Genomic DNA, 72,089 nt, shown 5'->3' with positions numbered 1-72,089 from the left:
TGAGACTCACTTCAAACTTAAAGACACACACAGACTGAAAATGAAAGGATGAAAAAAGATATTCTATGAAAATGGAAACCAAAAGAAAGCTGGAATAGCTATATTTATATCATACAATATAGACTTTAAAACAAAGGCTGTAATAAGAGACCAAAAGGGCTTTACGTAATGATAAAATTGTAAACCCAACAAAAATATATAAAATTTGTAAATATTTATGCTTCCAACATAGGAGAACCTAAATGTATGAAACAAATATTAACAGACTTAATGGGAGAAATAGAAATACAAAAATTGCAGGGGAATTTAATGCACCACTTACATCAAGAGATAGATCATCCAAACAGAAAATAAATAAGAAAACATCAACCTTAAACGACACTTTAAACAAGATGGACTTAACAAATATTTATAGACTATTCCATCCAAAAGCAGCATGGTACACATTCTTCTCAATTGCACATGGAACATTTTCCAAAATAAATCATATATTAGTCCACAAACAAGTATTAACATATTTAAGAGGATTGAAATCACATTCAGCATGTTTTCCAACCACAAAGGTATAAAAATAGAAATTACTTACACAAAGAGAACTGGAAAATTAAAAACATATGTGGACATTAAACAACACACTACTTAAAAACCAAGGGGTCAAAAAAAATAAAAAAAGAAACAAAAAAATACCTTGAGAAAAATTAAAATGAAAATGTAACATACCAAAATGTGTGGGACACAGTAAAAGCAGTTCTAAGAGGGAAGTTCATAACAATAAATGCCTACTTCAAGAAACAAGAAAGTCTCAAATAAACCACTTAACTTTACACATCAAGAAACTAGAAAAAGAAGAACAAAAGAAGGTTTAAGTTAGTAAAATGAAGGAAATAAAGATTAGAACAGAAATAAATGAAATTGAAACTAAAAAGACAATAGAAAAGATCAATGAAAATAAGAGCTGGTCTTTGAAAAGATAACAAAAATCTACAAACATTTACCTAGACACACTAAGAACAAAAAAGAGAGGACTCAAATAAAATCAGAAATGAAAGAGGGGATATTATAACTGATACCACAGAAATACAAAGGATCATAGGAGACTAAACCTAGAAGAAATGGATAAATTCCTACAAACATAAAACTTACCATAATTAAATCATGATGAAAAATAATATCTGAACAGAACAAATACTAACAAGGAGATTGAATCAGGAATCAAAACCTCCCAACAAACAAAAGTTCAAGACCAAAGACCTTCACTGTTGAATTCTAACAAATACTCAAAAAAGAATTACTACCAATCATTCTCAAACTCTTCCGAAATCTAGAAGAGGAGGGAACTCTTTCAAGTTCATTTTACAAGGCCAGCATTACCCTGATACCAAAACCAGACAAGGATGCCATAAGGAGAGAAAAATATATGCCAGTACCCTGAGAAGCATAGATACAAAAATCCTCAACAAAATAATAGAAAACTGAATTCAACAATACAGTAAAAGAATCATACACCATGATCAAGTGAGATTTATTCAAGGGATGCAAGGACAGTTCAAAATCTGCAAATCAGGCAAAGTGATACACCATATTAACAAAATGAAAATCATATGGTCATCTCAGTAGACGCAGTAAAAGCATTTGATAAAATTCAGCATCCATTTATAATAAAAACTCTCAACTAAGTGAATATAGAGAATGAACCTGAACAAAATGAAGGCCATTTATAACAAGCTCATAGCTAACATCATACTCAACAGTGAAAAGCTGAAAATATTCTTCTAAGATCACGAACAAGACAAAGCTGCCCACTCTTGCCACATTACTCAACATGGTATTGGAATTCCTAACCAGAGCAATAAAGCAAGAAAAAGAAATAAAAGACATCTAAGTCAGAAAAGTAAAATTGTCACTATTTGCAGATGACATCATGTTATATATAGAAAACCCTAAAGACTCAATCAAAAAAACTGTTAGATATAATAAATTCAGTAAAGTTGCAGGATACAAAATTAATTTACATAAATCCATTGAATTTCTATACAATAATAATGAACTATCAGAAAAATAAATGAAGAAAATTCCCTTTACAACTGCATCACAAACAATAAATAGGAATAAATTTAACTGAGGAGGTGATAGACCTTTACCCTGAGAACTTTAAGACAGTGAGAAAAGAAATTGAAGATGACACAAATAAATGGAGAGATTTATTATGGTCATGGATTTGAAGAATCAATATTGTTAAAATGAACATACTACCCCAAACAATCTACAGATTCAATGCAATCCTTATGAAAATACCAATGGCATTTTTCTCAGAACCAGAAAAAATAATACTAAAATTTATATGGAACAAAAAGAAAACCCTGAATAGCTAAAGGAATTCTGAGAAAGAAAAGAGCTAGACGTATCATACTCCCTGACTTCAGACTATACTACAAAACTACAGTAATTGAAATAGTATGGTACTGACACAAAAACATTTATATCCATCAATGGACCAGAATAGAGAGTCCAGAAATATACCCATGTTCATATGGTCAATCAATCTATGACAAAGGAGGCAAAATATACAATGGGGAAAAGACAGTCTCTTCAATAAATGGTGTTGGGAAAACAAGAGAGCTACATGCAAAAGAATGAAACTGGACCACTTTTTTTATACTGTATACAAAAATAAAGTCAAAATGGATTAAAGACTTAAATGTAAGACCTGAAACCATAAAACTCCTAGAAAAAAACATAGGCAGTATGCTCTTTGACATCAGTCTTAACAATATATATATATTTTGGCTATGTCTCCTTAAGCAAGGAAAACAAAAGCAAAAATAAACTAATAGGACTACATTAAATTAAAAAGCTTCTGTACCGTGAAAGGACCCACCAAATAAAATAAATTGGAGAAGATATTTGCAATTGATGTATTTAATAAGGGATTAATATCCAAAATATACAGAGAATTCATACATCTCAATACCAAAAAACAAACAATTCAATTAAAAAAATGGGAAGAGGACTTGAATAGACATTTTCCCAAAGAAAGCATAAAAATAGCCAACAGGTTCATGAAAAGATGCTCTAAATCATTAATTATCAAGGACATGCAAATCAAAACCACAATGAGATACCATCTCACACCTTTTAGAACGGTTATTATCAAAACAACTAAAAATAACAAATGTTGACAAGGATGTGGAGGAAAGGATCACTTCGGCACTGTTGGTGGGAATGTAAATTGGCTCAGGCCCTGAAGGAAACAGTATGGAGGTTCTTCAAATAATTAAAAATAGAATTACCATATGATCCAGCAATTCCACTTCTAGATATTTACCTAAATAATTGAAAGCACTAACTCGAAAAGATGTATGCACCTCCATGTTCACTGCAGCATTATTTGCAACAGCCAAGACATGAAAGTGACTTAAGTGTCCATTGATGTATAAATGGGTAAAGAAGATGTGAGATATATATATATATAATTCAACCATATAAAAGAATGAAATTTTGCTATTTGGACAACATAAATGGACCTTAAGGACATTATGCTAAACAAAATAAGTCAGATAGATAAAGACAAATATCGTATATTCTCTTTTATATGTGGAATCTATACATACATACATATAGACATACATACCAAGCTCACAGATATAGAGAACAGATTGGTAGTTGCCAGAGGCAGGGAAGTAGGGGAATGGAGAAATGGGTGAAGTGTTTGCATTTTTATTTGTGGAAAAAAAGTTGAACTAAAAAATCATAACAAAGTAATACAGGCTTTAGATTTTTAGTTATACTTAAAATAACATGAGTCCTATTTAAGTATCAAAGAAAGACCCAAATTTGTAAAAATCTAGAATAACTGTAACTACCACTGATTTTAGAGTGGCATTATTTACCATTAATTACTGTAATTAATATAAATTTTTGGAGAGGTGAAATAAAACACTTCATCTTTTGATAATATATCATAGAACAAGAGAGGAATGAGCTTATGTGGTGTGGTTTTCGAGGGAGTGCTTAAAAAAATCAAATATATATATATGTTTATAATAAATTTATTTCATCTATGAGTAAAGAATCATTCATCTTTTTAAGAGACTGCAGGGAAGCTAGAGTATTCCATTGGAATTTGTGACAAAATACTGCAGTCATTTTTATAGCAAAGAAAATAGGCCCTAAGTATTTAGTTCCCATTATATATGCTATGCATTATTTCCCATGTTAGATACACACCACCTCCTCAAATGCCCATTCCATTATCTTTTTCTGTAGTGTCCTCATCATAACTAGCCATTAAAGTGGGCAGGAAACTTGCTAGAGTATTAAATAATTATAGGCAATATCTGAAATCTTTCCTAATGATATTTACACCTAAATTGGAAACTTGAGCAAAGCAAAAAGGTCTTAAGTATCTACTAAAGGCATTTCTCGATGGGGGAGGGGGAGGCGTGTAGCAAGAGAGGTAGGAGGAATATTTTGAACAACTGGGCCTTCTATATCCTCTTACATTTAACTTTTAGATTATCATTCACACCAGTTATGTATTAAATACAACAAATAAATATATAGAAACTTCATGTAGGATCACTCTTTTAACTGTGACAACACCCTCCAATCATTTTTTCTTGCTATCTGGAACAACAACAAATCTATATCTCAGGAATACTAACAAACCGTTAAATAAAAAGGAGAACTGAGAATAGTGCAAAGCTCCTCAATGGTCAAATCAGAATGAGAGAAGACTCATTAGGTAAGAACACTATTTTATATTCCTTTTGAATGCACAATTTGTTGCTGAAGTAATAAACAGGTGTGAGTGGGCTAAGCATACTTTAGAAAAATGAGAAAGAAAATTTTCACTAAAGACTTTGAAATATGCGATATAATCAAATATGGGAGCATATGAAGTGTGAGTAAATCTAGTTTTCATGGAACATTATCTAGAACACAGTTTAGCATCTCTACCATAGAGGTTCAAGCCACACAGAAAATAAAGGTACAAGAAGATAAAAGAAGTCTTGCTGTTTTTCAAAAAGCAGAAATGTTTACTCCTTGAACAATAAACCATCCTGAGAACAAGATGCTTATAATCTGAAATATGAAATTCTATGTCTTTTCCTAGAACTGTGGAATTAATAGAGACAGAGGTCTGTGAGATGGGTTAACATTCAAAACTTCTTATTCTAATATGAGGTGGACAAGTACACGCTGGATGACATTTACTAGGCATGTACTATGTGCAGGTCAACATAGGGAATCCAAACAAGAGAAAAGAAGGTCCTTATATTCAAAATTTAGAATGTAATGAGAGGTAGGTACACAAATAGTCATCTTTGTTCATTTCCTTTTCTTTGTTTTTTTGAATTTTTCTAATTTTAATTTTTTTAATTTTTATTTTTAAATTAATTTTTATTGGAGTATAGTTGATTTATAATGTTGTGTTAGTTTCAGGTGTACAACAAAGTCAATCAGTTATACGTATACATATATCCATTCTTTTTTCGATTCTTTTCCCATATAGGCCATTACAGAGTATTGAGTAGAGTTCCCTGTGCTATACAGTAGGTCCTTATTAGTTATCTATTTTATATATAGTAGTGTGTATATGTCAATCCCAATATTCCAATTTATCCCTCTCCCCCTTACCCCCTGGTAACCATAAGTTTGTTTCCTATATCTGTAACTCGATTTCTGTTTTGCAGATAAGTTCATTTGTACCCTTTTTTTTTAGATTCCACACGTTAGTGATATTATATGATATTTGTCTGTCTCTGCCTGACTTTCTTCACTCAGTGTCATACACCACATCAACAAATTGAAGAATTAAAAACTATATGATCATCTCAATAGATACAGAAAAATTTTTGACAAAATTCAACACCCATTTATTATTCCCTTTTCTTGAAATTCCATATTTGACTCATCAGAAATGCTTATCTTTTAATATACGAAAATATATTTCTAGCTTAGCACTGTACAATAGATATTTCTGAGATGACAAAAGTGATCTATCACTTCACTGTCCAGTGTGGTGAGTACCAAACATGTATAGCTCCTGAGCCTTTGAAACGTGGTTAGTGAGACAAAGAAACTGAAATTTTAATGTTAACTTTAATTGATTTAAGTTTAAATTTAAATAGCCATAAGATGCTATTGGTTACCATATTGGACAGTGAATCGCTACCCTTTCCCTGTTTCAATGTCCCTGCATTTTTTTGTTCTGTCTTCTAGAAATCTCTTCCTCCAGTTTTCTGTGGGGTTAACTCCTTCTTATCCTTAAGATCTCAGCTCATATATCACCTTCAAAGTAATGCAAGTTGTAGTGACCACCTTTACTTAAAATAGCCGGCCTCCACACCCTTCATTTTCTATTACAATATTTTATTTACTTCAAAGTCCTATCATTGGCATATATTCCACTTATTCACTTATTCCTTGTTTCCATATTTATTTTCTGTCTCTTTCATTGGAACATACACTCCATGAAAAGAAATGTACATGTTGCTCTTGTATACCACTGTGTTTCAAAAGATTAATATAGGCAGTAAGTATTTAGCTAATTAATTAACATACAAATAAATAAATGGATAAATGTTTGACATTTCTAGTAAAAAAAAAAAAGCACTTGCAGAACACTAAAAATGCAGAAAAATTGGTAAGGAATTAGAAGGACAAAATAAAATTAAGGGTATTGGAAAATGTATGGAGAATTTGTTTTTCACCTACCTTGACCTGATGACTGGGTAAGTTATTTTTTCATTGTTTTTTTTTTTTTTTTGGAGGATGATTAGAATCTACAAACAGTAAAATCCCCCCTCTTCAGTGTAGAGTTCTATAAGTTTGGGTAACTATATTCACTTGTATAACTATCTTCACTTGTATAAATATCACAAAAATCAAGATTACATATTAGTTCCATTACCCTAAAATATTCCATTATGCACTTTGTAGTCAATTCTTCTCCCCAGGTCCTGGCAGCCACCTCTAAATTTTCTAACCTTATAGTTTTGTCTATTTAGGAATATTATATTAACAGAATTATACAGAATTTAGCCTTTTGAATGTCATCTTTCACTTAGAATACATTTGTGATTCATCCATGTTGTTGAGTGTATTCATAGTTCATTCCTTTTTAATTGCTGAGTACTATTCTACTGCATAGAGGCACTATGCTTTGTTTATCCATTAACCCATTGATGGGCATTTGTGTTGCTTCTGGCTTCTGTCAATTATGAATAAAGCAGCTATAAACATTTAGCATAGGGTTTTTTGTGTGAAGTTAAATTTTTATTTCACTTGGGAAAATACTTAGCAATGGGATTATGAGGTAAAATGGTAAGTGCATGTTCAAGTTTATAAGAAACTGCCAAACTGTTTTCTCAAGTGGCTATATTATTTTGCTTTCCTACCAGCAACATATGAGAGTTCAAGTTGCTCCATATCTTCATCAACACTTGGTATGTCATTAAAATATATATTTTTTAACCAGTTAAATAGGTGTATAGAGATATTTCATTGTGTTTTCTTACCTGCTATTCTATGATAACTAATAAGGCTGAGCTTTTCATGTGCTCATTTGCCACTCATATATTTTCTTTGGTCAAGTGGCTATTCATATGCTTCACCCCTGTTTGTAAGATTGCTGTTTGTATATTATTGAGATTTAAATATTCTTTATATATTTTCTTTATACGTTTTTTAATCAGATATATGCTCAGCAAATATTTTCTCCCAGTGTGTAGCTTGTCTCTACCTTATCTTAACAGTGTGTTTTAAAGAGCAGAAGTTTTTAACTTGGATAATGTCTAATTTATTTTTATTCTTTTGTGAATAATACTTTTGGTTAAATTTTTAAGAATATTTTTCCTAATCCAAGGTCACAAAAACTTTTCTTTCATGTTTTCTTCTAGAATTTTTTTGTTTCATATTTAGGTCTATGAACCATTTTGAGCAATTGTGTGCATACAATGCAACTTTTCTATTGTTTTATTTTTTTCTTTTTGATATGTATATATAATTGTAACAGAACCATTTAGTTGAAAAAACTATTGATTCTCCATTGAATTTCTTTGAACTTTAAAAAGAAAAATTAACTGGCTGTATATATGTGACTCATTTTTAGATTCACACATTTTTTTTAACAAAGAGAAAGGCATTAAAAGCATAGGAAAATGTATGAGCAATGGTACAGAGGTAAAAAATAGGGAATTCTCTCCCACTTGGAGTAACACAAATCAAATGGCATGGATCTAGTATAAGCACAAATAAAAATATAGCCTTTAATAGTTAGATTTATAAAAAGTCATGGATAACATTGAATATGATGATATCTTCTGATTTTCCTCTTCAGGCAACTTGTAACAGTATACTGGCACATACAACTGGGTGTTTTCTAAAGATAATATTAGTGGCCATATGAAACATGATTAGGCATGTACTGAAACTTAAAAAAGGTGAGAGGAGTTAGTAGGTCACTGTAGTCAAGGTAAGAAATGATGAGGGCCTGTATCAAGACATTAACAGTGACAATGCAAATGGGAAAAGATGGATAGATATAAGATATATTTTAGAGCTAAATTTCTCAAGACATGTTGAATGTGTATTTGAAGGATTGAAGCTGAAAAAATAAGATAAACACCTAAAATTCCAAAATTTTGAGTATGAGCCAGGAGTTAGCATGGTATAATGGAAAGTATTTGGTGTTGGGGTCAAATGAATTCAAATTCTGAATCTGACACCTAATGTCATATGAATTTAAGCAGTCGCATAATCTCTCTAAGTTTTATATCCCTTACTTGTAAAAAGAGAATATTATTTACCTTGTAAAACTTTTATTAGAAACAAAATGAAATATCATAAGTGCGATATCAATTAGATATTTAATACAGTATTGTAACTTTCTTTGAAGAAGTTTGTTCCTACAAACACAAACAATAAAAATCATGAATTTGGTAGAATTATCATTTATATCTGGATTTGGACATGTTGAAATCTAAATATCAATGTGGCAGTCTCCATAGGCAATTAAAAATGCACAGTAGAATCTCATAACAGAGTTCAGGATTGGAGATGTGATTTCATGTCCAAAGAAATGTAACAGTTTAAATTTCTAGAGTGGTTTAAGTTACCCAGGATGGTAGTAGGAGCCAAGAAATGACCTTGTGGCAGTATTTTAAGGATAACCTTCATATAAGGAAAGAATGAATAAAGGAGAATCAGTAAAGAATGAGAATAAGATAGAGGTGGAATAAGAAACAGAACAGTGCACAGTCACTGAAGCCAACGTAGAAAAAATTTTTAAGAAGTGGGTGATCATCAAGATACTATGTTCCAGATTTAAATGATGTTGAATACTTTTATTTTTATTTTATTATACCACAGATTCTTATTAGTTATCCATTTTATACATATTAGTGTATATATGTCAATCCCAATCTCCCAATTCAACACAACACCATCCTTCCCCCACCACTTTCCTCCCTCGTTGTCCATACGCTTGTTCTCTACATCTGTGTCTCTATTTCTGCCTGGCAAGCCAGTCCATCTGTACCATTTTTCTAGGTTCCACATATATGCATTAATATACGATATTTGTTTTTCTCTTTCTGACTTACTTCACTCTGTATGACAGTCTCTAGATCCATCCATGTCTCTACAAATGACCCAATTTCATTCCTTTTTATGGCTGAGTAATATTCCATTGTATAAATGTACCACATCTTCTTTATCCATTCAGCTGTTGATGGGCATTTATGTTGCTTCCATGACCTGGCTATTGTAAATAGTGCTGCAGCGAACATTGGGGTGCGTGTGTCTTTTGGAATTATGGTTTTCTCTGGGTATGTGCCTAGTAGTGGGATTGCTGGGTCGTATGGTAGTTCTGTTTTAGATTTTTAAGGAACCTCCATAGAGTATTCCATAGTGGCTGTATCAATTTACATTCCCACAAACAGTGCAAGAGGGTTCCCTTTTCTCCACACCCTCTCCAGCATTTGTTGTTTGTAGATATTCTGATGATGCCCATTCTAACTGGTGTGAGGTGATACCTCATTGTAGTCTTGATTTGCATTTCTCTAATAATTAGTGATATTGAGCAGCTTTTCATGTGCTTCTTGGCCATCTGTATTTCTTCTTTGGAGAAATGTCTATTTAGGTCTTCTGCCATTTTTTTTGATTGGGTTGTTTTTTTTTAATATTGAGCTGCATGAGCTGTTTATATATTTTGGAGATTAATCCTTTGTCCATTGACTCATTTGCAAACACTTTCTCCCATTCTGAGGGTTGTCTTTTCATCTTGTTTATGGTTTCCTTTGCTGTGTCAAAGATTTTAAGTTTCATTAGGTGCCATTTGTTTATTTTTGTTTTTATTTCCATTACTCTAGGAGGTGGATGAAAAAAGATCTTGCTGTGATTTATGTCAAAGACTGTTCTTCCTATGTTTTCCTCTAAGAGTTTTATAGTGTCCGGTCTTACATTTAGGTCTCGAATCCATTTTGAGTTTATTTTTGTGTATAGTGTTAGGGAGTGTTCTACTTTCATTCTTTTACATGTAGCTGTCCAGTTTTCCCAGCACCACTTATTGAAGAGTCTTTTCTCCATTGTATATCCTTGCCTCCTTTGTCATAGATTAGTTGACAATAGGTGCATGGGTTTATCTCTGGGCTTTCTATCCTGTTCCATTGATCTATATTTTTGTTTTTGTGCCAGTACCATATTGTCTTGATTACTGTAGCTTTGTAGTATAGTCTGAAGTCAGGGAGTCTGATTCTTCCAGCTGTGTTTTTTTTCCCTCAAGACTGCTTTGGCTATTTGGCATCTTTTGTGTCTCCATAAGAATTTTAAGATTTTTTGTTCTAGTTCTGTAAAAAATGTCATTGGTAATTTGAAAGGAATTGCATTTAATCTGTAGATTGCTTTGGGTAGTATACTCATTTTCACAATGTTGGTTCTTCCAATCCAAGACCATGTTATATCTCTCCATCTGTTTGTATCATCTTTAATTTCTTTTATCAGCATCTTATAGTTTTCTGCATACAGGTCTTTTGTCTCCCTAGGTAGGTTTATTCCTAGGTATTTTATTATTTTGTTGCAATGGAAAATGGAAGTGTTTCCTTGATTTCTCTTTCAGATTTTTCACCATTACTGTATAGGAATGCAAGAGATTTCTGTGCATTAATTTTATTTCCTACAACTTTACCAAATTCATTGATTAGCTCTAGTAGTTTTCTGGTGGCATCTTTAGGATTCTCTACGTATAGTATCATATCATATGCAAACAGTGACACTTTTAATTCTTCTTTTCCAATTTGTATTCCTTTTATTTCTTTTTCTTCTCTGAGTGCCATGGCTAGGACTTCCAAAACTATGTTGAATAATAGTGGTGAGAGTGGACATCTTTGTCTTGTTCCTGATCTTAGAGGAAATGTTTTCAGTTTTTCACCATTGAGAATAATGTTTGCTGTGGGTTTGTCGTATATACCTTTATTATTTTGAGGTAGGTTCCCTCTCTGCCCACTTTCTGGAGAGTTTTTAATCATTAATGTGTGTTGAATTATGTCAAAAGCTTTTTCTTCATCTATTGACATGACCATATGATTTTTCTTGCTCAATTTGTTAATATGGTGTATCACACTGATTGATTTGCATATATTGAAGAATCCTTGCATCACTGTGATAAATCCCACTTGATCATGGTGTATGATCCTTTTAATGTGTTGTTGGATTCTGTTTGCTAGTATTTTGTTGAGGATTTTTGCATCTATATACATCAGTGATATTGACCTGTAATTTTTTTTTTTGTAACATCTTTTTTTGGTTTTTGGTATCAGGGTGATGGTGGCTTCATAGAATGAGTTTGGGAGTGTTCCTTCCTCTGCAAATTTTTGGAGGGGTTTGAGAAGGATGGGTGTTAGCTCTTCCCTAAATGTTTGATAGAATTCACCTGTGAAACCATCTGGTCCTGGACTTTTGTTGGTTGGAAGATTTTTAATCACAGTTTCAATTTCATTATTTGTGATTGGTCTGTTCATATTTTCTATTTCTTCCTGGCTCAGTCTTGGAATGTTATACCTTTCTAAGAATTTTTCCATTTCCTCCAGGTTGACCATTTTATTGGCATAGAGTTGCTTGTAGTAGTCTCTTAGGTTGCTTTGTATTTCTGCAGTGTCTGTGTAACTTCTTTTTCATTTCTAATTTTATTGATTTGAGTCCTCTCTCTCTTTTTCTTGATGAGTCTGGCTAATGGTTTATCAATTTTGTTTATCTTCTCAAAGAACCAGCTTTTAGTTTTATTGATCTTTGCTATTGTTTTTTTTTGTTTGTTTCTATTTCATTTATTTCTGCTCTGATTTATGAGATCTTTCCTTCTACTAACTTTGGGTTTTGTTTGTTCTTCTTTCTCTAGTTCCTTTAGGTGTAACGTTAGATTGTATATTTGAGATTTTTCTTGTTTCCTGAGGCAGGCTTGTATTGCTATAAACTTCCCTGTTAGAATTGCTTTTGCTGCATCCCATAGGGTTTGGATCGTCGTATTTTCATTGTAATTTGTCTCTGGGTATTTTTTGATATTCTCTTTGATTTCTTCAGTGATCTCTTGGTTATTTAGTAACGTATTGTTTAGCCTGCATGTGTTTGTGCTTTTTACGTTTTTTTCCCTGTAATTGATGTCTAATCTCATAGTGTTGTGGTCAGAAAAGATACTTGACGCGATTTCAATCTTGTTAAATTTACCAACGCTTGATTTGTGCCCCAAGATGTGATCTATCTTGGAGAATATTCCAAGTGCTCTTGAGAAAAACGTGTAATCTGCTGTTTTTTGATGGAATGTCCTATAAATATCAATTAAATCTCTCTGGTCTATTGTGTCATTTAAAGCTTGTGTTTCCTTATTAATTTTCTGTTTGGATGATCTGTCCACTGGTGTAAGTGAGGTGTTCAAGTCCCCTACTATTATTGTGTTACTTTTGATTTCCTCTTTTATAGCTGTTAGCAGTTGCCTTAAATATTGAGGTGCTCCTATTTTGGGTGCATACATATTTATAATTGTTATATATTCTTCTTGGATTGATCCCTTGATCATTTTGCAGTGTCATTCCTTGTCTCTTGTAACATTCTTTATTTTAAAGTCTATTTTATCTGATATGAGTATTGCTACTCCATCTTTCTTTTGATTTCCATTTGCATGGAATTTCTATTTCCATCCCCTCACTTTCAGTCTCTATGTGTCCCTAGGTCTGAAATGGGGCTCTTGTAGACAGCATATATATGGGTTTTGCTTTTGTATCCGTTCAGCGAGCCTGTGTCTTTTGGTTGGAACATTTAATCCATTCACGTTTAAGGTAATTATCAATATGTATGTTCCTATTACTATTTTCTTAATTCTTATGGGTTTGTATTTGTAGGTCCGTTTCTTCTCTTGTGTTTCCCACTTAGAGAAGTTCCTTTAGCATTTGTTGTAGAGCTGGTTTGGTGGTACTGAATTCTCTTAGCTTTTGCTTGTCGGTAAAGCTTTTGATTTCTCCTTTGAATCTGAATAAGTTCCTTGCTGGGTAGAGTAATCTTGGTTATAGGTTCTTTCCTTTCATCACTTTAAATATATCATGCCACTCCCTTCTGGCTTGCAGAGTTTCTGCTGAGAAATCAGCTGTTAACCTTATGGCAGTTCCCTTGTATATTATTTGTTGTTTTTCCCTTGTTGCTTTCAATAGTTTTTCTTTGTCTTTAATTTTTGTCAGTTTGATTACTATGTGTCTTGCCGTGTTTCTCCTTGGGTTTCCTGTATGGGGCTCTTTGCCCTTCCTGGACTTGGGTGACTATTTCCTTTCCCATCTTAGGGAAGTTTTTGACTATAATCTCTTCAAATATTTTCTCAGGTCTTTTCTCTCTCTCTTCTCCTTCTGAGACCCCTATAATGTGAATATTTTTGTGTTTAATTTTGTCCGAGAGGTCTCTTAGGCTGTCTTCTTTTCTTTTCTTTTTTTTTAAATTTAATTTAGTTTATTTTTTTATACAGCAGTTTCTTATTAGTCATCCATTTTATACACATCAGTGTATACATGTCAATCCCAATCTCCCAATTCATCACACCACCACCGCCCCCCCCCCACGCCGAGTCTTCATTTCTTTTCATTCTTTTTTCTTTTTTCTGTTCTGTGGCAGTGAATTCCACCATTCTGTCTTCCAGGTCACTTATCCATTCTTCTGCCTCAGTTATTCTGCTATTGATTCCTTCTAGTGTATTATACATTTCAGTTATTGTACTGTTTATCTTTGTTTGTTTGTTCTTTAATTCTTCCAGGTGTTTGTCCTTTAATTCTTCTAGGTCTTTGTTAAACATTTCTTGCATCTTCTCGATCTTTGCCTCCATTCTTTCTCCAAGGTCCTGGATCATCTTCACTATCATTATTCTGAATTATTTTTCTGGAAGGTTGCCTATCTCCGCTTCATTTAGTTGTTTTTCCGGGTTTTTATCTTGTTCCTTCATCTGGTAGATAACCCACTGCCTTTTCATCTTGTCTATCTTTTTGTGAATGTGGTTTTTACTCATGTTGAATACTTTTTGAATTTGTATTTAGGATTTTTCTAGATGACTTAATGAGGCAGCAATTTCAATAAGTGTGATAAGGGCAAAATTCAGAGCCCCATGGATGTATATTTTATCTTAAACATGTAACTTATTTTTTTTTTGGTATGTGTCCTGCTAAAAGGATGATAGATTAAAAATGTACATTTAGGTGTTAAGAAGAATGATGGAAGCAGTGGGGTTTTTTTTGTTGTTATTGCTTTTTTTTTTCTTTTGGAGGTGAAGCAGTTGTATATTTGTTGACAGAATGGGATGAAGAGAGTTTAGATATAAAAGGAGAATGGGGATAATTGAAGAATCAAGACAATATGAAATTAACCACACAAACAGCAGGATTATTTTTGGAAGGGAAGAGCCCTTCTTAAGAACATCAAAGAAGAAAGGAAGATGAAAATGGTTGAAGGATTCTAAAAGAGAATATAGGAAATTCTGGGAGTTTTTGGAAAAGTATTTGATACTCCTATCTTCATGCTTGAAATAAATGAAAAGATAAAAACTCCTTCCTGTGAAAAATCACTGATGAGTACTGCTGGCATACTTAATGATGCAAACACCCAATCTTGTGGCAAAGGAAGCTTACTCACCCTTGAGACCAAGGAAGTTTAATTAATTTATACCACCATTTTTTTTCTCATTACCCCCTTAACAGAGTCATCACTATTTGCCTTCAACTATACTATGTAAATACCAGCTGTAGAGGATAAGATCTATTGAGATAACTGACACATCTCCATTGGTATCACTGATTGACTCATAGAGCAAAAATCATGAGACACTTCCCAAATACACAAAGCAGTCTTGAGGGAAAAAAACGGAGCTGGAGGAATCAGACTCCCTGACTTCAGACCATACTACAAAGCTACAATAATCAAGACAATACGGTACTGGCACAAAACCAGAAATGTAGATCAATGCAACAGGATAGAAAGCCCAGAGATAAACCCAGGCACCTATGGTCAACTAATCTATGACAAAGGAGGTAAGGACATATAATGGAGAAAAGATAGCCTCTTCAATAAGTGGTGCTGGGAAAACTGGACAGCTACAGGTAAAAGAATGAAATTAGAACACTCCCTAACACCATACACAAAAATAAACTCAAAATGGATTAGAAATCTAAATGTAAGACCAAACACTATAAAACTCTTAGAGGAAAACATAGGAAAAACACTATTTGACATAAATCACAGCAAGATCTTTTTTGATCCATCTCCTAGAGTAATGGAAATAGAAACAAAAATAAACAAATGGGATCTAATGAAACTTAAAAGCTTTTGCACAGCAAAGGAAACCATAAACAACACCAAAAGACAACCCTCAGAATGGGAGAAAATATTTGCAAATGAAGCAACTGACAAAGGATTAACCTCCAAGATATACAAGCAGCTCATGCAGCTCAATAACAAAAAAACAAACAACCCAATCCAAAAATGGGCAGAAGACCTAAATAGACATTTCTCCAAAGAAGATATACAGATTGCCAACAGACACATGAAATAATACTCAACATCATTAATCATTAGAGAAATGCAAACCACAACTACAATGAGATATCATCTCACACTGGTCAGAATGGCCATCATCAAAAAATCTAGAAACAATAAATGCTGGAGAGGGTGTGGAGAAAAGGGAACCCTCTTGCACTGTTGGTGGGAATGTAAGTTGATACAGCCACTATGGAGAACAGTATGGAGGTTCCTTAAAAAACTAAAAATGGAATTACCATATGACAGAGCAATCGCCCTACTGGGCTTATACCCAGGGACAACCATAATTCAAAATGACACATGCACCCCAATGTTCATTGCTGCACTATTTACAATAGCCAGGTCATGGAAGCAACATAAATGCCCATCGACAGAAGAATAGGTAAAGAAGATGTGGTACATATATACAATGGAATATTACTCAGCCATAAAAAGGAACGAAATTGGGTCATTTGTAGAGACGTGGATGAATCTAGAGACTGTCATACTGAGTGAAGTAAGTCAGAAAGAGATGAACAAATATCGTATATTAATGCATATATGTGGCACCTAGAAATATGGTACAGATGAACCAGTTTGCAGTGCAGAAATAGAGACCCAGATGTAGAGAACAAACGTATGGACACCAAGGGGGGAAAGCAGTGGGGGGTGTGGGTGGTGGTGTGATGAATTGGGAGATTGGTATTGACATGTATACACTGTTGTGTATAAAATAGATGACTAATAAGAACCTGCTGCATAAAAAAATTAAAAAAAGAAATTTCAAAAAAGAAAAAAAAAGTCATGAGGCACTTTGAGGAGTGAGACAAAAATGTAGACCAGCTGCTAACAACAAACAGGTTTAGATATACATGATGAATCAAAGCAGAAAGCTTAATTTGGGCACAGAATGTTTGTTAAGATCTTTCAATAAACCAAATCAATGCTTTAAATGGCAGATAATACTCTGTATTATGCTCAGCATATTTACTAAAACGAGACTTGTTTTCTCATTCATTTTGAGAGTCCGTAATACAAATAATTATGGTTTACATAAATAAACTACTCAAGGTCACAGAAAATAGAAGCTTTCACCCCACTGATAAAATGATAGCTGATTTTCAACCTGCATATCCAGAAGACTTTCTGTTCTAAAACAGTTGTGAATGGGAGTTTAGCATTATTTCTCAGTTCTTATACCTAGGTAACATTTTTATAAATACCACCACTCACTGCCTCTCCTCCAAAACTTTGGAAATTTAGACAGTTTTTCCCTCACAAGGGCTCACTGAAAGATGAATATAAGTTTGTACTTTTATTATTGTTGTTGTTTCCTCCTGAGGAAAGGAAAAATTCAGTATTAATTTAACTGAAAAGAACTGATTGAGAAATAATAAAACTGTTTCCTTGTTATTGAATATTTATTGAGGACAGGTGGAAGAATTTTAAGTGACCATTCTTACTGTGCCTTTTCAGACTTCCATGAGGAGCAAGTTTGCAAAAGAGTGTTTTAAAAATGAAACAACAGGTGGTGCAAGATATACAGACATATTGTAAACTCCATTGGATTTTTTTCTTATTCCTTAAATTCATAAAACATTGAAAACACTACCCAATAAACTTTTCTATCGTGAACTCTGGGCCATAGCACTAACTCATTTATTCTTATAAGAAAGATCTATTAAGCTGATACTATGCACCAGGCACTGTCTTAATGATGGGTAGGAAAAGGAGAATACAACAATACACATGATCCTGGCCATATGGATATTATATTCCAGTGGTAAAAGATGGAAAATAAATGCAGACACAAAATATATAGTTAAATAATATCCCATTTACCATTTCAAGAAATAGAATAAAATACTTAGCAATAAACCTACCTAAGGAGACAAAAGACCTGTATGCAGAAAACAATAAGACACTGATGAAAGAAATTAAAGAGAATACAAACAGTTGGAGAGATATACCATGTTCTTGGATTGGAAGAATCAACATTGTGAAAATGACTATACTACCCAAAGCAATCCACAGATTCAATGCAGTCCCTATCAAACTATCAAATGCATTTTTCACAGAACTAGAATAAAAAATTCCATAATTTGTATGGAAACACAAAAGACCCCAAAAAGCCAAAGCAATCTTGAGAAATAAAAATGCAGCTGGAGGAATCAGGCTCCCTGACTTCCGACTATATTACAAAGCTACAGTAATCAAGACAGTATGGTACTGGCACAAAAACAGAAATATAGATCAATGGAACAGAATAGAAAGCCCAGAGATAAACTCACGCACATATGGTCACCTTATTTTTGATACAGGAGGCAAGAATATACAATGGAGAAAAGACTCTTCAATAAGTGGTGCTGGGAAAACTAGACAGCTACATGTAAAAGAATGAAATTAGAACAGTCTCTAACATCACACACAAAAATAAACTCAAAATGGATTAAAGACATAAATGTAAGGCCAGACACTATAAAACTCTTAGAGGAAAACATAGGAAGAACACTCTATGACATAAATCACAGAAAGATCCATTTTGAGCCACCTCCTAGAGAAATGGAAATAAAACCAAAAATAAACAAATGGGACCTAACGAAACTTAAAAGCTTTTGCACAACAAAGGAAACCATAAAGAAGATGAAAAGACAACCCTCCGGATGGGAGAAAATATTTACAAATGAAGCAATTGACAAAGGATTAATCTCCAAAATTTACAAGCAGCTCATGTAGCTCCATATCAAAAAACAAACAACCCAATCCAGAAATTGGCAGAAGACCAAAATAGACATTTCTCTAAAGAAGATATATAGATAGCTAACAAACACGTGAAAGAATGCTCAAATCACTAATCAATCATTAGAGAAATGCAAATCAAAGCTACAATGAGGTATCACCTCACATCAGTCAGAATGGCCATCATCAAAATATCTACAAACAATAAATGCTGGAGAGGGTGTGGAGAAAAGGGAACCCTCTTGCAGTGTTGATGGGAATGTAAATTGATACAACCACTATGGAGAACAGTATAGAGGCTCCTTAAAAAACTAAAAATAGAGCTACCATACGACCCAGCAATCCCACTACTGGTCATATATCCTGAGAAAACCATAATTCAAAAAGGGTCATGCCGGAGTCCAGCTCCAGTGGGACAGGATAACCTGAGGTAGGGAACGGAGTCGGCGAGGACAGAGCAGCACCACTCAAAAGGGTTGCAAGCATCTGACAGTTTATTGTAAAAACTTAAGTCCTTATATATCATTAAATGATTATTTAACCTTATCATAACAACTAGTTATTAGGCTCTCAGTTATTTTCAAATAGTCATATCAATACTACAATGGCCCAGACATAATAATCTTTCTTTGTGGTCATCTTATTTTTTCCATGCTCTGAGGCAAGGTACGTTCCCATCATTGTGGTTTTCTCGGTTAGATGAATATCTCTTTGTATTAGCAGTCTCTGTTTCAAGTGTACCATTGGTTCATGACCACAGTCTCTCAGGTGTTTACTTTCCTTGATGTTATCAATTATGAAAGAGCGTATAGTTCAAAACATTCTCATAATACAATGATTACACAATTCTTATAAATGCGTAACATAAATTCACTTCAAGGGCAAGTTACATTAAAAGGTAAATCATTCTTAAAGTATTTACAATATATACCTTGTGACTGTATTGCTTTCGCGCGCCAATTACCGGATCTGCTATAGATTGCATATAAAACATCAACTTCAAATCTATTCCTGGCTACTTTCAATGGTCGTAAACATCCCTTAATATAAAACCAGACATTTCCATAAACATCCAAAACACCATATTTTGGCCATAATACTTTTAGTTTCTCCTACAATGTTGGATCTCGTAATCTAAACATATTATTCCCCAATCCTTTAACCCAAACAGGAGGAGGTGGGGTGGGTATAGGCAATGTGGGAAATACAGTTGTTATAATTTTCTCAGGGGGTCGTCTCAACAATTGTTCTCGGGGCTGAAATCCCCCAAGCACTCCCGGGATGAGTAACACACTTCCAAGTAACAACAGGGGTAATGTTATGAGGTTCCCACCAAACCGTGGCGAGAAGCTTTGCTTTCTTATCCGCAAAGCGTCCCAAGCTTTGCTCAGGGCACTAGCTGTGCTAGTTTCACTTCGCGGCGTCTGGATGGGCTCCAACAGGGTCATGTACCACAATGTTCATTGCAGCTCTATTTACAATAGCCAGGACATGGAAGCAACCTAAGTGTCCATTGACAGATGAATGGATAAAGAAGTTGTGGCACATATACACAGTGGAATATTACTCAGCCATAAAAGGAAATGAAATTGAGTTATGTGTAGTGAGGTGGGTGGACCTAGAGTCTGTCATACAGAGTGAAGTAAGTCAGAAAGATACCGTATGCCAACACATATATATGGAATCTAAAAAAAAAAAAAAATTATGAAGAACCTAGGGCCAGGACAGGAATAAAGACTCAGATGTAGAGAATAGACTTGAGGACATGGGGAGGGGGAAGTGTAAGCTGGGACAAAGTGAGAGAGTGGCATGGACATATATACACTACCAAAGGTAAAATAGATAGCTAGTGGGAAGCAGCCACATAGCACAGGGAGATCAGGTCAGTGCTTTGTGACCACCTAGAGGGGTGGGATAGGGAGGGTGGGAGGGAGACACAAGAGGGAGGAGATATGGGGATATATGTGTATGTATAGCTGATTCACTTTGTTATAAACAGAAACTAGCACACTATTGTAAAGCAATTATACTCCAATAAAGAGTATTTTTAAATACTTTAAAATGTTTAAAAAAATAAATAAATGAAAATGAAACAAGGTAATTATTAAGTCTCATATTCTAAGAGAACAAATCGTGAGTGAAATGGCTGCCTTGCTTACTATTATTGATGATTAACTTCACGCTATTGCTATGGAGGTAAGTCTTATTTCTCAAGGAGCTTCAAAGTGTGAGAAAATTGATAAACCTTATTAAGAGATAGTAACGAAAAAGAAACAAATTCAATATATCATCTAGTTCTTTAGGTTTGTAAGTTGAAGATGACGATATACTAGAGGCCTTGCAAGGAGTATAGGGTCAGAGGCAATCTCTCAGGTATATTCAACCCTTTTAGCTTGTGGTTTAATTACATGCATATAGTTATATCACTTATTGTGAAATAACCCTCGCAAACAAGGAAAGAAAGACTAACAATTATTATGGATCCAAATAGCTAACCAAATCATAAATATATATTCTTAAATCCTCAAAATACTCTGCTTGATATGTTACTATTATGGTCATTTTCTCATACAGCATATGAAATCATAGACGTTTGAAGATATTGAATACCTTGTAGAAAATCACACATCTAAGATGTAGCAGAGCTAGAGTTAAAATTGCAGTATCTCTGAGTTTAAAGTCCATGTCTTTGACTCTATAATATGCTGTCATCTTCTCTCACAGGCAAGAATTTTGTCATAAATACATGCTGTTTTCTTTGTGGTGGGAGAAGCACTTACCAGTTTGTTATATTGTGTAAAAGGAGTCAAAAGGGAGTGGTATTATAGAAGATGAGTTAAATAGTACTTTTATTCAGAAAAATGTGTATTGACTTATTTTGGTGGAAAAAAAACTCAAGCAGAATGTTAAAATAGTAAGAGGTTTTAAAGTTTATTCTCTATTTTATTCTGGCATCTTTATTCCTCTCAGTTTCCCTTTTCCTGTCAGTACTAAGCAACCACCCTCAGGGTCTACTTCCACCAAGTAGAAAATTTCATGTTCCCTTGGGGTTTTCCTTGCTATAAATTCTTTCTATACTAACTTTCATCTTCCACAGGACCAGTTTGCCAATGTTTTTCAAGGTTACAACTGCCTTATATAGGTAAATACATATGAAAAACATATGTAAGACAAAGATATTGTATATGAAATATATAAAAAACCTCTTATACTCCTCACAATGAAAAATGGGTAAACACCTACAAAAGACTCATGCATATATGTTTATAGCTACATTACTCATAATAACAAAACACTGGATAGTATCTAAATGCCCATTAAATGGTGCCTGGATTAAAAAAAAAAAACTGGTGTAGCCATAACTACTACATAATAAAAATGAACAAATACTGATACATATAATAACATGAATGAATCTAAAAACTTTATGTTCAAAGAAGTCAGTTACAAAGCAATATCTTTTCTAGAACTGACACAAATGATTTATATTGATAGAAATCATATTAGTGGCTAACTGGTTTGGGTGTAGTAGAAAGAGATATATCAAGTGTCAAAATTCACACTAGTATATATTTAAAATATTTGTAACTCATTTTATGTAAATTATTGCTTCAATAAAGTTGAATTTTTAAAATATACATTGAAATTTGAACTTCATGAAAATTAAACAAAAAAAAATTATTGCTACAAAGGATACCATCAAGAAAATAAAAATACAACTCATGAAATGGCAGAAATATTTGCAAACCATATGTCTGATAAGGGACTTACATTCATAATATATAAAGAATGGAACTCAATAATAAAAAGGCAAATAACCCAATTAAAAGATGAGCAAAAGCTCTGAGTAGACAATTCTCCAAAGAAGACATAGAAATGGAAAATAAAAAAATAAATATATTCTACATTAGCCATCACGGAAATGCAAATCAAAACCACAATGAAATAACACTTCACACTCACTGGGATGGTGAAAATAAAAAAAGACAGTCTATAACAAATGATGACAAGGAAGTGAAGATGTTGGAACCCTCATACACTGCTGGTCAGGGTGTAATATGGTGCAATTGATTTAAGAAAAAGTTTGACATTTTCTCAAAAGTTAAATATAGAGAAATTCTAAATTCTACCCAGAAATTCTAAGTATACAATGAAGAGAATTAAAACATATGTTAAAATAGAATCTTATACACAAATATTCATAGCCATGTTTTTCATACTAGCTAAAGAGTCACAACAACTCAAATGTCCATTGACTGATGAATGAATAAACAAAATGTGGTATGTGCATACAATGGGTTATTATTCAGCCATAAAAAGAAATGGAGTACTGATACATGGTACAATGTGGATGAACCTCCAAACTATTTTGCTAAGTGAAAGAAGCCAGTCACAAAGGACCAAATATTCTATGATCCCAGAATAAGCAAATCTTATATAGAGAGAAATAGTAGATTAGTAGTTTCCTTAGGCTAAGGGAATTGGGGGAATGGGCATTGACTGCTAATGGATATGCTTTTTGAGGGAAAGGGGTAATTAAAATATTCTAAAGTGATTGTTTTTATGGTTGCAAAACTTTGTGATGTACTAAAACCCATTGAACTATCCACTTAAAATGGGTGAGTTGTATGGTATGCGAACTGTATCATAATAAAGTTGTTAAAAAAGTACATTGAAGAAAATGCCTAAAATTTGAATAGACACTTTAGAAGAGATACGTTCAAGGACATTAGGGACATAAGCATGTACTCAATATTATTAATATTAGAGAAACTGTAATTTAAACCACTATAGGAATGTAACATAATATTTCACAGACCATTTGAATAATAAAAAAAAGACTGACAACACCAAATATCAACATGAATATATGTAGTAAACGGTACCCTCATATACAGCTGGGAGTGGGTAGTAATGCTATAACCAATTTGGAAAAAAAGAGCTTTTGACATTTTCTTACAAATTTAATATTAGCATACCGTATGATCCAGGAATTTAACTCTTTGGTATTTAATAAAAATAAATAAAAATATGTCCACAAAAACACTTGTCACTTGAACAAAAATTATAATAGCAGTTGTAAAAACACACCCACAACTGAAACGATCTATATGTCTATGAACAGGACATTTATGAAACATAAATGAAACATTTATGGTATATTCAAACAATGTAATACTACTCAGCAAAAAAGTAAAAGGAGAATTACCAATACACATTCCATTTATATGACGTTTTAGAAAAAGCAAAACTAATTTATAGAGATGGAAATCACATCAGTGCTTGTTTATAGTGGGAGTACAGAGATTGACTGCACAGAGCCACGAAGGAAGGTTTTGGGGTGATAAAAATGTTCTGAATCTTGATTACTATCATAGTTACACAGGTGTACACATTTGTCAAAACTCATCAACCCACATGATTAAAATATAATTTCATACACTAAAAAGTATTTAACTTAATAAAGATGATTTAAAAAATATCTGGAAGTCCCTGACACATAACTGTTTTTCAACTAGTGCTACTTTCTAACACTAACCAAAGAATAACTTGATTGGTTTGAATTTTATTCAATATATATAGTTTGACATGGGAAATAATTTACTGGTTAATAGATATTTGGGATCACTTCAAATCTTTTCATTATGGTCACTTCCTACTTTATGCAGACAAAGGATGGTTGAATGCATTCATTTTTCATCAATCTGCACTGAGGAGGAAATAATGACTTTATATTATGACGTGGAGGTGAAATACATCTCGAATTTAAGAGCAGCCTCTGAATAACTGCTTCAAAAAATCTCCTTTGTAAGGGACAAACATAATTTTTTAGAAGTAGATTTAGATCTTTAAAAGACTCCAAACAATGGGAATTTATCTTGGGGATTATATGATGACTGTAGTAAGAGTGTATTTACTTTTACCGTTTTAAACATGTGAGAGAAGCCTAAGCCTTAACCACAATCTTATTATATATGTTCAAAAATAAATTTGGAAGCACAGCATTTGACAACAGAGAAAAATATATGAAATCAAGGCTAATGTGAAATTTTCTTGTATGCATGGTCACCATAGAGATGAAATTTTAAGTCATTGAATATTCTAGTGAAACTTATTACACTGTGAAAGCTGAGTAAAGCAGGCAGAAAGATCATAATTTAAAAATATTTATTAGATGCATGGTGTGTGCAGAAGAAAGCACTGCAAAATATTTAATACTCACAAATGTACCAAAATTATACATCAATTCATGGACTCATGCAATGAATATTTACCGAAGATTTCTATGCTACCAGACTCCATGGTCAAGACTACAATTATAAAGGTGAATTAAACAGGCATGGTGTCTGAACCCAAGAGCTTTCAAGCCAGCATTTATCTTAAATTCAAATCCATTTCAATGATAAATTGATAATGCCCTTTTTATTCTGTTGTATTTGTTTTCATTGTGATTTCATTCAAATCCCATTTCCTTTTTCACCACCTAACTAGTCAATATACCACCCATTAAAAATAAAGGAATATAGTGAATAAAGCAATAAAATTATTCGAAGAACTAAAATTTGATTGGATTGCTTCTCTCTCTCCTCTCCCTACATATGATTCTTCTTTAATTCCTTTCTGTTCAGTGTCAGTTTTCATAAATCCTTGGAATACAAATTACTCTATGAAATCTAGGAAAGCCTTCCATATTACCTTTAGCTAGAATTGATTCACTAGAGTTCAGATCCAAAGAAAGCCTTGGCTACCAAAATTTTGGTAGAAGAGATTTTGAATTTTTAAAATGAATTCAATCAATCTTACTCTCAACAAGTGGGTGGCTTGGAGAATAACATAATACATGCTCTAGTATTTTTTTATTTATTAAATAATAGCATATTATGAGTAAAATAAAAATTAGTGCATCTGCTTTTAAAAACCAATGAAAACAATCTAGGTGCTACTGCCAGGGATATGAAATGTGATCTGCACAGTTCCCAGTTAACTAGAAGTATGCAATGTCAAAATAGCTTTTCAAGTCAAACAACAAGTTTCTTTCAACCTATGAGTTGAGATTTATTAATAGGTCATTATGTCAATTCAGTTGGGCTTAATAAGCATTTAAAAATATAAAATATACATAGACTAGGAGAGCAACATCAAAATAGCACACAATATTGGATATTTAAATATTGCTTCATGAAACTGTTGTTTATGTTACATATAGGTATATGAGCGTGCTGTGTTGCATGTTGAGTTTGGACAAGAAAAAGGACTTTGTATCTTAAGTGTAAAAAGAAAAATTATGAAGAGAAGGCAACTACACTTTTTATCATACCATTGTGAAGATTTACTATATATATATATACATCATGTATATAAATGCATATAATATATAAGTGAAATATAGGTAGAATATATGTTTATAATTATATATAATTTCAACTTTGTGTCATTTCTTGGTTCTAATGAAAGAGATCCTTAGTATGGATTGATAAAATCTGGTAATAAACACAATCCCTATCTCAGCAAATCACTACAATCTCCACTCTATAGTATCAGTACAAGAACTGTTTACAGGTAGTAAAATTGGTTGTCAAGGTCTTTTCTTTTCTCTATGCCTGAGGCCAAACTCTAGAGTGATGCTAAAAAGCAGCAAACAAGTCTAAATAGCCCATGACATGTATCATCAAGGCCTGAATAACTGGAGAGGTGGCTGCTTTTGAAAACCAATTATATGTATTCATTTATGACAGTATTTTATTTAGTTTCAAAGTAGAAGTTGCTTGTGGATTTAAAGCTGGTGGTCGCTTGACTTTCTTTTTATTGCTGTAATTTATTATGAAATAAATGATTAGTGCTAAAGAGGTATGGAGAAAATAAAAATGATAACATGAAATGCTACTGTTTCCCAGAGCAATAAAGACAAAATAAATGCATTAACATCTTGAGCAGAGATGAGGCAGGAAGTAGATGGGTCCCCTGCCAGGATAAGCAATTGGAGTTCATTCTCTGTGGACAGAAACTCCAAAATATCAATAGCAGAACAATCGAGAGAGGATGCTTGGCCCTGCCCAGGTAAAATATGAGACCACGTATTTCTCATTCTCAAAGTCAAGGAGATCTTCCCGACTAGAAAGCTCCTTGGAGGTCAAAAGGGGAGTGATGCCAAGCTACCCGTAGGTCTCTTTGCTGGAATCCATCTTGGCTGAGATGCGTGCACACACATGGGCAGATACTGAGATAAACCAAATACGGACTCGGAACTAGGAAAATCAAAATGATTGGCCAAAGGGAACCCAGAAGAAATGCCCCATATAAGTGATTTAAACTACCACAACAGTGCGACTCTCACTTTGAGTCCGCCCGTGTGTCTATCCACATGTACTGTACTCTTTTCCTCCTAATAAACACTTTACTTGTTTCACTACTTTCCATCTTTGTAGGAATTCTTTTCTGCAAAGCTGAAAGCTAAGGCCTTGTCACTGACCACTGGTCTAGTGTCTAGGATTTGGTGCTCTCACTGCCCCGACCTGACCTCAATCTCTGGCTGGGAACCAAAACCCTGCTTCAAGCTGCTTCAGGCCGAGGCCACCCAAGATCAGAGACATTGTACTTTTCATGGTTGTCCATTTAATCTAATTATGACAGAGGAAGACAAATAACCTAGGTAATTTAAGTAAATAATAGAGACCATTTCTGTTTTCAAATGATGATAAGGTTATAAGCTGACAACGTATCTAAAAAATGTACTCTATGAATATTCTGTTTAAATATTCTGTATACAGGGTTGGTACTTATTAAATTTAAAAGTTACTATTCAGCACATATTTAGTTATTTTTTGAACCTTTCTTCTCCATGTTTAGTGTTCCCTTCTGATGTACACAGTCCCTTTATGCTGCTCCTCAACAGCTCAAATCCCTCAACTATGGAACTTTCTGAGCCTATGCTGCCAGCCCTCCATGCAGTAATAGCTCCATTCTCCAGACATTTGATTCATTATTCTTGTATGTAACAACCCAGGCTCTCATTCAACTTGGAAAAATAAAGATAATATATAAATTAACACACAAGTTGATACAGAACAGTCTTATTTCAATGTTTCAATTCTTACTGATAACAATGGTCTTTAACAGGGATATCTACTGCTTTAAGTAAATGAAACAACCACCATATAAATGTCATAGTCAATGTAGTTGTAAGGTTTATTTGGTCAGAAAGACATTCTAGCATCCCTCAAAATTTATGGCATAGTCTGTCCCTCCAACAGATAAGGCTGATTCCTATTATATTTTTCTACTCTCATTAGGCAAACCATGGTCTTGTTAAATTATTAATATGACTCTATGACCTGGAACCAGGTTACATTCTCAAGGACACCCTTAGTTATGAAATGTAATTAAGTGTTTGATACTTAGAGCTCTTTTACATTATAAAAAATGTTGAAGTAATGGAGAGTCAAATTGGTGTCAGAATCAACAAATATCCACATTATAATTCAGCTTTAGAAATAAATGAGAACTTTATAGAGGTTTTGAATAGCTCAGACAATACTAAAAATAAAAGTTATTTTTAACAATGTTTATAAATGTATATCATAAAAAATACAATTTTGGTCATGTTTTCATTTGTAAATTAAAATTTGGAAGGCAACCATGCCTTATGGTCAGATTTTCTCTTGGTGACCCCTCAAAAACAGATTTCTGGTCAAAATCAGCCCTAAAGATATGTAAGCACTGGAATATATCCTATTGTTTGATTTCTACACCATTCCCATCCCACAATCCCCTACACTCTATTTTCTACAAGCAAAATCAAGGTAAAATAAATTTCAAGAGCTAATAAATAGGTAGATATAAAACACATAGAAATAAATGTTCATCAGTTTAGTGACAGAAGAGAGTGATTTATGGGCTGATTAACATGTATAAGCCTCTGATCATTCTTAACACTAACTCTTCCCTCTGAGTTAGTTCCTTCTCTAGGTATTGGGTAGGATATATTTTCTTAAATTGTCATGCCTGAAGCAATTTTATTGATTCCTCAAATTCTTGGAAAATAGGTGTGTAGATCCCAGATCCCCCAAACTTAAGCTTTCAATTTACTATCTATTACAGTTAGCCTAATAAAAAATAGAGTAAGACCTATAAAGTAGCAGTAACCTTCCACTTGTAAAACCCCAATAAAAAGTTATCTGAAGTATAAATCACATTGAATTTTTATACTTTTGTAACCAGAGTGTCTTTCTTCATTAGCACACAATGCAAATGCAGCCACATTTTTTTCTTTCTCTAATTAATCACTTAAGAACGCACCCACACATACTAACAGAAAGTCCAAGGACTCCTTTCTGAGGCTTTATTCTCTTAAAATTGCCCAAAGTTATCTAATTCTTATGGATTCCAGGATGGTCAAATCCTACCTCCCAAAGAGAAAGATATTAGATTCTCAACATTGTAACATTGTAGGAGCAGACATGATTTCCAGGTTCTGTTGCTTTTATTAAAGCAACAACAGGGCTGATGTTAAAAAATATGTAATTTATGATCTAATGTGTCATCACACACAGATATGGAGACATCTTGGGTAGCTGAGATGTATGCATAGGTCAAATAATTTGATTGTGTTGGTTACAGACTTTATAACTTAGACTCATATAACATTCAAAGATTCCCAAATTAGGATAACATGACAGGGTGGTTGGGTCTGATGAAGCTACTGGCTTTAAATATACACTGTGCAGGAATCAGCTTTTCCTGAAAAACAGCGTTCTAGTATGGAGCCTGGGCAACCAGATCAAATTTTCCTTTTCATGTTTTGTTTACATTTAGGATCTTTAATGTCTTTTCTATCAGCCAATCTGGATTTGGAGCACCTCAATCCACCAGAAATATTCTATAATATTGAACTTCAGAAAAGAAGGTATCTGAATATCTATTTATTTCCTCCTGGTCAATTGATTTACTCTATGCAAATTTACTTATGACTAGTATGTAAGAAGTTGGAAGATTCTTTAAAAGTGTGTGTGTAGGGAGAGGGAGTGTGTATTCATTATACCTGGAAAGAATATGCATTGAACAAAACTGTTCTTATTTATTTATTCATTCATCATTCATTCATATAAGATGTTGAGAGAGAAAAATGTTTTTTTCTCAATTTAAAAGTATTACTTAATAGTTATGCTACAACGATATTATCCATCAAAGCTAATATATTTTAACTAGCATGTCCTAAAGTAAATTCCAATGAACTTGGAAAGTTAATAAATATTATCTGAGAAATGGTTTTGTTTCATATGTATTTGGGAAATGCTTGGTTAAATAGGCATAAACAAGTTTCTTTAATGGAATACTTAATAAGATCTTTTATATTCTAATGTGCATTGTAAAAGTGCAAGAGTAGCATAAATAAGCTGAACCAGGAAACATTTTATTCAGAGAATTTCACTGGATAGCTAATTCCTGAATATACTTTGGTGGACTTTATGTAAACCGTCTGCACCAACTGAAAATTTACTATCAATTATCTCATTAGAATAGATACACTTTTAGAGGCAAAACCCTAGAAAACATGATAAAAACGTATAAGAATGTTAGTTTGGTGGACCAATACTCTGCCTCTCCCCACCTTCTCCCCAGCCCCACAGCAAACCTAATATGTGTTGTTTAAAAGATAGGTTTTGATGTACTTATGGGCTCCAAAAAAATAAAGATCTCCAATGTATAAAAGAAACATAGGGGGAACAAAAAGTACAAGCTGAAACCTCAATATGAAGAGTGAGTATACACCAAAAGAAGTTTATCATCCATACTCTTTTGAGGAGACAAGACCTCTGGCCTCATGAAGGTGGATAAGCTGAGCTTGAGATTTTAAGTTTAGGGCTGGCAAATTGGAAGGGTGCCAGGATAGTCCATGGTCTGGACCCAACAGAAACTAAACCCTATTCTCTCTAAAGAAAAGCACCAGCTTTTCCTTTGATTAAGTATTATTAATCAAAAATTTAAAAACAAGCAAGTCATTATGAGTGAGAGTCAAACAACAAACGAGATTTAGAGATATCAAAGACTACAGACATTGGGGCAAATATAAAATATAAATAAATATTCATGAAACTTTAAAATAAATTCTGTAATGAATAAGTGAGCAATAAGACATTATGTAAATGGAAAAGGCATGTTTGAAAAAAGAAACAAGGATAAACTTACAAAAATATAAAATTAAATTTTAAAAAATCACAGGCTGGATTAAGCTAGTTATTAGTCATATTAAAAAAAAAAAAAAAAACTAAAGACCTGCAATAACATGGATGGACCTTGAGGACATTATGCTAAATGAAATAAGTCAGCTAGATAAAGACAAATACTGTAGGATTTCACTTATATTTGGACTCTAAAAACAAAACAAAAGAAAAAAAAACTCATAGAAGAAGAGATCAGATTTGTGGTTACCAGAAGTAGAGATTAGGAGATGGGGGGCTTGAAGAAAAGTGGTCAAAAGGCACAAACTTCTAGTTATAAGATAAATAAGTACTAGAGATATAACATACAAAATGATGACTATAGTTAACACTGCTATATGATATCTATGAAAGTTGTTAAGAGAATAAATCCTGAGTGCACTCATCACAAGGATTTTTTTTTGTTTCTTTGTTATTGTATCTATATAAGGTGATGGATGCTAATTAAATTTATTGCAGTAATCATTTCACAATATATGTAAGTCAAACCATTATACTGTACCACTTAAACATATACAGTGATGCAAGTCAATTATATCTCAATAAAACTAAAAAAGTATAAAGAAAATTAAGGACCTGAATGATTCCTGAAGAAATTAACCCAAATGTTACATTGAGAGACAAGTAGATGGGAAATATAAAAATTTAAGAAATGTGAATAATAGGATGGGAAGGAATACTGCTGGTATAATTAAAGTCCCAGAAGGAAAGAGATAGATTGATGAGATGCAATATTCATCTAGAAATTGCCTAAGACTTTTGTTGAACTGATTAAAACATAAATTCACAGAGAGGGAAACACAATGTATACTAAGATGGTAAAGGATATTAATTACATAACTAGACATATTGTAATGAAACTGCAAAATATTAAGAAAAAAGGATTATAAAAGTTGTCAAAGACTGAGGATTGAAGCTTAGAAAGCAATAATAATTACAGTGACAACAAACATCTCCACCAAAATAATGCCAATCAGAAGACACTGTTAAAAAGTGTAGAGAGAAAATAAATATAAGATTAAAATTGTGCCCTCAACAAAAATATCATTCAGGAATAAGGACTAAATAAATAAATTTTCAAACAAACTTAAAACTGATTTTAGGACTTCCCTGACTGTCCAGTGGTTAAGACTCCATGCTTCCAGTGCAGGGGGACACAGGTTCGATCCCTGGTCAGGGAACAAAGATCCCACATGCCGCGTGGCATGCCCAAGAAAATATGAAAATAAAAAACCTGATTTTATCTCCAATTGACCTACTGTAAAATATTTTCAAATGGTTGTATTGTAAGAAGAAGGAAGACTCACCTAAAAAAAAAAATCTGTGAAAAAGAAAGGATAGTGATCAAAAAAAAAAAAGGGACTTTAAGAGAATTTTAAGAAAATTTTTCAGTATAAAAGAATAAAAATAAGGTTTTATTTTTATTAGAAAAAAATAGAAAATTTTTCCTAAGGAAGTTTTTAAAAAATAAAAATTAATCTTATACACTAAACAAAGTAATATGTAAGTCATAAGTTTAAATTTGAGTTAAAGAAGTTTGGAGACCTATTTTATGACAGAGATATTAAGGTATTATCATCAGATTTGTTATATATATATATATATATATATATATATATATAGTGAAATGTCATGGATAAAGAAACAGAGATAAGGTATATAACTCCCAATTCAATAGAAGCATTCACAAAAAAGAACTGAAAAATACCAAAAAGCAAGTAAAATTCAATACAAAAAGCAGAAATGAAGAAAAGAAACAGATATAGAAAACTAATAAAAAGAGAAAGCAAAAAATAATATGTTAGAGCAATTCCAAATGCTTTATTTCCCATAAAAGTAAATGGTCAGAAATAATCATATTTAAATATACCTATGAGGCTGAAATAATTAGATTTATATATACCTATAAGCTATATAAAATAGGAATATACATCCAAAATTATGGATGAAATATAAAGATTGAAAAGGAATTGGTTAATTTTTTTATATAAATAAATTTATATATTTATAAAACATATCTAATATTATATAACCAAAAGAAAGTGAAGGTAATTACTTTAATATCAGACATATTAGAATTTCTGAGAAAACACTGTTAGTGAGAGGGAATGTCACTTTATGTAGCAGGCAGAATAATGGACCCCAAAGATGTTCACATCCTAATCCCTAGAGCACATGAACATGTTAAACGACATTGTAAAGGGGACTTTACACATGTAATTAAGGTAAGGAGATTATTCTGGATTATCCAGGTTGACTCAGTATAGTCACATGAGTTCTTAAAAGTGGAGAAACTTTTTGGGTTGGAACTAGAAGAGGAATGTGACAGAAAAGAAGGCATAAAAGGAGTTCAGAGAAATTTGAAGCATAGGAAGATCTCAAACCACCATTGCTGATTTTGAAGATGAAGAGGGAGTGTCAGGGAATGTGGGTGGCCTCTAGATGCTGAGAATAACCCCTGATAGATAGCAAGGGAACAGGGATGTCAGTCCTACCACTGCAATAATAGCACAGAAAAGGAGAAGAACAAATAAAGCTATATGAGTAATGGTGCTATGTCTCACTAGAATTAAATTAGTATAAATCATAAGTAGATTCTGATAAATTAGAGACATTGTTAAGCCTTAGGGCAAACCTTAAGAAAATAATGTAAAAGTATCCTGAAATCATTAAAGGATTTTAAATGTTACAATATTAAATACTATTTAATACAAAAGAAAGCAGTAATGGAGTAAAAGAGAAAAAAAAACAAAAAAACTCGAGACATACTGAAAAACCAAAAAATGATAGATGTAAATCCAGCTATATCAATAATAACATTAAATGTGAATGAATATAAAATACAATATAAGGGCAAAGATTGTCAGACCTGATTTAAAAAGCAAACAAACAAGGTTTAACTGTATGTTTTCTAAAGGAGACTCACTTTAGATTCAAAGATACAAATAACTTGAGAGTAAAATGATAGAAAATATATATCATATAAGAAGACACCAAAAAGAGCTGAACTGAATATATTTATATCAGGCAAAATAGACTTTAAATAAAAAAAAAATACTGCAACAGATAAAGAGGGACAATTATTAATAATGAAATGTTCAATTCATTAGGAAGATCCCTTTATCTTCCTCAGTTTTAAATATCATTGTCTTGGTTATCAGAGGGTGTTAGATTTTTGCTTTTATTATTGTACATGATTTGGAAAACTGATTAGAAAATAAGATCTATTTTAAGTTCTCATATTTCTGCCTTTTTCTTTCTTGCCCCAACATTCCTCCATTTATCATTTCTTGCCTGTCTGAAGAACGTTCTTTAGTCATCTTTAATAGTATGTCTGCCAGCAACACATTTTTTAGTTTCCCTTTATCTGAGAATATTTTATTTCCCCATTATTTCCCATAGGATAATTTCATTGAATATAGAATTCACCATTGACAATTATTTCAGCATCGGAAAAATATTGTGTTTTTCACCCTCTCTGCACTAGAACCTTTGCAGCAGAGGGGAGTGCTGAAGCAAGAGGGACCCGTGCACATACAGCAGTTCAATGTGCTGCCTTGTAGGCGTCTGCAGCTCTGCTCAGATGCAGCCCATGTTCGAATGTTTTCCCTGACCATGGATGCCCCAGATCCAGTGCCATGCTGTGGTGAGGAATGAATGGGGCCAGAGTGTTTGCTCAGCTTGGGCTGTGGTGCAAAGCGAGGTGGTCACAGTAAACCCAGCAGCCCCTAGAGTGGACCTCTCTCTACTCTGCCTTGGGGACAAGACTGCTTTGTTTCTCACAACTGATTACTGTCCCAAGCCTCCATAGCTCCTGATCTATTTTGGAACTGCTTAGCAAAGGAGGCAGGACCTGTGTGTATTTTCTGTATGTGTGGCAGGGTGTGAGCTGTGGTGGAGTGGCTGAGGTCAGAAAATGGGCTGCTTCTAGGGTGTTGCTGGAATATGTACCGACAACTGTTGCCACTGCCCAACCTGGGCTCTGCCCCAGGACTAGTTGCTTCTATGTCTCATGGCCAAGTCTTTTCCTAGTCCTGGTATCCCCAAATCCTGTGCTGAGCTGTGGTGTGTAGTAAGTGGGGCTGGAGTGTTCACTCAGCTAGGGCTGGGGCCTGAGGTGTAGCAGGTACAGGAAATCCAGCAGCTGCAAGGGCAGACCTCTCTTTGCCCGGCCTCTTGGTCAAGCCAGTGTGTGCACAGAGTTCATTAGCAGAGTCCACGCTTCTCCAGCCTTTCTATCTGATTCAGTGGTCCCCCAACCAGCCAGGACCCCAGGACTGGGCCACCCCATCTGTGTCTCAATCTGCTCACTCCACAGGATGGGTGCCCACTCATGCAGTTTTCATTTTCCTCTGAGTCCCCTCCCAGGAGCCCAGATCTCACTCTGATAGCTTTTCTCCCCTTCCTACCATATTATGTGTGTATCTTTCTTACTGCCTTGGTGGTACAGGAATCCTTCTGTCATTTCCAGTTAGTTTTCAATAAGAATTTTTCCACATGTAGATGTATTTTTGATGTGTTCACCAGGGAAGGTGAGTTCCATGTCTTCTTACTCTGCCATCTTGATCTCCCTTATTAGCCTAATGTTTTCATTAGCATCTATAAGTTCCATGAGGGGAAGCTGAAACCACAAATTTGATAAGCCTTCCTGAATCATTTTTTATTAATAATATTATGGGATTTTTTAAGGCTAGCCATTATATTTCTTTGTATGCAATTTTTAATTTGGTCTTTCCATAGATACCAATAAAACAGCTATTTATGGTGAGAGCTGTCAAAAACTTACCAATTTAGAAGCTATTCCAATTTAAAGAATCCATTGTCTGGCCATTGACTAGTAGGAGCATAATAGCAATTCTGACCATAAACTTCTTTATGGATTAACCATGGATGCAAGAGGCATCTCCAAGAGAGTACAGCCCTCATAATCTTAAGAGAGGTAACTTCCAGAGTTAGAATATGAAGGGCTCTGTTTTTATGTTTTGTTTTCTTTTATGGTTTTTGTTTGTTATTGAAATTTAGTTCATGTACATAATTATGTTAGATTCAGGTGTACTAAATAGTGATTTGACATTTGCATACATTATGGACTAATCACCACATTAAGTCTGGTAACCATCTGTCCCCATGCAAAGTTACTACAATATTATTGACTGTATTCCTTATGCTATATATCACATACTCATGGCTTATTTATTTTCTAATTGGAGGTTTGTGCCTTTTAATCCCCTTCACCTTTTTAATCCCCCATCTCCTCTCTCCTTTTTAACCATTCATTTTTACTACTTGTCTATGAATCCGTTTTTGGTGGTTTTTTTTGGTTTGGTTTGTTTTGTTTGTTAGATTCCACATATAAGTGAGATCATATGATTTTTTATTTCTCTGACATTTCACTTAGCATAATACCCTGCATTCATGTTTTCAAAAATGACAAATTTCCATATTTTTGCAGCTGAATAATATTCCATTATATTATCCATTCATCTATTCTAGTGATGGACACTTAGGTTGCTTCCATATCTTGGCTATTGTAAACAATGCTGCAATGAGCATTGGGGTGCGTGTATCATTTTGAATTAGTGTTTATGTTTTCTTCAAGTATATCCTCAAAACTGAAATTGCTAGATCATATGGCAGTTCTACTTTTAATTTTTGTGAAGAAAACCTGTTCTGTTTCCATAGTAGCTGCATCAATATACAACCTCACTGATAGTGCAGGAGCATTCCCCTTTCCTCCATCCTCACTAGCACTAGTTATTTGTTGTCTTTTTGATTACACCCATTCTAACATGTGTGGGAGATATTTCATTGTGGTTTTAAATTGTATCCCCCCCCCAATGATTAGTGATGTTGAGCATACATTTCACCTGTCTTTTGGCCATCTGTATATCTTCTTTGGAAAAATGTTTATTCAGTTCATCTTCCCATTTTTTATTTGGGTTGTTTGTCTTTTTAATTTTGAGTTGTATGAGTCCTTTGTACATTTTAGATATTAATCATTAATCAGCTATATTGTTTGCTAATATATTCTTCCATTCAACATCCTGTCTTTTCATTTTGTTAATAGTTTATTTTCCTGTGCAAAGGTTTGATGTAGTTAAATTTGTTTATTTTTGCCTTTGTTTTCCTTGCCTGAAGACACATATCCAAAAAACAATATTGCTAAAAACAATGTCAAAGAATGTACTCCCTGTTTTCTTCCAGAAGTTTTATAATTTCAAGTCTTACATTTTGTCTTTAATCAATATTGATTTTACTTTTAGATTTTTTTAAGATTTTTTTGCATGTAGCTATCCAGTATTCCCAACACCATTTATTGAAAAGGCTATCGTTTTTCCATTGTAGAGTCTTCCTCCTTTGTCATAGATTAATTGACCATGTAAGTGTAGGTCAATTTCTTGGCTCTCTATTCTGTTCCATTGATATATGTGTCTGTTTATCAATTTTGTTTATTTTTTCAAAAAAGACAAGTGTAGCTTCACTGATTTTTCCATTGTCTTTTTGTCTCCATTTCATTCATTTCTGCTCTGATTTTTATAATTTCTTTGTATTAACTTTGAATTTTGTTTGTTCTTCCTTTTCTAGTTCTTTTAGGTGTAAGGTTAGATTCCTCTTTGGAGATTTTTCTTGTTTCCTGAAGTAGGCTTGTATTGCTATAAAATTCCCTCTTAGAACAGTTTTTGCTGTATCCCATAGATTTTGGATTGCTGTGTTTCTGTTTTCATTTGTCTCCAGGTGTCTTTAATTTCCTTTTTTTAAAAATATTTTTCAATGATATATAGGTTGTTTAGTAGCGTGTTGTTAGACTCTATGAGTTTATGGGGTTTTTGCAGTTTTCTTTCTTGTAGTTTATTTCTAGTCTCATACACTTGTGGTTGGAAAAGATGCTTAGTAAGGTTTCGGTCTTCTTAAATTTATTGAAACTTTTTCGTGACCTGACATGCGATCTATCCTGTAGAACATTCCATGTGCACTTGAAAAGAATGAGTATTCTTTTCTTTTTTTTTTTTTTGCATAAAATGTTCTATATATATATAAATAAATTCCTTCTGCTCTAATGTGTCATTTAAGCCACTGTTTCTTCATTGATTTCTGCCTGGATGATCTCTCCCATTGATGTAAGTGAGATGGTAAAGTCCCTTATCATTATTGTATTGCTGTCAATTTTTCCTTTTACGTTTGTTAATAATTGTTATATGTATTTCCATGTTCCAATTTTGTTTGTTTGTATATTTACAATTGTTATATATTTTGGATGGGTCAATGCCTTTATCATTATGTAATGTTCTTCTTTATCACTTGTTTCAGTCTTTTTTTGAAAGTCTATTTCCACTGATATAAATAATGTTACACCAAATTACTTTTTGTTTTGATTTTTATAGTATACCATTTTCACCCTTGCTCTTTCAGTTTGTTGTGTACCTTTAGATCTGAAGTGACTCTCTTTTAGTGTATGTATATATATATATATATATATATATATGGTCTTTCATTTTTATCCATTTAGCCACTATGACTTTTTTTTACATCTTTACTGGAGTATAATTGCTTTACAATGTTCTGTTACTTTTGGCTGTATAACAAAGTGAATCAGCTAGATGTATACATATATCCCCATATCCCCTCCCTCTTGAGCCCCCCTCCCACCCTCCCTATCCCACCCATCTAGGTGGTCACAAAGCACCGAGCTGATCGCCCTGTGCTCTGCAGCTGCTTCCCACTAGCTATCCATTTTACATTTGGTAGTGTATATATATCAGTGCTACTCTCTCACTTAATCCCAGCTACCCTTCACAATCCCCGTGTCCTCAAGGCCATTCTCTATGTCTGCACCTTTATTCCTGTCCTGCACGTAGGTTCATCAGAACCTTTTTTTCTTTTTTGATTCCATATATATGTGTTAGCATGTGGTATTTGTTTTTCTCTTTCTGACTTACTTCACTCTGTATGACAGACTCTAGGTCCATCCACCTCACTACAAATAACTCAATTTTCTTCCTTTTTATAGTTGAGTAATATGCCATTGTATATATGTGACACATCTTCTTTATCCATTCATCTGTCAATGGACACTTAGGTTGCTTCCATGTCCTGGCTATTGTAAATAGTGCTGCAATTAACATTTTGATACATGTCTATTTTTGAATTATGGTTTCTCAGGGTATATGCCCAGTAGTGGAATTGCTGGGTTATACGGTAGTTCTATTGTTAGCTTTTTAAGGAACCTCCATACTGTTCTCCATAGTGGCTGTATCAATTTACATTCCCATTAACAGTTCAAGAGGGTTCCCCTTTTCTCCACACCCTCTCCATAATTTATTGTTTGTAGATATTTTGATGATCACCATTCTGATACCTCACTGTGGTTCTGATTTGCATTTCTCTAATGATAAGTGATGTTGACCATCCTTTCATGTGTTTGTTGGCAATCTGTAGGTCTTCTTTGGAGAAATGTCTATTTAGGTCTTCTGCCTATTTTTGGATTGGGTTGTTTCATTTTTTTTTGATATTGACCTGCATGAGCTGCTTGTATACTTTGGAGATTAATCCTTTGTCAGTTGCTCTGTTTGCAAATATTTTCTCCCATTCTGAGGGTTGTCTTTTCATCTTGTTTATGGTTTCCTTTGCTGTGCAAAAGCTTTTAAGTTTCATTAGGTCCAATTTGTTCATATCTGTTTTTATTTCCATTTCTCTAGGAGGTGGGTCAAAAAGGATCTTGCTGTGATTTATGTCAGAGAGTGTTCTGCCTATGTTTTCCTCTAAGAGTTTTATAGTGTCTGGCCTTACATTTAGGTCTTTAATCCATTTTGAGTTTATTTTTATGTATGGTGTTAGAAAGCATTCTAATTTCATTCTTTTCAATGTAGCTATACAGTATTCCCAACACCACTTATTGAAGAGTCTTTTATCCATTGTATATTCTTGCCTACTTTGTCAAAGATAAGGTGACCATATGTGTGTGGGAATATCTCTGGGCATTCTCTCCTTTCCATTGATCTATATTTCTGTTTTTGTGCAAGTACCATACTGTCTTGATTACTCTAGCTTTGTATTATAGTCTGAAGTCAGGGAGCCTGATCCGTCCAGCTCTGTTTTTCTTTCTCAAGATTGCTTTGGCTATTAGGGGTCTTTTGTGTTTCCATACGAATTGTAAAATTTTTTGTTCTAGTTCTGTGAAAAATGCCATTGGTAGTTTGATATGGATTACATTGAATCTGTAGATTGCTGTGGGTCATAGAGTCATATTTCACAACGTTGATTTCTCCAATCCAAGAACATGGTATATCTCTCCATCTGTTTGTATCATCTTTAATTTCTTTCAGCAGGGTCTTATAGTTTTCTGCATACAGGTCTTTGGTCCTCTTAGGTAGGTTTATGCCTAGGTATTTTATTCTTTTTGTTACAATGGTAATTGGGAGTGTTTCACTAATTTCTCTTTCAGATTATTCATCATTAGTGTATAGGAATGTAAGAGATTTCTGTGCATTAATTTTATATCCTACTATTTTAACAAATTCATTGAATAGCTCTAGCAGTTTTCTGGTAACATCCTTAGGATGTTCTATGTATAGTATCATGTCATCTGCAAACTGTGACAGTTTTACTTCTTTGCAGATTTGAACTCGTTTTACTTCTTTTTCTTCCCTGATTACCATGGCTAAAACTTCCAAAACTATGCTGAATTATAGTGTTGAGAGTGGGCATCCTTGTCTTGCTCCTGATCTTAGAGGAAATTGTTTCAGTATTCACCATTGTGAACGATGTCGTCATTGGGTTTGTCATATATGGCCTTCATTATGTTGCTGTAGGTTCCCTCTATGCTCACATTCTGGAGAGTTTTTATCATCAGTGGGTGTTGAATTTTGTTGAAAGTTTTATCTGCATCTATTGAGATTATCATATGGTTTTTATCCTTCAATTGTGAATATGGTGTATCACATTGATTTTTTTTTTTTTGTATATTGAAGAACCCTTGCATTCCTGGGATAAACCCCACTTGATCATGGTGTATGATCCTTTCAATGTGCTGTTGGATTCTGTTTGCTAGTATTTTGTTAAGGATTTTTGCATCTATGTTCATCAGTGATATTGGTCTCTAGTTTTCTTTTTTGTGAACCTCTTTTTCTGGTTTTGGTATCAGGGTGATGGTGGCCTCAAAGAATGAGTTTGGGTGTGTTCCTCTCTCTGCTATATTTTGGAAGAGTTTGAGAAGGATAGGTGTTAGCTCTTCTCTAAATGTTTGATAAAAGTCACTGTGAAGCCATCTGGTCCTAGGCTTTTTTTGGTTGGAAGGTTTTTAATCACAGTTTCAATTTCAGTGCTTGTGATTGGTCTGTTCATATTTTCTATTTCTTCCTGGTTCAGCCTTGGAAGTTTGTACTTTTCTAAGAATTTGTCCATTTCTTCCAGGTTCTCCATTTTATTGGCATATAGTGCTTGTAGTAGTCTCTTATGATCCTTTATATTTCTGCAGTGTCCGCTGTTATTTCTCCTTTTTCATTTCTAATTCTGGTGATTTGAGTCTTCTCCGTTTTTTTCTTGTTGAGTCTGGCTAATGTTTTATCAATTTTCTATATCTGCTCAAAGAACCAGCTTTTAGTTTTATTGATCCTTGCTATTTTTTCCTTCATTTTTTTTTCATGTATTTCTGATCTGATCTTTAAGATTTCTTTCCTTCTGCTAACTTTGGTTTTGTTTTTTTTTTTTTGTTATTTTTCTCTAGTTGCTTTAGGTGTAAGGTTAGGTGTTTATTTGAGATTTTTCCTGTTTCTTGAGGTAAGATTGTATTGCTATAAACTTCCCTCTTTGAACTGCTTTTGCTGAATTCCATAGTTTTAGGTTGTCGTGTTTTCATTGTTATTTGTTTCTACGTATTTTTTGATTTCCTTTTTGATTTCTTCAGTGATCTCTTGGTTATCTAGTATTGTTTAGCCTCCATGTGTTTGTATTTTTTACAGTTTTTTTCCTGTAATTGATATCTAGTCTCATAGTGTTGTGGTCAGAAAAGATACTTGATATGATTTCAATTTTCTTAAGTTTACCGGGGCTTGATTTGTGACCCAAGATAAGATCTATCTTGGAGAATGTTCCATGAGCACTTGAGAAGATAGTGTATTCTGTTGTTTTTGGATGGAATGTCCTATAAAAATCAATTAAGTCTATATGGTCTAATGTGTCATTTAAAGTTGGTGTTTCCTTATTGATTTTCATTTTGGATGATCTGTCCATTGGTGAAAGTGGGGTGTTAAAGTCCCCTACTATTATTGTGTTACTTTTTGTTTCCCCTTTTATGGCTGTTAGCATTTGCCTTATATATTGAGGTGATCCTATGTAGGGTGCATAAATATTTTTAATTGTTATACCTCCTTGGATTGATACCTTGATCATTATGTAGTGTCCTTCCTTGTCTCTTGTAATAGTCTTTATTTTAAAGTCTATTTTGTGTGATATGAGTATTGCTACTCCAGGTTTCTTTTGATTTCCATTTGCATGGAATATCTTTTTCCATCCCCTCATTTTAAGTTTGTATGTGTCCCTAGGTCTGAAGTGGGTCTCTTGTAGACAGCATATATAGGGGTCTTGTTTTTGTATCCATTCAGCCAGTCTGTTTCATTTGGTTGAAGCATTTAATCCATTTACACTTAAGGTAATTATCGACATGTATGTTCCTATTACCATTTTCTTAATCGTTTTGGGTTTGTTATTGTAGGTCTTTTCCTTCTCCATGTTTCCTGCCTAGAAAAGTTCCTTTAGCGTTTGTTGTAAAGCTGGTTTGGTGGTGTTGAATTCTCTTAACTTTTGCTTGTCTGCAAAGGTTTTAATTTCTCTGTTGAATCTTACTGAGATCCTTGCTGGGTAGAGTAATCTTGGTTGTAGGTTTTTCCCTTCCATCACTTTAAATATATCCTGCCATTCCCCTTTGGCTTACAGAATTTCTGCTGAAAGATCAGCTGTTAACCTTATGGGAAACCCTTGTGTGTTATTTGTTGCTTTTCCCTTATTTCTTTTAATATTTTTTCTTTGTACTTAATTTTTGATAGTTTGATTAATATGGGCTTTGTTGTGTTTCTCCTTGGATTTATCCTATTTGGGACTCTCTGTTCTTCCTGAACTTGACTATTTCCTTTCCCATGTTAGGGAAGTTTTCGACTATAATCTCTTCAAGTATTTTTCTCAGACCGTTTCTTTTTCTCTGTTTCTTCTTGGACCCTTATAATTCGTATGTTGGTGTGCTTAATGTTGTCCCTGAAGTCTCTGAGGCTGTCTTCAATTCTTTTCTTTTCTTTTTTTTTTTTTTTCTGCTCTGTGCCTTTTATTTCCACTGTTTTGTCTTCCAGTTCACTTATCCATTCTTCTGCCAGCCACTATGCCTTGTTTGGAGCATGTAGTCCATTTACATTTAAATTAATTATTGATAGGTAGGTACTTATTGCCATTTTGTTAATTGTTTTCTGATTGTTTTGTAGTACTTTTTTTGTTTCTTCTTATTTTGCAGCCTTCCCTTGTGATTTGATGTCTATCTTTAGTGCTATGTTTGATTCTTTTCTTTGTGTGTGTGTGTATTTATTATAGGTTTTTTGTTTGTGATTTCCATGAGGTTCATATATAACAACATGTATATATATATAAGTGTGTGTGTGTTTGTGTATATATATGTATATATATATATATGTGTGTATGTGTTTGTGTGTGTGATTATTTTAATTTGATGATCTCTTAAGTTCAAACACATTTTACTCACCCTACATATTCACTCCAACCCCCACATTTAATATTTTTACTGTCATATTTTACATCATTTTTCTTATGTATCTCTTAACTACTTATTATGGATATAGATGATTTCACTTCTGTCTTTTAACATTCCTACTTGTTTGTCAGAGATTGATCTACTACCTTTATTATATGTTTGCCTTTACCAGTGAGGTATTTTTCTTAATTTTTAAATTACTAATTGTGGTCTTTTCTTTTCCACTTAGAGAAGTCCCTTTAACAGTTCTTTTAAAGCCAGTTTAGTGGTGCTGAACTCATTTAACTCTTAAAACTTGTTCTGTCTCCTTCAGATTTGAATGATACTTTGTCATATAGATTACCCTTGGTTTAGTTTTTTTTTCTTTCTTTCTTTCATAATTTTGAATATATAGTGCCACTATCTTTTAGCCTGCAAAGTTTCTCCTGAAAAGTCAACTGATAATATTATGGGAGTCCCCTAGTACATAACTAGTTGCTTTTCTCTTGCTGTTTTTAAAGATTCTCTATTTACCTTCAATTTTCCCATTTAACTATAATGTGTCTTAGTGTGGACCGCTTTGGATTAATCATGTTCAGGACTCTCTGTGCCTCCTGGACCTGGATGATTATTTCCTTTCCCAGCTTATGTAAGTGCTCATCTATTATTTCTTAAAATAAGTTACCTGTCCCTTTCTCTCTTCCTCTTCTGTAACCCCTATAATGGAAATGTTAATACACTTTATGTTATCCCAGAGGTCTCTTAAACTATCCTCATTTTTTAAAATTATTATTTTTTTTCTTTTTTATGTTCAGCTTGGGTAATTTCAACTACTATCTTCCAGTTCACTGATTCATTCTTCTGTATCATCTAATCTGCTCTTGATTTCTTCTAGTGTATTTTTTATTTCAGTTGTTGTATTCTTCATCCATGTTTGGTTCTTTTTTATATTTTCTAACTCTTTGTTTAAATTCTCACTGTGTTCATCCATTCTTCTTCCCCTTTTTTTGAGCAGCTTTATGATCATTACTTTGAACTCTTTATCAGTAGGTTACTTATCTCTGATTTGTTTTGTTCTTTTTCAGCCATTATTTTTTATTCCTATATTTGGAATATACTCCTCTATCTCCTCATTTTGCCTAGTTTTCTGTGTTTATGTCTATGTGTTACATAGGTTACTTATATTTTCCAATCTTTCAAAAGTGGCCTCCACTAAGAGATGTTCTATAAGGCCCAGGAGCATGTTCCTCGCCCATCACCAGAGCTATATTCTTTAAAGGTGACTCCTATATGTGTGGCATGTGCCCTTCTCTTGTGACGATTCTACTACATAGGAGTATCTTTATGCTCTTGGGGTAAAGATGGATTTCTTGAAGCAAAAATATTAAAATGTAGGTACCCCTGAGTGTATTAAATTAAAGAAATCCTTTAACCAAAGACAACAGATAAAGAGAGAGAGTTATAAAGAAAGAGAGAGAAGGAGGGAGAAGTGACAGTACACAAAGTGTACTTGCAGTATTTATTACTGAAAAAAGATCAGTCTTCATAAATTATATAGACTGAAAATCAAAATGAAAGTAACAATATACATAATTTGGGGGAGTAAAACCAAAACTGGGAACAAGAATTTCATAAAAGAGCTATAAAAGATGCCAAATTGTATCTGAAATAGTGATCAAACTCATTACTAATTGGAGAAATGTAAATTAAAACCACAGTGAAGTATATTAGCATGTCCACTATATTGGCCAAAGAAAAAAAAAGTTTCAAAGTGCCATGTACATGTATTCACATGTGTGGATCAAAATGAATTGTTATACATTAGTTATGGAACTGAAACTTGTGCAATTTAGAAAACAAATTGGTATTATCTGGTAAATTTTAACATTCACATACCCTAGGACTAAGCAAATTAACTCCAAGTATATATCTTGAAACATTTGTGTATGTATACAAGAGACATATACATGGATGATCAGAAAAGCATTTTTTCATAATAACCTAACCTTGAAAACAACCCAAATGATGATTAATAGGAGAATAGCATAAATACATTATAGTATATATACACAATGGATTATTTTACAGTGATAAAAATAATAAATTATACCCTCTTGCATCAACCTAGATAAATATCAGGGACACATCCCATGAAAAGAAGCAAGTCATGAGATATTACACAGTTCTTTTAAATAATAAGAACAAGTAAAAATTTCAAATACATTGTCTACAGATTTATCTATAGGGTAAGGATAAATACAAAATTTAAGATAGTGGTTATCTCTAGAACAAGAGGTACTCTCATGAAAAAAGAGAGTAGAATGGTGGTACATGGGGCTGGGGTTTGGAAGAATTAGGGTTATATTGTTAAAGGGTACAAACTTGTAACAAGTAGCTAAGTTCTGAAGATCTAATTCAGAACATAGTTATTCTATTCAAAAATAAACTTCAAAGTTGCTAGGAGACTAGACCTTAATTGTTCTCAGTACAAAAAGAAATGGTAATTATGTGATGTGACAGAGGTGTTGGCTAATGCTACAATGGTAATCAAATTGTAGTCTAAAAATATATCAAATCAACACTTTTAACACTTTAAACTTACAAAATGTTATATGTCAATTTAAATAAAGAACTAAAGGAGAAGAGTAAAAAAATAGATTTGGGAAATAAAGTATAACATTCTTTTCAAGTTTCTTTATAATTAAATATGTTAACTAGACTTATTGTAGTGATCATTTCAATATATATACATATATTGAATTATTATGTTGGACATCTGAAACTAATATAGTTTTTATGTCAATTATATCTCAATAGAAAAAAATAATGTATTTTGCAAATATGATCAAAAATAAATTGTATTTTACACCTGATTCTTTTACTTTGGCAAGTGAAGCTATGGATCTTTGCCAGATCCATAAGAAGGCATGAAGTTAGATGCTCAAACTTCCTGTAAATATTGATATGACAATAGATTGATGATAAACGTAGATGTCATTGAATAAATTATTCATTCCATTAGTAATTATTTGGGATCCTGATTATTTGATGGAATATTTAGAAATAAAATGTGAAAGATGTAGAACTGGTCTAGTTGACATTTCTGTTTGTACTTTCTAATCTCAGAGCAAAAATATGTAAATCTATCATTTCTGCTAAGCACATCACTATGTATTTATGGTTATAGAAATTGTCTACATGTAGCATTCAGTGGATATTGGCTTAACAAGGCATATATTGCCTGCAAATTGCTTATATCACAAATAATTTTTTAAAAATTTCATTGTGGGTTAAAAAAAAGAGGCAGGGAGAATAGGTAGGAAAGTAGCATATAGGTAAATGAAGCAGTGTTGGTAATATTCTCATTCTTAAAATGACTAAGGGGTTAAATAATACTCATTTTGTTGTTTTTTTCATTTTTTTCACATCTATTGCATTAATTTTTGGGAGTAACTTTCAAATAGTATTTAATAAAATATGTGGAACTTTGTGAAAAATTGAAAGAATACCTTGAGAAGTGAGGAATCGTTGATAGCAAAAAATCTAGGAAGACCAACATTATTTGGATTAGTAGAAAGCAAGCTTTGTCATAGTAACACTAATCTCTTTTTAGGGTTAGACAAAAACTTAAGAAATAAGGTACCAAAGGCATACTCAACACTTTGAATTTGAAATAAACGGGTTTGTTTAAATTGTTAGCCTGAGGTATATGTGTCTTCCTTTAAACCTGGCAAAATTTGTCTACAGGAAAATTGATCTGGTTCCTAAGTGCTTCCTCCTACGGCTGGCCATCTGTTTCCATTATGTCATGTCTGCCAGCTGTGCTTCCATAAAGCATTGAATGAAAATTGCATTTATTTTTTTTTAATGTAAAAAGGAATGAAAGACATGATGTGATGTTAGAGCTACATTTGAATAGCTCTAATACATTTGAGTAGCACATATCTACACAGTCCAAGTTGCAATGTAATAAAATTCAACAGCCTAGAATATAGTAAAAATAAATATAACAGTTTTAACTGAATTATCCAGTTATCTGGATACTTTATCTAGATATTTATCTATCTTCTCATAATTATTTTCAAATGTTATTAAGGAATAAAAAGTACTATTGTACTTTTTAGCTAACACATAAAAAATAGAAAAGACTGGTATTAGAATAAAAGGAAATTTTGCATCTCACTTTTAATGATCTAGGAGAATAATCCAATCCATTTATCACAATTAAGGGCATTCTGGGCAAATTTTGATAATGACTAATGAGAGAAGCTAGCATCCTTACTTTTCTTCAGAGAGAAAATATAATTAAACTAATTTTAAGAGATTAACTCCAATCTTAATATTACAGAGTTTATGAAATGATAATGTGACCAAGATTTCATACTGTAATGTATGTGAAAAACTTCACTTTATTCTCAAGGGTCATTTGAAGTACATGGTAAAAAAGGATGGTTGGTTTTTTTCCACTGGAGCACTTAATTATACTCAAATTTAAAATATGCATTTTTAAAATGCATGACTCTTTGGAAGAAGTTATTCATTCACTTCTTTGTATTCTTATCCTAATACAACTATACCCAGTTTTAATTATAACTTTTTCACATCTAGGATTATTTGATGAAAAATCTTAATATATGTATATTTTCCCAGTGATAAGGCCATGGAGGATATGGACAAGAAAAAAATGTGCAGAAGATAGAGCTGGGATTGTAGTGAACAAGGCACAAGGTATTTTTTCTCAAAGAGAAGAATCAGAGTCTAAGCAAAGAAATTGCCCACCGCTAAGGTAGAGACCTTTGACAATGCCTTCCTTGCAGCATTATATATTTGGTATAGATCACTGAATGCTGTGGTTATCCCATCTCCTTTATTCTGAATGGAAGATTTTTTTATTATTATTCTGTCCTACCCTCACCATTTTATATTGTGAAGAGGGAGAGTAGATTATTCTTTCATTTCATATATACTCAGTTTGTAAACAGCCATACCCAAATCTGTTAGAAATAATTGTACATCATCTGTATGTTCAATGTTTTATGCTGAGATTTAGTGAATGGCTGGAACTTTGTTTTTTTCCCTTCAAAGTAGTGTGCTCCATGTGAGAGAAGAAGTATGTAAAGAATATTTTGTGACCAAAGGTTGAGGTTTGACTGAGACTATTCTTTCTTAGCACTCAGATAAACCGTATTTTCTAAGCTCCTCTGCAATTATGCCTTACTGTATAAGTGATTTCTAATGAGATTGTACTAATGAGAGTGAGAGGAATGTGTTTCACTATCAGACCTGGCCCATGGAAACCTCTCATGTGTGAACCTTGCAGCTCTTTCCCTTTCTGAGGTTTCCTGAAAAAAAGCACAGCACTATTGAAAGTTCCCTGTTGAAGATGCTGGAAACACAGGATGGAAGGAGTCTAACCTCTGAATCATAGTGTGAAGAGGAGTCACCTGCAGAGTAGGAAATTTCATTTGAACTGTATGTAAGAAATAAATTCAGTGGGTTAAGCCATTGAGATTTTAGAGTTCCTATTACAACTGGTAATATAATTTCTAAATTTACATGTATGTGTTGGATATGTTCCTGGAGATAAATGGACAGAAAGAATAGCGAAATAATTCAAAAATCTCCTGAATGAATAAACTTATAATTCATCATTTTATTCCCATTACTAACCACAGTCTGTCACATAATGTAAATTCAAAAATTTTAATGAAACAAAGTGAATGATTTTATAACTAGCTCTATTGTAAACGTGCTTTGAGAAACTAAGCCATATAACTTGCCCAAATCTTGTTTCTCCTCGTGTAGGGAGATATAAAAATTTCACTTGCCAGACACCATTTTTGAAACCAAATTGTGGTAATGCATGTAAACTATAAAGTACTATAAAATGTAGAGAATAAAATATTATAAGAATAAAATTGTACATTTATGAAGTCATTTTCAAACATTCAAAATTATTAATATATTTCTGGACAAAGAAAAAGAAGTAGTAATTTTCAACTTCACATTCTTCAGTTGATTATAAAAGGTAATTTCAGTTGTATATTTCCTACCATATAGGACTTAATAAAGTTATTTTCATCTTGAATAAAACAGATATAAATTTTCTCTAAAAATATGTTGGCCCTGCACTGGTATGTGCTCTGACATGGTCTATTTTATAGAATTGTATAGTACATAGTAATCTCTTAACCTAACACATCTGAGATATTAAGAAGCTATTAAAATATACAAACAGCTCATGCAACTCAATATCAAAGAAACAAACCACCCAATAAAAAAATAGGCAGAAGATCTGAATAGAAATTTTTCCAAAGAAGACATATAGATGGCTAACAGGCACATGGAAAGATGCTTAACATTGCTAATTTTTAGAGAAATGCAAATCAAAACAACAATGAGATATCACCTCACACCTGACATAATGGTTTTTTATCAGAAATTCTACAAATAACAAACGTTGGAGAGAATGTGGAAAAAAGGGGACAAATGTACACTGTTGCTGGGAATATAAATTGGTGCAGCAACCATGGAAAACAATATGGAGGTTTCACAAAAAACTAAAAATAGAACTACCATATGACCCAGCAATTCCACTCGAGTATATATACAGAAAAAATGAAAACACCAATTAAAAAAGATACATGCACCAATATTCATAGCAGCACTATTTACAATAAACAAGACATAGAAGCAACACAAGTACCCATCAACAGACAATTGAATTAAGAAGGTGTGGTGGATATATATGCAATGGAATATTATTCAGCCGTAAAAAATGAAATACTGCCATTTGCACCTATGTGGATAGACCTAGAGAATATTATGCTTAGTGAAATAAGTCAGAGAAAGACAAATACTATATAACATATGTAGAATCTAAAAAATAATACAAATGAATGTATATGCAAAACAGAAACAGACTCACAGATATAGAAAACAAACTAAAGAGGAGAGGAAAGCAGGGAGGGACGAATTAGGAGTATGGTATTAACAGATACAAACTACTATGTATAAAATAGATAAGCAATAAGGATTTACTTAATAACACAGGGAATTATACCCATTATCTTTTAATAACCTATAATGGTGTATAATCTGCAAAAATAGTGAACCACTCTGCTGTATACCTGAAAACAACATAATAAATCATAAATCAACTATATCTCAATTTAAAAAAAAAAGTCATTTAAAAGTCTTCTACCATCTCATTTAACTTTGATGGTTTTGATAGTGTAGAGATAAGAATTCACGGGAAATAATCAGGAGATTTTTGTTCTGGTTCTTAGTCTGCCACTAACCAGATATGTAATCTTGGGTATGACAAATAAAATCTACCATATTCAGGTCTAGGTTACACAGGAGGATAACTCTTGTTGTATATGTAGGGAGGCATAAGAAAAAATATTTAAAATTCTATGAGCATGAAAGTAATATCTTTTCTTTTCAATTTATACATTTGGACTTTTTTGATCTGTGAAAATAATTGGCTTGACTACCACAAAACTGTATCTATTTTTAAAGTGGTTGTTTTTAGCCCCTCTAAACCTGAAGAAAATTACTTTACTTCCCTACCTGCCCCTCCAAAAGTGAACTGAAAAGCCAAATATAAGCATCAGGTGACTCCATCAGCTAAGTGGAATGTTTTGGAGCTAAACTATACTAGAATGAACAATTAGTATTCAAAGTCTATGGGTTTGTACTGTACAATTTGGATTTACTGTGACCTCTGTCTAAAACAAAAATATCAAATAATTTAGGAGTATGTAGTAGTTAATTTGTGTCAACTTGACTAGTCCATGGCGTCCAGTTGTTTGGCAAAATACCAGTATAAATCTTGTTGTGAAGGTATTTTTTAGATATGATTAACATTTAAATCTATAAAATTTGAGTAAAGTATATTATCCTCCACAATGTAAGCGGGCCTCATTCAATCAGTTGAAGGCCTTAAGAGTGAAGACAGGTTTTCTGAAGGAGAAGAATTCTTCCTCAGTACTAACAGAGAAATTCTGATTGTATTTTCAGCCTATATATTGAGATATATAAGCCAATTTCTTAAAATCTCTTTCTTTCTAATATGAATATGGAGAGATCTGAGATATAGATAGATAGATATCTTATTATATATTATATATTTGAGGTATGTAACATATATGGAATTTGGGGGAGGGGTAAATGTGTGAGACCTAGTTTCTGTCATTGAGAAACATAATAAGTTGACCAAGCAAAACACTACATATTTTAAAAAATAGAGAAACTCTTTTCAATGCTGCTTGACCTATTGGAGTAATCTGATTGAGCTCCATGTTCTTGAAGACCCTCTGAATTTGTCTCAGATTCTGAACAACCCAAATAATTTTCCTCTGGCAGGGAGTACATTTTTAGCATGGGTCCAAAAGTCAGAGAAAAGTCATGTAGATATAAAGGAGACCTAAACCTGACTAGCAGTATAAACTCAACCACTGACACCATGAGAACACTGACCTGTTTCTATCATTATAGTTTGGTTCTTTTAAAAATTTCATATGAGGGTTGATGTCAGCAAGATGGTGGAAGAGGAATTCCCTCTGTCTCCTTCCTTAATGAGATACTGAATTAGCAACAGTACATGGCCTAACTCCCTTTCTGAGAAGTTCAATAACCAGTTAAGAAGCTCTTGCAGCCCAGGTAAGAAAGAAACCAGCCATATCAAAGCTGATAGAAAAATGTGAGGCACCTACTCTCCAGAGCCCTCCTCAGCACAGCATAGTGTGTTTGGGGCCAAACTTTTAACTCTCAGCTTCTTCCTTGGGTGGGAAAATAAATACTGAACCATACATCCAACATTCTAGAACCTCAAGGGGCTGTCCAAGGTATCGTTTTTGTTTTGCCTGTCTGAGAAAGATGTTGGAACTGGCATACTCTAGATGCCTAAGGACTACTGAGAATAAAATAAGGAGACAGGCTTGCTTTCAGCTTGCTGCTGGTCTAGAGGACCCAGGGTACAACAGAGGTTGATACAACTTGGAGGTTTCTCTCTTGAGTGGGGAAGAAAAAGAGTAGGAGCAGGCATCTAACATTCTAAGTTTGAGGTATCTGCTTAGGGACTGGTTTTAGTCTGGTCCAAATCTAAGACATAACAGGAAAAAAGTTCCAAGCTGGGGGCTGCTGAGAACAAAGGCAACAGTTTGGACTAGGAAGCATGTAACTTCCAGAATCCCTCAACTCTATCACAATGCAGACTAATCAGGAGAAACCCTCAGCTCCTGGCTTATCCTGAGAGAGTGAAAGAACTAGAATATGTGTTTAATTTTCCAGATTTTCTAAGGGTTTCCCAAGGGACTAGTCTCTCTCTTGTTTGTCAGAGAGTGCTGATGGTACCCAGCACACTTTACTGGCTACAGACCTCTAAGAACAAAAAAGAGGTGGATGGTTTCTTGTGGCCTGCGACTGCACCACACAAACTGCAGTACTACAAATAACACCAAAGGAAACAAGAGATCATGATCTGAAAAAATTGGCAAGAAAAACATCTCTATAACTAAAAATATACACACACAAGTCCAGAGAAGACACATCCACAGAAAAAGTGTGTGTGGCTTCTAGAATTTCTAGCCAGGCTGATCATTGAAGGTATTTCTCAGTATAAAGCCAGGCCATAAAGACTGGGAGTAGTGGGTGTATCTTCAAATGCACAATTACCAATGCAAAGCTACAAGAAACTTAAATAAACAGTAAAACAGCCCAATCAAATGAACAAAATAAATCTCCAGAACTAACCCTAAAGAAATTTTAGTCTACAAACTAATTGACAAATAATTCAAAATAAGTATCATGAATATGCTCAACATTCTGAAGAAAAATGCATTAAAAAAACAAGAATTTCAACAAAGAAATATATGTATCAAATACCCAAACTGAAATTCTGCAGCTGAAGAATACAAAGACTGAACAGAAAATTTTTCTAGAGGGATTTGGCAGCAGACTTGATTAAGCAGCAGAATCAGCAAAACAAGTTATTTCAAATCATATAGTCAGAGGAGCAAAAAGAAAAAAAAAAGAATGAAGAGTGAAGAAAGCTTAAGGGACTTGTAGGTCAACATCAAGTGGATGTATTATGGAATTCCCAGAAGGAGAAGAGAGAGAAAGAGGCAGAATGTTTATTTGAAGAAATAAGGTCAAAACCATCCTAAATCAGGGGAAGGAAACAGACATTTGGATTGAAGAAATCCAGCAGCTTCCAAATAGAATAAACTTAAATGTATCTACACTGAAAAATATTATATTGTAACTCTCAAATATAAAAAAGCAATGAGAGAATTTTGGTAAAGAACAAAACTCTTCATCATATACTAGGGAACCCCCATTAGACTATCTGTAAATTTCTCAGCAGAAACATTGCAGGCCAAAGAGGAGTGGTAAGATATATCAAAATGCTGAAAAAAAACAGCCAAGAATATTGCATCCTGTAAAACTGCCCTTCAAACATAAAAGAGTAATAAAAACTTTCCCAGAAAAGTGAACACTGAGAAAGTTCATCACCACTATACCAGCCTTACAAGACATGCTAAAGTCCTTCAAGTCAAAAAGAATGCTAGATAGTGATACAAGTGCATATAAAAGTATAAAAGTTGGTAGTAAAGATAAATATATACACAAATAGAGAATATGGTAATGGTGTAATGGTGGTGGAGATCTAAATTTAAATTCTAGTATAGAGTTTAAAAGACAAAAAGATAAAAATGAAAATAACTATAAAATATGTTAATGGATAAACAATATAAAATATACAATTTTTACATCAATAACATAAAGAGGGAGTGGAGAAGTAAAGAGTAGAGTTTCTGTATGTGATTATAATTAGTTTGTTATAAGCTGAGACTATATCACTATACTATAAAATGTTTAATATAAGTCCCATGGTAACCACAAATAAAATACCTAATAAAAGTATACAAAATAAAATAGGAAATTAGTCATAGCATGTTACAATAAATAATCAATGAAACATAAATTCATACAGTAAGAGAGAAAAATAGGGACAAAAATGCTACAAGACAAGCAGAAAACAATTGGGAAAATGGCATTTCCTATCAGTAACTACTTGAAATGTAAATGGACTAAAATCTCCAGTCAAAATATATGGAGTGACTGAATGGATAAACAAAATAAAGAAACAAAGAAAAACAAGAACCAATTAAATGTTGTCTACAAGAGATTCACTTTAGACTTAAGGACACACATAGGCTGAAAGTAAAGTGATGAAAAAAGATATTCTATGAATATGGTACCCAAAAGAGAGCAAGGATGGGCATATTTATACCAAGCAAAATATATGTCAAAAGCTGTCACAAGAGAGAAAGACATATAATAATTAATAGTCAATTTTCCAGGAAAACATAATAATTATAAATTTAAATGTAATATCAGAGCTCCATGTATCAGAGCACCCAATACATGAAGCAAACATAACTGAAGGGAGAAACAGAAAGCAATGCAATAATTAGAGGAGATTTCACTTTAAATTATGAATAAAACAACCAGACAGAAGATCAATCAGTATATAAAGGAACTGAACAACACCATATACCACATGGACCTAACAGGCATATAGAACATTCTATCCAACAGAAGCAAAATAAACATTCTTCTTGAGCACAAAGGGAAAATTTCCTAAGATATATATCATGTTGGACCACAAAACAAGTTTTAACAAATTTAAGAAAGTTGAAATCACACCAAATGTCTTTTTCAATGACAGTGGAATGCAACTAAAAATCAATAACAGAAGAAACATTGAAAAAATCACAAATATGGGCAAATTAAACAACATAATCTTGAAAAGCAATATATCAATACAGAAATCAAGAAAGTAATTAGAAAATATATTGGGACAAACAAAAATACAACATACCAAAACTTATACAATGCAGCAAAAACAGTACTAAGAGGCAATTTTATAGTGATAAATGCCAAGGTTAAAAAAGAAACAAGATCTCAAATTTACAACCTCACTTACTCTCAAATAGCTAGAAAAAGAACAAACTAAGGCCAAAGTAGGTAGAAGGAAGGAAATAAATGAGATAGAAATAGAAATACAAGAAAAGCTGAATTAAAAAAAAAATCAATGAAATTGACAAATCCTTAGCTAGACTAAGAAAAAGAGATAAAATGCAAATAAATAAAATCAAAAATGAAAGAGAAAATATAAGAAATAATGCTACAGAAATGCATAGGATCATAAGAGAGTACTATGAAAAATTATATGCCAACAAATTAGATAACCTAGAAAAAAATGGATACATTCCTAGAATCATACAACCTACTAACACTGAATCATGAAGAAATAGAAAATCTGAACAGACCTATGACTAATAAGGTGATTAAATCAATAATCAAAATCTTTCCAACAAATAAAATCTCAGGATCAGATGGATCCAGTAGTAAATGCAATCAAACATTTAAGGAAGAATTAATGCCAATCCTTCTCAAGCTCTTCCAAAACATTGAAGAGAAGAGAACACTTCTAAACTCATTTTATCTGTCCAGCATTACCCTGATACCAAAGCCAGACCAAAACACTACAGAAAAAAAAAAAGAAAAGAAAACTAGGCCAATATCCCTGATGAATATAGAAGCAAACACATTAAACTAAATACTAGCAAGCCAAATCAAACAGTACATTGAAAGAATTTTACACCATGATCAAATGGGATTTATGTATGTGATGAAAATTTGGTTCAATATATGAAGATAAATCAATGTGCTACGCCATACCAAGAGAATAAAGAATAAAATCACATGATCACCTCAATCTATATAGAAAAATAAGGTGACAAAATTCAACACCCTTTCATGATAAAAACACAGAAAAAACTAGGAATAGAAGAAAATTATCTCAATGTAATAAAGGCCATATATAACAAGCCCACAGCTAACATCATACCCATCAGTGAAAAAAATCTAAGATCAACATCAAGGTTAGGATGCCCACTCTCACCACCTCTACTCAAAATATTACTGGAAATCTTAGATAGAGAGATTAGGAAAGAAAAAGAAATTAAAGGCATCAGAATTGGAAAGGAAAAGGTAAAATTATTCCTATTCAGGGATGGCATGGACTTCTAATATAACAACCTAGAAACAACATAAAGTGTCTATCAAATCTATCAAAAGTAAAAAGAATAAATAATGGTATAGTAATTCATTGTAATTCATGTGTGTGTGTGCATGAGTGTGTATTTAAAGGCAGACCAAAAACTGGAGCTACTTGCAAAGATACAATGACATGGATGAATCCCCCAAACAACTGAGCAAACAAGTAAGAAACAGAATAATGATATTGTATTTTTCTATTTATATAAAATTCAGAAAGAGGTAAAATTAAACTATATCATTTTAAGGTATTTACAGGTGATAAAATTTTAAAGAAAAGCAAGGAAATAATTATCACATCACTTTGAGGTGTGTGTATGTTTTGTGTGTGTGTGTGTGTGTGTGTAAATTTTGCCAGAAATATAAAGAAATATGGTGGGTAAATTACCATAGCAGTGAGGGTTTCAATACACAGCTTTCACTAATTGATTAAAGAAATAAGCAAAAAACAATGATACAGAATATTTGAGTAACATATATAGCAAGAATGATCAAATACATACATAGAACACTGTACCAAACAATTAAAGATTATGCATTCTTTACAAGTAAACAGACAACGTTTATGAAAATCAACAATATAATATAAAATAGAGCAGGTCTCAACAGTTTTAAAGTATTCTTTTCATACAGATAATAATGTCTGAGTGCAATGTCATTCATTTTAAAATAACTAAAAGGCTACTAACAAAAATCATAAATTGAAAATTAAAAAAAAAAACACATTTCTACATGATTCATGGATCAAAAATGAAATCCCAATAGAGAATAGAAACTATTTAGAATTGAGGAAAAACAAAAAATATTACATATCAATACTTATGTGGTACATTTAAAGCATAAAAAGTGAGATGTTTATAGCATTAAAATTTAAATTTCAAAAATTCCTACAGAAATTTTTAAAAAATGAAGCCTCTTCTAAAATTATAAATCGAAGGCCAAAGAGCCAAGTATAGCCAAATACCCCTAAAGAAATAAAAGAGGAAAATTTTCCCTACTAGAAATTACGATTTATTGCAAAATAATTGGAATTAAGACTGTGTGGTATGGTTATAAGGATAGAACACTAATAAAACATTAGGGAGTTAATAAACAAATCTGTACAAATATGAATGCAAGATATTTTACAGTGGTGTCATTAGAAATCAACCAATTGTCATGGAACAATTGTTTACTCAGAGGCCAAAAACAAGCAAAATACACCATATGCACCATATACAAAAATGAACTTCCAATATAGTGAAGATTTAAATATGAAAGGCAATTTTTAAAAAAATTCAGAAGACGTAAATGGAGATGTCATTCTGATCTTTATTTAAGATACACATTCAAAAAAATTATACACTTACGGGGCAAAACAAACTAGCAATTCATCCTTGCTGAATTTGTGGACTTTTGATCATCAAAAGACATCATAGAGTTTTCACTCTGGAAGTGGATGTTTGTAACACAAAAAAACAATAAAAGATTAGTGTTCACAATATATTAAGAAGTCTATACATATAAACAAGAAAATGTCAAACAACCTGACTGGAAAGTAGGCAAAGGATACAAACATTTGTGAAAAGGAATTTCATAGACAAGAAAATCTGAGTAACAATAGCATGTAAAGAACATCTGATTAGTAATCAAGAAGTTAAAACCATGGTGTAGTGATACATTTACAACCAAATTTAAAGAAGAAATATTCAAACTGAAGTATGTCCTAATGCACCTTAGGGAAAAACTAAGGCAGATTTTCAATCTCCATATATATTTTTTCCAAGTATTGACCTGACTGAGAAGTTGCTATTTCTCTTTCCCCAGCTCCCTAGTCACAATCACCAATCTCCAACTTAGCAAACAGGCAGCCATCTCTGCTATCCAGAATGTTATTATACTACAGTAGACTCTAAAAATGTGGGGCGTCAAACAAGGGAATAATTTGAACATGCAAAGTTTCTGAGAAAGATTGTTGTGAAAGCAAACTAAAAGGATCTGTAAGGAATCTTGATCTTATTTCATGGAGAAAAAAAAAAAAAAAAAACAGTCAAAGATCTTTGTCTCAATAAATAAACCAATCAATCACTCTATCAGTCATCTATTTATCTACACAACTACCTACCAATCTTTAAAAGTGAAATTATTAATGATGAATCTTAAGGTTTATTCAAATTAAAAAATGAAATCACACTTTTACTGACAATAGAATGATTTGGCTGATTGCTTACAGTGAGGATTGCTTTTGCCAATTAGGCTATACAGAAGGTATTTTTTTGCAATTTGTATGATCTAAAATCTATAATTAGATCCAAGGTTTGATGAAAATATATTTAAAGTACTTTTATAATATGCTGGAATAAGGCACTTTTATAATATGCTGGAAATTACATACTTTTGCAACCCTTTATATTGAGTAAAAATATTTGAATGCGTAAAAAGGTTTCTACTCCAAATTCCAATGGATAGGTGTGAGGGCGTCCCTCATCAACATGGAGCTCTCTGACACCAGTTGGGTGTCTTAAAATTCAACTCAATTCTGACAATATCTATCCTGAGATATTATTAGATTCCATTGGTTAAAACCTCAGTCCTATATAACTGCCTCTGCCCCCTACCCCACTACAGACCAAATCACAAGCCTCAGTTATCATGTGTGCTTCTGATAAATGACCATAAATCAGTTTCCCACAACCCTCTCCTTGAGTTTGATTAATTTACTAGAGCAGCTCAAAAAACTCAGGAAACCCATTTACTTACTAGATTACTGGGTTATTACAAAGGATATTAAAGGGTACAAATCAACAACCAGATGAAGAGATACGTATGGTGAGGTCCTGAGCAAAGGAGCTTCTGTCCCTTTGGAGTTTGGGTTCCCACATTTTGGCACATGGAAGCATTCTGGTTAACCAACCTGGAAGCTCTCCAAACCCCTCCTTTGATCGCTGGTGATTGATTAAACCTCTAGCCCCTTTTCCCTCCCCAGAAATCAGTGAGTGGGATTGAAAGTTCCCACTTTTATAGATGGTTTTCCTGGCAACCAGCTCGCATTCTTATGCGTTTTTCAAAAATCACTTCATTAACAAAAACCTAGTTAGGGTGGAAAGGGGTTTGTTATAAATAACAAGAAACCTATTTAACCTATATGGCTCTGAAGCAATTTTAGAAACTGAGGAAAAGAGACCAAATATTATTTTAAAAATATGTTCCCATTGCTCTTATCACTCAGGGAATGCCAAGGGTTTGTGATGCCAAGCTGTGATCCAGGAACCCTGGATGGAGACCAAAATATATATGAGAAATATACTTTGATTATCTTAAGGACAAAATATATATTTCTTATAAGTCACAATATTGCAATGCTAATTGAAACATATGTTAAGAAGGCATAGATTCCACAATTATTTTAGGAGTATTCAAGAAAAAAAATGTTTAAAGATCGCTGCTCTAGAAAGAAGCACATGTCCAATAAAATTGTGCATACAATGTTCATAGCATCATTGCTTGTATCAGAAATAAATATGGAAACAAGCTGAGTAAGTTAGGCAATTAATTGATTCATGTTGGAATTTTCATATAGTAGAAAACCATAGAGAAGTGAAAATAAATGAAATATAAATATACCAAGAACTTGGATGAATGCACTTTATAGACATTGTTGAACAAAAAAGCAAGTTATAAAAAAATAAATATAGCATTTTCCCAGTTATATTGGATATTGAAAACATGGAAAATTAAACAAAGTATGGTTGATGGATATATAATACCAATAAGGAAAATAAGGGTTTTATACATGCTTATTTCAGGATAATTCTATTCAGGAATACTGAGAAAAATGAAATGCATGAGGGCAAACATAGGGCTTCAAAGCTATTAATAATCATCAAATTTTTAAAATTAGTATAATACTTTAATGATCATTGGCTTTATAATAATTTTTAAACTGTACGGAAAACACATAGGATTTTATGTGTCACACACACACACACACACACACATAAAAAGAAAACTTTCTAGAAAAAATTACCCCTTGAAAATTGTACCCAAAGATACCTAAAGTATATGTACATGTATACTATGGTTATTTTGGGAAGAAATTTTATTATTTAAATTTTTTTTTGAAATTCTGTTATTTTAAATCTGAAGGCACAGTCTAAATCATGTTTTTAAGTACATTTATTTGGAAGAATCCTTTGTTGCTCAAATTCCTATATTTGGTTTGATGCTGAAAAACAAGTGGGAGCAGATGCAAGTTGTATCTGTGGGGAAATTGGCCAGAAATAGTAAGCAAAACATGTTTAAGTTCAACATTCTGTGGGGAAAGGAAGTGCCAAAATAATTCTGTCACATGGCTCCCAATATTTTTTTTTTTAAACATCTTTATTGGAGTATAATTACTTTACAATGGTGTGTTAGTTTCTGCTTTATAACAAACTGAATCAGTTATACATATACATATGTTCCCATATCTCTTCCCTCTTGCATCTCCCTCCCTCCCACCCTCCCTATCCCACCCCTCTGGGTGGTCACAAAGCACCGAGCTGATCTCCCTGTGCTATGCAGCTGTTTCCCACTAGCTATCTATTTTACATTTGGTAGTGTATATATGTCCATGACACTCTCTCACCCTGTCACATCTCACCCCTCACCCCCCATATCCTCAAGTCCATTCTCTAGTAGGTCTGTGTCTTTATTCCCGTTTTGCCACTAGGTTCTTCATGACCACTTTTTTTTTTCTTAGATTCCATATATATGTGTTAGCCTACTGTATTTGTTTTTCTGTTTCTGACTTACTTCACTCTGTATGACAGACTCTAACTCCATCCACCTCATTACAAATACCTCCATTTCAATGCTTTTTATGGCTGAGTAATATTCCATTATATATATGCGCCACATCTTCTTTATCCATTCATCCGATGATGGACACTTAGGTTGCTTCCATGTCCTGGCTATTGTAAATAGAGCTGCAATGAACATTTTGGTACATGACTCTTTTTGAATTATGGTTTTCTCAGGGTAAATGCCCAGTAGTGGGATTGCTGGGTCGTATGGTAGTTTAATTTTTAGTTTTTTAAGGAACCTCCATACTGTTCTCCATAGTGGCTGTATCAATTTACATTCCCACCAACAGTGCAAGAGTGTTCCCTTTTCTCCACACCCTCTCCAGCATTTATTGTTTCTAGATTTTTTGATGATGGCCATTCTGACCGGTGTGAGATGATACCTCATTGTAGTTTTGATTTGCATTTCTCTAATGATTAATGATGTTGAGCATTCTTTCATGTGTCTGTTGGCAATCTGTATATCTTCTTTGGAGAAATGTCTATTTAGGTCTTCTGCCCATTTTTGGATTGGGTTGTTTGTTTTTTTCTTATTGAGCTGCATGAGCTGCTTGTAAATCTTGGAGATTAATCCTTTGTCAGTTGCTTCATTTGCAAATATTTTCTCCCATTCTGAGGGTTGTCTTTTGGTCTTGTTTATGGTTTCCTTTGCTGTGCAAAAGCTTTTAAGTTTCATTAGGTCCCATTTGTTTATTTGTGTTTTTATTTCCATTTCTCTAGGGGCTGGGTCAAAAAGGATCTTGCTGTGATTTATGTCATAGAGTGATCTGCCTACGTTTTCCTCTAAGAGTTTGACAGTGTCTGGCCTTACACTTAGGTCTTTAATCCATTTTGAGTTTATTTTTGTGTATGGTGTCAGGGAGTGTTCTAATTTCATACTTTTACATGTACCTGTCCAATTTTCCCAGCACCACTTATTGAAGAGGCTGTCTTTTCTCCACTGTATATGCTTGCCTCCTTTATCAAAGATAAGGGGACCATATGTGTGTGGGTTTAATCTCTGGGCTTTCTATCCTGTTCCATTGATCTATATTTCTGTTTTTGTGCCAGTACCAAACTGTCTTGATTACTGTAGCTTTGTAGTACAGTCTGAAGTCAGGGATCCTGATTCCTCCAGCTCCATTTTTCTTTCTTAAGATTGTTTTGGCTATTCGGGGTCTTTTGTGTCTCCATACAAATTGTGAAATTTTTTGTTCTAGTTCTGTGAAAAATGCCAGTGGTAGTTTGATAAGGATTGCATTGAATCTGTGGATTTCTTTGGGTAGTAGAGTCATTTTCACAATGTTGATTCTTCCAATCCAAGAACATGGTATATCTCTCCATCTATTTGTATCATCTTTAATTTCTTTCATCAGTGTCCTATAATTTTCTGCATACAGGTCTTTTGTCTCCTTAGGTAGGTTTATTCCTAGATATTTTATTCTTTTTGTTGCAATGGTAAACGGGAGTGTTTTCTCAATTTCACTTTCAGATTTTTCATCATTAGTATATAGGAATGCAAGAGATTTCTGTGCATTAATTTTGTATCCTGCTACTTTACCAAATTCATTGATTAGCTCGAGTAGTTTTCTGGTAGCATCTTTAGGATTCTCTATGTATAGTATCATGTCATCTGCAAACAGTGACAGCTTTACTTCTTCTTTTCCGATTTGGATTCCTTTTATTTCTTTTTCTTCTCTGATTGCTGTGGCTAACACTTCCAAAACTATGTTGAATAATAGTGGTGAGAGTGGGCAACCTTGTCTTGTTCCTGATCTTAGTGGAAATGGTTTCAGTTTTTCACCATTGAGGACAATGTTGGCTGTGGGTTTGTCATATATGGCCTTTATTATGTTGAGGAAAGTTCCCCTCTATGCCTACTTTCTGTAGGGCTTTTATCATAAATGGGTGTTGAATTTTGTCGAAAGCTTTCTCTGCATCTATTGAGATGATCATATGGTTTTTCTCCTTCAATTTGTTAATATGATGTATCACATTGATTGATTTGCATATACTGAAGAATCCTTGCATTCCTGGAATAAACCCCACTTGATCATGGTGTATAATCCTTTTAATGTGCTGTTGGATTCTGTTTGCTAGTATTTTGTTGAGGATTTTTGCATCTATGTTCATCAGTGATATTGGCCTGTAGTTTTCTTTCTTTGTGACATCTTTGTCTGGTTTTGGTATCAGGGTGATGGTGGCCTCGTAGAATGAGTTGGGGAGTATTCCTTCCTCTGCAATATTTTGGAAGTTTGAGAAGGATAGGTGTTAGCTCTTCTGTAAATGTTTGATAGAATTCACCTGTGAAGCCATGTGGTCCTGGGCTTTTGTTTGTTGGAAGATTTTTAATCATTGTTTCAATTTCAGTGCTTGTGATTGGTCTGTTCATATTTTCTATTTCTTCCTGGTTCAGTCTCAGCAGGTTGTGCATTTCTAAGAATCTGTCCATTTCTTCCAGGTTGTCCATTTTATTGGCATAGAGTTGTTTGTAGTAATCTCTCATGATCGTTTGTATTTCTGCAGTGTCAGTGGTTACTTCTCCTTTTTCATTTCTAATTCTATTGATTTGAGTCTTCTCCCTTTTTCTCTTGATGAGTCTGGCTAATGGTTTATCAATTTTATTTATCTTCTTGAAGAACAAGCTTTAGTTTCATTGATTTTTGCTATTGTTTCCTTCATTTCTTTTTCATTTATTTCTGATCTGATCTTTATGATTTCTTCCCTTCTGCTAGCTTTGGGATTTTTTTTGCTCTTCTTTCTCTAATTGCTTTAGGTTCAAGGTTAGGTTGTTTATTCGAGATGTTTCCTGTTTCTTGAGGTAGGCTTGTATTGCTATAACTTCCTTCTTAGAACTGCTTTTGCTGCATCCCATAGGTTTTGGGTCGTCGTGTCTCCATTGTCATTTGTTTCTAGGTATTTTTTTATTTCCCCTTTGATTTCTTCAGTGATCACTTCGTTATTAAGTAGTGTATTGTGTAGCCTCCATGTGTTTTTATTTTTTACAGATCTTTTCCTGTAATTGATATCTAGTCTCATAGCGTTGTGGTCAGAAAAGATACTTGATACGATTTCAATTTTCTTAAATTTACCAAGTCTTGATTTGTGACCCAAGGTATGATCTCCCAATTTTAAAACATGGTGCAATATGAGTATTCACTAGGAAAGATAGGGCTTATCAACCTGAACATTATTTACCTTTTGAGCCAGATAATTTTTTATTTTGGGATGATGTCCTGTGCAGTGTAAGATCTTCAGAATCTTTAGCAGCATCCATGGCCTGTACCCACTACATGCAAGTAACATCACCACACCCAGTTAACACCTTTCCTCTGGGGAAAGAAGGTTAAAGTCACTGCAGTTGAAAACCACTGATGTAAGGTGAGGTAAATAGCAGAATATATACATGTTAAAAAGTGCTATGTCTCTTAGTAACTCCACATATAAATTATTGCTATTATATGTGTGTATATATATATATATATATATATAATCAAATTACTGAGGGACAGAGATACCACTTTGACTTTGTCAACCTAAATAAAGAGGTAAACTGAGGAAAGTTTGAATTGTCAGAAAATGAGTTTATTCAGGAATAGAAGAGAAATTGCAATTCAGGAAACACCAAATGTAGCAAGCTACAGGCAAGTCTGTTGAAGGTTTGGGGTGGGCTGTGTTTATGGGCAAGAAGTGCAAAAGGGGGGAAGTACAACCAGAGTCCAGTCAGTTTATTGGTTTGAGGATAGGGAGAGATTCCTGGTGGATGGTCATTGGTCAGGAGATAAGTTTCAGTCTTCTGTAAATCAGTCATTTAGTGGAAATCAGTCTTTCAGTTCTTCAGTTTTGTTCTCCTGAGAGTGATTACCCAAGATTCTCCATTTCACATCCTCCAGTTTCATTTTAAATTGAAATCCTTTCACAACTTCTTAAAGAAACATATGAGTCATGATTCTTCCAGATGAAAAGGCGAAGTATAAAATAACTGTTGTATGAAATGAATTCAATATGGATTGACCTAAATGTAAAGCCTAGTACTATGAAACATCTAGAAGGAAACATAGAAACGTTTTGTGAACTTGAGTTAGAATAACAGAGCTTAGTTAGACACCTATGATATTGTGATATAATTAGAAATATATATTTGCTCTTCATTCCTGATTCCTGGCACAAAATCTTCTAAAACTCACAATTTCCTGAGTGACAGGAGTGATAGGAATATATTTTAATATGATATGTGGTTTTAGTTCCTGGTTCCTGACAGAAGAGCTTCTAGACCCTTGGAAAATCTGGAGTGGTAAGTGTCTTTTTGTATGATAATTAGGTAACTCTAGGTGGGCTTCTAGATAGATTCAGGATGGGAGCTGATTGCCAAAGGAACCAACTTTGTTGATTCTAGGGTTGGAACTTTCAGGGCCACCTCCCAAGTTCCAGGGAGAGGAAAGGGGCTAGAGATAGAGTTAATTGCCAGTGGCCAACGATTTAATCAATCAGGCTAACATAATGTAAATTTCATAAAAACCCTAAACAATAGGGTTTGGAAAGCCCTATTTATAGGTTTATAGGTGAACACATAGAGGTATATAAGAAAATGAATAACAACTAGTTTTATCCACTTTTTCCCTCAGATAAAGTATAAATTTTCTTAAATTGTATTCCTTCTTTATTACAATTATTCAGCAAGAATATAAAACAGTTTTGCTTTTAATATTAATTGATAAGTCTAATAAAAAATTCTCCATTATCCTCCTTGAGCATGTATTTAAGACCATATTATCTCATGCAAATATTATGTTTCTGACACTAAGAAAAATATGGTACTTATATTACATATGCATTAAACATTCTCCACAAGGTCAGTCTGAGGGTTCATAGCAGTGATAAATCATTCCTGGGACTAGTTATGCCATTAGCATGAATTTAAAAGTCATAGACTACTAAAGGAGACACATTTAATAAACAGATCTCCCCCAAATGATTTTTGATTTGTGGATTAGCATGTTAAAATAACCAAATTGGGCTTAAACTTTCCTGAAATTCTATACCACTTTGAGTTATCGTGTTTTCTAATTGTAAAAGTGGTATGCATCAGGTTAAGTTAATCATTACTTTTTGCCTTACAACTAAAAACTAAAAGTTGTAATAAGTAGCCTCCTATGATATTGAATATCAGAAATTGATAGATATGTTTTTAGCCATAAATGGCATATGATTATTAGCCACTGAACTAGATTTTAACTTTTACTTTAAAGTACCATGATACTATGAATATAATTTGGACCAAAGTCTTTATATCATTCTGAAACAAGAGGGGAGGGGGCAGGGCACAACCTTTAAAAGAATGACATAGCCACAGTACATGACGAAAACTAGTGAGAACCAATCAAGTCCAAGATGGCAGAATATTCAACTTCCAGTAGACCTTGAGCCTCATCACACACTCACTGTAATACATTAACATAAGCTAAATGACACAGCCACCAGCACCATGACAGTTTTGATGTCAATCATATAAGGTCAAAAAGTGGGCAGTGACCCAATTCCTGGAAATTCCCCCTCCCCCAAAATAGTTGGAATAATCCTCCTACTTATTAGCCTATGAAATTATCCAGCCCCTAAAAACTAACCCCACCATATTTAGAGACCTCTTGCTTCTTGCCTTCCAAGATGACCCACACTCTGTCCGTGGAGTGTGTTCTCTCTAAATAAATCCACTTCTTGCCTATCACTTCGTCTCTGAATTCTTTTGCGACAAAGAAAGAACCTTAAATTCACTGGCAACAATTCTAGTTAAGAGATGATCTTGTTATAATAAAACATTAATAATATTAAAAGTTAGTATATGAACTGAACTTCCAAATTAGACTGAATAAAAACAAATACTGTATTTCTTAATATTGTATTGATCCATAAGAGCAGCACCTCATAATTATATAGCAAGTTATGGTTTTCAAAGTACATAGAGGACCTCCATAGTAATTATGTTCTTTGCACTATAGGGGAGCAAAATTTGCCACCCCAAAATGTTTCTTTGGAATGTGGATTATTTCGAGCTGAAAACAATCAAGGCTGTAAAGATTCAGGAAGAAATTTTGACCTTCCCCCTAATTGCCTAAAATAATGTAGATAGAGGACCTGTTCCAGGATGGGAACTATCACCATAGATAACTGTAGTTAGTATGCGCTAATTGTGTAGACAGGAAGGAACACAGCAAAGTCTGTTTGTTAAAATTCCTGTGTCCCATTGTCTCTTCATGAGCCAAGAAACATTTGTTTACTAAACATTTGCATTTCCATCTTCTTGTGAATTGCCTTCTTTAACTTTGAAGTCCCAAACTACTTCCCCAACATCCTCTTTTGTCCTCAGCTAAAGATGGCATTTATTGTGAAGTTTCAGCCATTTTGGTGAGTTATTTAGTTTTGCTGGGTCTCTCTCATGTATACATGTTATTAAACTTTAGTTTGATGTTCTTCTGTTAATCTGTCTCATGTCAATTTAATTGTTAGACCAGCCACAAGAACCTAGAAGGGTAGAGCAAAATTTCTTCCTCTCTGACAGCTTTTACTAGTTGTTTAAATTAATTTATTAAAACAAACAGTTTTATTTTTATCTGGTAGCTGTAGCTTGAATCCTTCCATACAGAAGATAATTGTGAGTATAGAATAAATGAAATACTTGGTAGAAATATACTGTTTTGAAACATAATTTTCCCATATAATATTCAGTTTCAATTTTCAAAAGCATTCACTAAAATATCGTAAAATAGTTAATCCTCAGAGAACACAAGAAATTGTAAAAATTATATTTCAAGTATATTGGTTGTTCTTTCTTTTCCAATAATTTTTTGAGGTATTGTGTTAAATCTCTTGAAATAATTCTCATGTCAATTTAGGGTTTTTCTGTCTTATAAGCTCACTAGTTAAACTTCATTAAGTTTTCAAGGAAATTAAATTATATTTTAAATTTAGCTATGTGTCAAGTAAGACAACAAGACTCAAATATCTGAATCAAATTAAATCAAGTAGATGTTATCAAGGACAGATATGAGAAGTCAGAAGTCAGCAGTTATAACTTGGTATCACACTCTGTTCTAATTTGTATGAAAATTGAAAATTGTTCCAATTAATATTTGTACTCAGTACAACATTTATATCTATAGCTTCACCTAAAGTTTTAAAATAAGTAAGAAAAAGAAAACTTGAATTATTATTTTTGAACACAAGTTTCCAATGACAACTGTAAAACATGAGAGCAATTTATTTTAAAATTAATATTTTAATTCCTCCTGAAATTATTAGAAATAATATATCCAATTGCCCTTTTGTGGTTATATTGCTTATTTGTAAGATATTAGAAATAATTGTTATAATGGATATTAATAGTTGACAACAGACAGGTTAGGTTATGTTAATTTTCAATTGTAAAATCAGAATATGAACTAAAGAAAACGATTAAATCACCTTTTTTCCTCATTGAATGAGACCATATATAATCAACAAATTTGCTTAGTAGTACCAATTTCAAGGTATCAAATTCATATAATATGCCTTTTGTGCCTTTCTAAAAACCCAAAAGAAATCTTAATATAACTTTAAAAAAGGACTTGTGCATACTTCCAAAGAATAACTAAAACTAAACCAATTTCCAAATTCATCCTACATGCTCTAATATATAGCAAAAAGCAGCAGTAGTAACACATCAAGTTGCTGTTTACAATGTCAGTTGTAAAATATTGCAACTCAAAATGATAGAAGTATTTTGTATGGATTAATGACCAAAAATACATGGGAGATAAAAAGAAAAAAAAATACTAAAATTGAGATTAATATATGCTTTATAATAATATTACTTTAAATCTGAAGGCAAGATATAATATGTAAAATATCCTTATTTAAAAAAGTTTTTATTTTATTTGCCTATAGATCTCTTAATTTTTTAAAGTCAGCTGCATTTTGAAAAAGTAATAGTCACTATGGAAATTATTATTAGCTCCTTTTATTCTAAGGGAAACCAATAAAAATTGAATTTGTACAGAGAAGACAGTTTTTTGTATTGGCACATAATTAACACTAATCCATCTCTGAGACAATATATTTTCTTCTGAAATCAACTTCAATGTTATGTAACTTGCCTTTGTTTATTTTTTATATCATCAAAGCTATTTCTAGTTCTCATTAAAAGTTTGCCAAAGTTTTGATTGTCAATATTTTAATTCTGAAAGGTCACACCCATGACTGGTGGTCAATCTTTCCTTCAGTTTTTCCCTAGTATTTTAAAAGTTGGATATGAGCCAAGTCAGCAGCATCTCTCTGTGTTTTTGCAGTGGTAAGACATAGTGTGAGGTTTAAATATCTTTTCTTTTCTGTATAGAAAGTCATTCTGAAGTGAGAGGGAAAAGTGATAAAGAGTACTAATACAAATATTGATAGGGTTCTAGTCATTCTTTGTTCCTTTTCATCTTAAATTTTGATTGCTTTGTAAGGTTCCTGTGATACTTCCAATAAATTTCCCTTTGTGCCTAATTTTGTTTTCTGTCACTTGCAATCATAGTTCTTGGAAATAGAACAGAAAACCTTAGATGGCACCATAATTAAAATATTTTCTGATGTGTTCATTCAAGAAATGATTGTTTAAAAAAGATAACTATTCCTATGACTAGGCCTAACCTATAACTTTATATAAGCATATTAAACGAGCTGTCAGCACCATCATTAAAAATCTCTTAATTGGATGGAAATCCCTCAATCTTTCCTAGGTAAGTCAACAACAAAAATGTGCTAATTGAAGGAAAAACTGACCCAGTTAGGCAAGTTGCTCACACCAAATGAAGCAACAGTCATCTAGTAAATAAGGTTGCAGCTCAACAAAAAGCTGTAAAGATTGAGGTGGGAAGATGGACAGTTCCCAGAAAAAAGGTTTGCTCCCCTTAAAAAAAGGTTGGGGGTAGGAGGCTAGGTGATAAAGTAATATCTGTCTACTTGAGTTCTGTAATATCATTTGAAGATGAAATATGAGATTAATATGGTAGAGCTGTCTCAAAGCAAAACCAGAGCTGGACGGTAGTTAAAATGGTAAAAACAGATATTTTTCATGACTATTGCAATAGGGGAAAAGGGACCTCAGAATAGAACCAGACTCAATTCCAAATACAGCATCAACAAATGGGAATTTATAGTTAATGAAAACAGGGTGGGAGTTGGTGAATCATAAATAACTAATAGTAAACATTAGGGATAAGGGTGGATTCTGGCTAAACCAACCTAACAAGCTTCTTACTGAAGGCAGGCCAAGGTGATTAGACATCACCTGGGGGATGATAGAGGAAAAGGAAACTGATTAGATATTGAAGCTGATCAAATATAGAGGATGGGGGATTCTGGTTAAACTAATTTAACAGAATTTTTGCTAAAATTGGATAATGCATGGATGAACATGGAAGTCCAAAAGTCCAGACTTAGTTGAAAAAGAGTTCAGAGAAGCCTGAGTACAGTCTGGTTGAGGAGAGAAAATACATTTTGTCAGATATGTTTGTTCCAAAAGCCTAAGAGTAGTCAATCAAGGAGTCTTCAACATAAGCACCTATATTGCTTTCATAATTGTGTTCCCAACTAATATCCTAGACAACCTATAAAATAAAAAGCTATAAGTAAATTAAAAAAAAAACTACTATTTCTCTACCAAACCAAAGTAAAGCAAACAAATGAGCAAATAAAAACTCCACTCAACTCTACCAAAGAAAGCTGTTTTAAAAATTTGCTAAAAAGTATGATTTCTTTAAATCTTCTCTTGAGTAACAAGAAGCAAGTAGGACAAATGAGTAGGATTGCTCCTACAAAATGCTTTCCAACTTTTATTCTAAAGCAAAGACTCAAAAACAAATCCAAAGATGCAATTAGTCAGATTCTGAGTGAGAGAGCATAACTATAGACTGACCCAATTTTGCTTTTTCTTTTCCCTCTGTAGTTATGATTTTGTCATGACAACTTATCACAGGTAGAATAAAATGTTTTGAATTTTTCTACCATGCACACACTCTTAATGCTTTAATTCTTTTAGTGAGTTCTAAAGGTTTCTCATAACAGACAAGGGAACAAAAGTTTTGTACATCTTTACATCTGAGAACAATGAGAAAGCTAATGAAGCATTTCTTAAAAAAAAAAAAAAGCACTTTAAAGCATAATATCCTGGATTCTCATGAATGTAAAAAACATATGTCACAGATTTCCTGTATCTTGAAAGTGTTTCGTAATTATTGGAAAAGCGTAACATTAATTTTTAGGCCTAATGGCAAATTGTCATATGCCTAATGCTGTTCATGACATTAGATACAGAGAAAACAGACACACTTGTAGATTAATTAATGCATCACTTAAAATTATCTTTGCAAAGACAAAGTGAGACATAATAAATCTTAATGCACCTATCAG

Source organism: Balaenoptera ricei, chromosome X, assembly GCF_028023285.1.
Source record: "Balaenoptera ricei isolate mBalRic1 chromosome X, mBalRic1.hap2, whole genome shotgun sequence".
Taxonomy (NCBI): Eukaryota; Metazoa; Chordata; class Mammalia; order Artiodactyla; family Balaenopteridae; genus Balaenoptera; species Balaenoptera ricei.
The sequence above is the reverse complement of the archived record's forward strand: the minus strand, read 5'-3'. Positions refer to the sequence as shown.